General features: G+C 37.2%; 3 protein-coding genes across 5 annotated transcripts; 1 reads left to right on the forward strand and 2 right to left on the reverse strand.

The window, feature by feature from the left end:
• The first annotated feature begins 357 nt into the window (after window positions 1-357).
• LOC145560222 (DEAD-box ATP-dependent RNA helicase 22-like) lies at window positions 358-10,069 on the forward strand. 3 transcript variants are annotated; one of them, XM_081621643.1, is made up of 9 exons: window positions 358-835; window positions 2,152-2,439; window positions 2,679-2,801; window positions 2,892-3,328; window positions 3,556-3,883; window positions 5,245-5,397; window positions 7,314-7,365; window positions 7,706-7,782; window positions 9,409-10,069. In XM_081621643.1, exons 1-8 carry the CDS (start codon window positions 527-529, stop codon window positions 7,750-7,752), a joined length of 1,737 nt encoding a protein of 578 aa, XP_081477769.1. In that variant the 5' UTR covers window positions 358-526; the 3' UTR covers window positions 7,753-7,782; window positions 9,409-10,069. The 3 variants fall into 3 exon arrangements, with proteins under 3 accessions (XP_081477769.1, XP_081477704.1, XP_081477639.1); XM_081621578.1 differs by having other exon boundaries at window positions 9,417-10,069; XM_081621513.1 differs by lacking the exon at window positions 9,409-10,069 and having other exon boundaries at window positions 7,706-7,881.
• A 15,426-nt stretch (window positions 10,070-25,495) lies between these two features.
• LOC145560459 (UDP-glycosyltransferase 74B1-like) lies at window positions 25,496-29,141 on the reverse strand. The gene is made up of 2 exons (XM_081621746.1): window positions 28,417-29,141; window positions 25,496-26,597 (listed from the first exon to the last, which is right to left on the reverse strand). Exons 1-2 carry the CDS (start codon window positions 29,071-29,073, stop codon window positions 25,824-25,826), a joined length of 1,431 nt encoding a protein of 476 aa, XP_081477872.1. The 5' UTR covers window positions 29,074-29,141; the 3' UTR covers window positions 25,496-25,823.
• Window positions 29,142-35,952: 6,811 nt separating this feature from the next.
• On the reverse strand, window positions 35,953-45,389 carry LOC145560572 (uncharacterized). Its single transcript, XM_081621799.1, has 17 exons — window positions 44,872-45,389; window positions 43,114-43,326; window positions 42,797-42,855; window positions 41,967-42,104; window positions 40,448-40,522; window positions 39,995-40,078; window positions 39,850-39,911; window positions 39,605-39,674; window positions 39,325-39,400; window positions 38,963-39,093; window positions 37,702-37,761; window positions 37,521-37,595; window positions 37,327-37,431; window positions 37,138-37,233; window positions 36,949-37,029; window positions 36,772-36,873; window positions 35,953-36,679 (listed from the first exon to the last, which is right to left on the reverse strand). Exons 1-17 carry the CDS (start codon window positions 45,170-45,172, stop codon window positions 36,611-36,613), a joined length of 1,797 nt encoding a protein of 598 aa, XP_081477925.1. The 5' UTR covers window positions 45,173-45,389; the 3' UTR covers window positions 35,953-36,610.
• Window positions 45,390-72,089: the final 26,700 nt, after the last annotated feature.

Here is a 72,089-nt window from a genome sequence, read left to right on the forward strand (position 1 = left end):
TGTACTAATTGAGTAGTAGGATTAATTGTCACCCCAATTAATATGGTCTTTTTACTAGTGATTGTCTAGTTGCTTAAAAAAAGTTTAAATGACAAAAAATACTAAATTTACAAAAAAAAAGTGATAATTTTAAAAACTGACAAAAAAAAAAAATAAAAAAAAAAATGAAAATTGGGGTGACAATTTTAGTTTTAAATTTTAATTTTTTTTTTTAATTTTTTTTTTATTTTAATTTTTTTTTTCATGTCCTCTTTTTAGATTTTAGTTTTAACAAAACCGAAAATTAAAAATAAAAAACAATGCGAAATAAGTCTTAAAATTTTAGTTTTTCATAATTTAGCATGCTGAAAGCTGTTCATTTATCCGTCTAAGGTCACAAAATTTACAAAGAGGGTTTAAGCAAGTTGCTCAATTCAACATTTCAACCCCATCAAACCTAAAACCCTCTTATCATCAATCACTCAAACTCTGAAGTCTGAATGAAAGATTTCATTCAAAACCCTAATTAAATTAAAACCCCAGAAAAATGCAACAAGTTTGCAAATTCTACAGACAACCTTCAATTCTGTCTCCCTTCTTTCTCTCTCCTCCACCGCCATTTTTGTCCTCCATTAAGCTTGTGAGACCTCTTCATCATAAGCACACTACCATCACCATTAGAGCTTTTGCTACTGCTACTGCAGCTTCTGAAGCTGTTAACAATGGCGGCAGCAACAGTAGCAGTGATGAAACCTTCTTTGCTAACGACGCCGTTTCGTGGGCTTCTCTTGGTGTTTCTGAAAAGCTCTCTCATTCTCTCTCTAATTCCGGCTTTTCCAAACCCTCTTTAATTCAGGTTTTTCTGCTTCTCTTTTAATTTGCGTTTTTGATAATTGGGAAGTTTGTAAATTGGGAAGTTTTTAATGATATGGATGCGTGTTTTAAGAATTTTTGGTAATTGGTTATAATTTTATAAAATTTATGTTACTCGGGTTATTCGTTTAATCTAAAAAATACTCGTGTTGGATCCTCGACACTCTAACATGGGTGTGGACAACAGGACACCTCTAAACCAAGAACATGGAAAATTTTCATTAAAAGTTTTAGTCACAGGAGAGGGAATCATATAGTCATACATCTCTGTTATCAGCATGTTTTAATCTTTGTTTATATGTTCTAATTTTAATTGAATTAAGTGTGGATGTAAATATGCAGAAATGTAAATTGTAGATTTTTGAGTATTGGACTTTTGTTGATAAATATGCATACTGAATTAACTGACTATTCTGTTGAAGCCTCTTCGATCAATGCATTTTTGGGTTATGTTTTTCAAGTGATGGAGTTTTCAACAAACTTTTAGTAAGAACTGAATCACGAGGAAATACCCCATAAAGTTTAGGAATGAAGAGTGATTGTTGACAACCACTTATTGATCATGAGATAGGGCAAGGCTCCAAGCTTTCTCGAGCTGGAAGCCCCTATATTAATCTTAGTTCTTGCAAATTTTATTAACTAGTAGATCATGTGTTTTTTTAATGCAATATTCGATGGTTATGTAATCAGGCTTGAAAAAATTTCTATTAATTTTTTGCCACTTTATTTAGACACACATCATAGAGTATTGGTTCTTTTAAATTTATTGTCCTCACTGATGGCAAAAATCAAGCTTTGCATTAGAATGGACTAAATATGATGTCTCTCACTTTCTCTGACTATCCTCTGCCCTATTTGTTTTGAAAATTTGAAGTCACAAATTGCAATCTAGTCCAGTTATAGGTTTTGCAACGAATTGCAATTGTTGGGGTAATATATTTGACAACCTATTACCTATATGGCTAAATGCCATTAGTTGGAGCCCTGTGATTCTGTAATTGTAGTTTACACTAAGATACACTTGACAAATAAAGACACTTTAGGTTAAACCAATGTTGTTCTTTAATAAGCATACTAAATTGGTTAAAATCCAGATCATTAGATTGGGTTTGAAAGTTCCTCTCATACTATATCCGTATATAATCTCATTGTCATTCTTAAATTAGATAGTGATACATTCCGGGGTAGAGACATTGTATGTGAGTTAAGTGAAAAAGGGAAAGTTCGTCTTCAGTTGTTGAACCGGCCAAATACTCTATGATGTATTCTATGTTAACCGGAATTTATATTGTTATTCAGGCTGCTTGCATACCATCCATACTGTCAGGAAAAGACACAGTTGTTGCTGCAGAGACAGGAAGTGGTAAAACACATGGTTATCTTGTCCCACTGGCTGAGAAGCTTCTTCATGCACGCAGTGACCCTGGGCTAGGAGCTCCAGTTCTTGGAAAAAATCATCTCTCGCAGCTTTCTCTTGTTCTCTGCCCTAATGTTATGCTTTGTGAGCAAGTGGTTCGCATGGCTAACTCTCTATGTGGTGACAATGGTGAACCCCTCCTCAGAGCAGCTGCAGTGTGTGGGAAGCAGGTAATACTCTTGTATAGTTGTGTTTGGTTTTTCTTCAGCATTTTGGTTGTCTGATGATTATGAAAAATTTATACTTCGCTAGAATCTTAATAAATAGCGATCCCTTTGGTGATTTTAGGCTCACACTGTTGTGGTTGTCTTAATCTGAGAAAATGGGGTGCAATATTAAGCGAGGTTTCCTGGTTTGTGGAAAAGGATATTTTGGGATTACCTCTCATGTGTGAGAATTTCTCTTGTAGGGATGGCCTCATAAGAAACCGGACATTATTGTCTCTACACCAGTTGCTCTTTTGAATTATCTCTATGATGTTGATCGAGAAAGAAATCGTCAGTTTAACTTTGTGCGTGGGGTGAAGCATGTGGTAAGTTAACTGGTAGCTTTACTCTATCCTGTCTAAATTCTATAAAAGCACTAAATATATCATTCTTACTTTTGGTGCACTAAATGGCAGGTGTTTGATGAAGCTGATCTGTTACTTTGTGGTAGCTTCCAAAATCAAGTTGTTCGTCTCATAAACATGCTTCGTTTTGATGAGAAGCTGTTGTCACGATCAAAGAATAGTGCATCCGAGGAAACAAAAGAGTTGAATTCTGACCTCCAGTTATCATTTGATTGTGAAGATGAAGATGATAAGGACATCGATATTTCCATGGAAGAAGAAATTGTTGAGGATGGTACATCGGTAGATTTGGTAGAAGAGGTACCTGTCTCTGGTGTGAGAAAGGGCTGGAGAAGAAGTCGTGAATATTATGAACGTAGTAAGCAGTATATCTTTGTTGCGGCAACTCTTCCAGTAAATGGAAAGCAAACAGCAGGTGGAATCTTGAAACGGATGTTTCCAGGTGTTAGCTGGGTCAGCGGAAATTATCTTCATTACCACAACCCTAGGTAACACCTGTATAATTGACTCTATTGTGTGTTTCCATCTTAATTTCCTTATTAATTTCCATTTTCTGCTTGTTATTTATGCTTCTTCCTATTTGATTGGTTCAATTATGTCCTGTGCGTAATTCTAGAATGTGATTGTTTGTCAATATTTAAGAGTGCCTAGTGTAGACTATGTTTTCTCTAGGACTTGTTAAAGTTTATCATATTGTTGCTTTTTGGTGCTTCAGGTTAGAGCAGAAGTGGGTAGAAGTTTCTATCGATACTCAAGTTGATGCTCTTATAAATGCAGTAAATCAAGGTGTCAACTACAGTTCGCAGGCTTCTGATTCTGCTATAAATAGGACAATGGTGTTTGCAAATACTGTTGAGGCAGTAGAATCAGTCGCTAAGATATTGCAGACTGCTGAGATCCAATGTTTCTGCTACCATAGGAATAGCTCCCTTGAAGAGTCTACAAAGAATTTAGTTGAATTCAGAGAAAGGGGTGGTGTGCTAGTGTGTACGGATGCCGCAGCTCGTGGTCTTGACATCCCCAAGATATCACACGTTATTCAGGTATTTGCTATGACTTCATCTGCTATTGTTATCACTTAGTTTTTATCAAATTCTAGATAAATTATTATCATACTTGAATGATTTTGGACTTACTATAAAGAAGGAAGTGTGCATCTCTGATGTTTTGTGATGAAAATCCATCTAAAATAAGTAGCAATATAAAATTACGAAATTTCTCTGTGTTCTTCCTCTCCAAAGAAGCCCACAAAATTACCTGTTTAACTAGTACCTTTTTATTTGTGGTTTGCTTTGTAGAAGTAATTCATACTAGTATTTGATTAGGGTGGAAAATTTTTCGTTTTCCGTTTTTATGATACACTAATGCCGTTTCTTTCAAGTTATTGATATTAGTGGAATTGTAGCTAAGATTGAATTGATCTGGAGGCTTCTCTTTCAAAGTTTTATAGTAGTGGAAAGTGATAGATTGATAAGTTAAAATGAGGTTCCTGGTGTAGAAGTTCCAACTTTGGTGCTCTGTTCAAAATCTCTTAAAGTTAATGATCTGATATAGCATTGATTCATTGAGGTCATGCTCTAGAAATCAGATAATCTTTTGCCAAGACCTCAATTTTGATAGTCTTGTGATAATCACATTTCCATACCAGCTCCAATAAGCATATTTTGAGTTGGCATGGAAATGTGATTCCCGTTAGCTGAATAAGAACATTTGCTTAAACCTCCAAACGGAAGGGACTAAAGGTACGCATCCATTTGACTTCCGTCAAAGTCTGCATTTGGGTCCTTCATTAACAAATGTATTAGAAAATTTTGTACCCTTTAACTAAATGGTTTGAAACACCAGTTCATACAGAACAATCCTGCATCAAATAGTCTTTATTGAACCTTTCAAAACTATGCTATTCAAACTTTTTGTTCCATTATGAGGTATGAGCGCATGACCCTTGGACGATATAACAGATACCACAGTGACTAATAACGTCAAATTTCCTCTTTAAGACCCATGTCTGATTCCACTTAGATCCATACACTATCCCGTTGTATGAGGTATGACCTTTGGACAATATAACTTGGATACTTCAGTGACTGAGAACGTCGAAAATCCTCTGTGAGACCCCTGTCTGATTTCACTCAGACCCATGTTTTGTCCATCAAATCCTTGCAAGTAATGTTAGAAAACTATCTTTGCAAAAAACAAGATTTTTTCCAGCTTAGATACAAGTTCTGATGGTTTAACCTCTCTGTTTATTATTTTAAGCACATCTCAATTCTTGGGTTGCCTTTCAAAAGCTGTCCAAAGCTAATAGCTTAGTATGCCAATGTAATGCAGATATATTCTTTTTGAGTGCCTTCTCCTTCTCTGTCTCTCTTTCTATCAAAATTGATTTGTATTTTTGTTCCAGGCGGAATTCGCTTCTTCTGCTGTGGATTTCCTGCATAGAGTTGGTCGTACAGCCAGAGCAGGTCAACATGGTCTTGTGACAAGCTTATATAGTGAACAGAATTGTGATCTTGTAGCTGCAGTCCGAGAAGCAGAAGAGCTTGGAAAGCCAGTGGTATTCTTCAAACCATATACATTATGCTAATATAACAAACCCCTCTTGTGACCTTTAAAAGAAAGGAAAAAAGGAGGTTTTCCACGTGGATGTTTGAAAAAACAAGCCTGGCTGTGTGGACCGTGGAGTGTCCATTACATCAGCATGACCTACCAGACCTTGATGGCTTCATTTTCTAGTCAGATTTAGCAATTGTGACCATTTGGGATGACAAACCTAGGGCTGAGGTGGGCTTGAATATAGCTCTCTATTTCAGGCCTCAATTCTCTAGTGGGACCTATCCTTACCACCAGGTCGACCACCTTCAACCCCAACCTCCCCCCCCCCTCTCCCCAACACACACACACACCCCTAAGGCCCCGTTCACTTTACCTTAAAAAAATAATATTCATTAAAAATAATTGAGAAATTCTCAATGGTAGCCCTCTATTTTTGCTTTTTCCCAATGGTAGCCAATGTTTTTTTTTGCATTCTCAATGGTAGCCTTTAACTTTTTTAAAAGTTGCAACCGTAACCTTATTAAGTATAAACCGTTAAGGCGTTAAATACCCATTAACTTTAACTATTGTCAACAATTTCTCTCTCCTTCCCTTCACCTATCTTCCTTGGTAGCATCTCCAACCCCAAAACCTCCACCCGCAACACCCTCCACTCCAACAACCACTACATCTCCGTCCCTCCTTCCACTGCAACAACCACCCCTCTCCACCCCCCTCCACTCAAATGCAACAACCCAAAACCCACCACGAAATCGGCTGCCAAGAACCCAAAACCCATCACGAAATCAACCATCCAGCCCACCCACAAAAACACCTAATTGCCGCCCAACAAAACCCCACCTAAGAAACCCGCAACTCATAATATTACCACACACCCCATGAAAATAACTACCCATTTATGCACGAAAACCCCATCCACGAAAAATACTCCCACGAAAATGAAGAACCCTAGAATTTGATTGAAAATAAAAAGGGAGAGGATGGAGAAATGAAAAGCACTTGATACTTTAGAGAATTAAACAATTGAGAGTTTGGAGGTTGATGGACATTTACACATTTATCAAATAATGGTGATGAAGGTGGAGAATAAGTCTATGGAGTTTGGAGGTTGAAGGAAGAGAAGAAATAAGAAGGATGGAAGTATTTGTGCGTGCGTGGGGGTATTTTCTGATATTTTTTTTCTTCTTTTATTTTTTTATTATCGGAATAGTATTCCATAGACCGTAGTTAGATTTAATGGAAATTTAACAGAAAACCACCATTAAGGTTACAGTTGCAAACATGTGAAAGTTTAGGGCTACCCAGGAGAATTGAAAAAAAAATTGGCTACCATTAGGAAAAAACAAGAGTAGAGGGCTACCATTGAGAATTTCCCAAAATAATTTCAGTTGAGTAAAAATAAATTCAATCAGTAAAAATAAGTTCAGTTCAGCAAAAATAATTTTAATTCAGTAAAAATAATTTCAGTTCAGTAAAAATCTATAAATGTAAAGAAGAAATATAATAGCGATTCAGTAAATATAATTTCAGTTCAGCAAAAATAATTTAAGTTTAGTAAAATTAATTTCAATTCAGTAAAAATAATTTTAGTTCAGTAAAAATAATTTCAGTTCAGCAAAAATAAGGTGTAGTGAACGGGGCCTAAGAAAATGTTTACACCTGTGAGGCATCTGCTAATGTGATGTTAGTGACTTGGTGTTGCCTTTTTGTGTAGGAGGTTAGGGGTCAGGTCTTGTGGCTTCGTTATTCCACTATATATGGCATTTTGAAAGAAAGGGTTCTTGTTTTCTTGGGTCTGGGAATAGTGGGTAGTGGCGTTATCATTTTTCCATGCAAGCCCCATGCATAATTCCTAAAAGTTTAAGGTTTCTTTCAGATACATCTGAGTTTGTTTTTTTATTTTCCTTATTATTTCAGGAGACGGCATTTAGCAGGAAAAGAGGCTTTCGGAATAAGCTTAAGAAGAGAGGTGAGGTTTTCTTGCCTTGAGGCAGAGAGTTTGATTTTATTAACTAACCACTGCTGCCCGGTTATTATCACAATCTTGCTTAGGATAGCGTATTGAAAAAGGAAAATGAGGCCTACCATGTTTAGACTTGTCGATAGCGTCGTAAACTGGTTGAAATTGGAAATAGGTTGCAATTTTGAGTGTAGTAAGCCAAATTGAACTAGCTATAGCGTATACGACTGTACCCATAATCAGTTGGCAACAACATTACAACTTATCACTTACCAATGCTATCATATTACGCTTTAGCTTCTTATTCAATCAGTTTAAGCTGAAACTTCTGTGTTTCCATTGGAAACAGGTCGGAACAAGGCTAGGGATGCATCCCCTGTTGCTGAAGTCCTGTAACATGATATCAAATTTTGGCGTAATAGAGAGGTGAAATTATTTTACCTGACTTTTTAATGTAACTTATTCAAATCTCACTGTGTACATAATTTCTTTTCTTATAATATCAATGAAAAAGATGTTACATGATTGGGATCTTTTTTTTTTTTTTTTTTTTTTTTTTTTTTGTGTGTGTTTATTTTCATCTTAATAGGCCCGACAATAAAGCATAAAACAGCTTTTTTTTTAATTTTTTATTTTTTTAATAAAAAACTTTACCAACAACTCAAACAACAGTATTGATTGCAACCCAAGCTTGGCCTATTGATAACAACTTTTGTGTGTGGCTGGCCATAATGTATGGGTAGCTGACATACACCAAGTAACCCTTGATCGACGAGTAACCCCTAACCGAGTGAGTAACCCCCAACCGAGTGAGTGACCCTTGACCGACTCAGTAACCCCTATAGCACTAACATAGTAACCCCTATAGCACTAACAAAGTAACCCCCATAATGGTTGCTAGCCACATATAAAAGTTTTTGTATTGATAAAGGTCGTACCTTTTAACTTTGAAGTTGGGGTTTTCCACCATTTAGAGGCATTTTGGGGATGGAAATTCCTTACCCTTCACCCACTCCCAAAGAGCCTAGGCATGCTAGATTGCTTGCCAGCCTAGCCTAGATCAGGTGTTCCATGTGTGGGGTTTTCGCCTGGTATGGCAGTTCCCCCCCCCCGGGGGGAAAAAAAACACTGCAGACTGACATCAGTGCTACACATGATCACTGCTTAAATTTACTCGTAGTTAACTATATTATCTCCAGAATGTTACCTATACCAACAAAGGAGGTTCCAGACTTATCCCTCTATATACCTAGCTAGTTAGCTTTATTTATAGTCCTTTGTCATCTGCTTTCCTTCACACTTAACCAACCACTCTAAAGAATGTGATGCTGTAGAGAGTGTTTTCAGCTTCTACGAACCTTTGTACCTGACATAAGGTTTTGTCAACTGATTTTTTTCACTTTGATATTAACCTTGAAATCATCTTGATTGTGGGTTTTCATGTACAATCAAAGATATTTGGTGCATGCACTGCATCTGGGAGTACTCAGAATGGTACTACCATCCCGATGCATGCCAGGCGCGTGATGTGAATTTTAGATGTCACGACCGGGTGATGTCTATAGTCAGTAATTTGTCAGTCACATTTATATTTTGCAAAATTAAGTTCAACCACGACTTAAGCTTATGATAAATGAATTGTGCACGTAAAAAAGAAGGGGGAAAAAAAACCTCTTTTAGCATACACCAATAATGCTAACTTAATAGCCAATTGCCCCATTTTATTAAAATGTCATAATTCACAATGATTACACTAAAACATGACAGATTTTTCCTGTTGTTTGTATGTGGTTATGTGACTATTAACTATTACTAGTATTTGCGGATGGAAGGAGTATATTAAATATTTTCTTTCTCTCTTTAGTCTACCTTTTTCGAAAGTTAAGGAAGATGCACATATTGATATATGGTGAAATTGGAATGCATGTCATATCACATATCCAAAGGGGGTAATTAAGGGTTGTTCTGTCCATAACTTTGACATGAATGTGTTATAGCTGTGAGTCAGTGACCAATAATGCTTAGTTTGCTAACTATAGAATCCTTGTAAAGTTTAACAGGCATTTTACAGGGGAATTGGGTAAGCCAGATATTTTTCACGCCATTTTTAACAGCCAAACGTTCATAACGAGGGAATTGATGCTCCATTATTTCCTACCAAATTCATAGACAAAGGATCACAAGGGAGCAAACTCAGTGACCCACAGATCTTTCAAGGGACCCGGGTCAGACAATGATCATACTATAACCACCCAGCTTGATAATGCCAAATTCAAATCTGGCATGATGAACTTTCACATCATCATTTGAATGGTACTTGGCTCTGCAACATTGGCAAGTGCCGTACTATAGGCATTTGCTAGTGTTCGGATGGATGTGTATACGGTGTTTTGTTCGTATATAGCAACTTCAACGGTCCATTTGCATCGCTATTTAGCTATGTACTCCATTTGCTTCCCTTGGTATATCTAGTGAAAGCATAAGCAGGCATCTGATGCTGTTAAGAGTGTTTTCAGCGCCCTTTAATTCAATATTAGGCCTTGACAACAGATTTCACTTCGATATTCATCATGCATCTCGGAGTAGGTTAAGTGGTGGTGGGTAAATTATTTTGCTACTACTTAGCGGTTAATAATTACCTCCCGATTAATCAGTAGATGATTTTAAATTACATAGCGCTAATGCAGTAGCTTATTCGTATCTTTTTTTATTAGTACATTATTCTCAAGGTCTCTTCAGTCTTACTTTTTTCATAGCACATTTGTATGGCATATACCGCATATCAATAACTTTGAATATTGCATGTTTTAGCACTGAGCAACGCACTGACTAATAATGCTAAACTTTTTTTAGCTGTAAAGACCTTGCAAAGTTATTAGATTTGCAAGAGAAAGAACGTTTGTAAAGGGTATCGACAAAGGATGACTAGGGGGCGACCCATGGATCGACCAGGAGGGGCCGGGTTGGAAAAACGATCACTCGAACTTCCTAGATTGATCAGAGTCAATATAAAATCTCTAAGGGGGTGTTTGGTTCAAGCATATTAGGTATAAGGTATGGGTTTGGAATGACCAAAACCCATACCTTGTGTTTGTTTCTAAAAATTTCATTTTTCAAACCCATACCTCAAACCTCTAAGGGGGCGTTTGGTTCACATAATTAAGGTATAATGTATGAGTTTAGAATGGTTTAAAGTTTAAACCCATACCTTGTGTTTGTTTTATGATTTTAAGAGTTTCAAACCCATACCTCAAACTCCCAAGGTATGGGGTTTAGAAACCTCGGGAGGGAGGTGGGTTTGGCTCATTCCCATACTTTTAGCTATCAAATAAAAGAAAAAAATTGCATTCCATAAGCATACCAAACATATAGTATTAAGAATGAAGTTCCAAACCCATACCACTATAGTTTCATTCCTGATTCCAACCCCATACCAGTTTGCGAACCAAACGCCCCCTAAGTTAAGGGTTTTGGAAACCCAAGGGGGGAGGTGGGTATTGTTGTGGGTAAAAATACCCCGTATACGTGGACCAATCCCATAGTGACACGTGACCCAGTTATAGGGTGACACGTGTCACCACGGGAAGACGCCACCTAGCCCTTAAGGCCGTGGACCAATCCCATAGTGATACGTGGCCCAGTTATATGGAGACACGTGTCACCACGGGAAGATGCCATGTGTCAAAGGCATCTAATCCCTTAATAAATCAACATGTCCGAAAGCCCTAATAACGTCAGGGCCCAAATCCCGAGAGATATCAATGAAAGCCGCAAAACGGCGCCCCCAGAGTAGCACGTGGCACTCACTGATTGCACAGCCAATCACGTCACGCAAATCTAGGGTATAAACCTTAGAAAGGGGCACGAGTCCCACCCCTATAAATACCCCAATCATTTATGATGAGGGGGATTCAGACAATTGAAAACAATAGAGCATTAAATAGCTCCAACTTCTCTCTACTTTCTCTCTCTAGCCTTTTCCGTTCTGATCACTGACTTGATCGTCGGAGGCGAATATTCCGTTGATCGGGATATTCGTTGTTTTGCAGGTGGGACCAACTCATTGCCAGCAGAGCGTGACCAGTATCCCAGGAAATCCAAAAAAGACCCGAAACATTTGTAAAGCAAGGAAATCCAAAAAAGACCCGAAACATTTGCAAACATTTGAATGTTTGACGATCGTACGTTTGCAAATGTCCGTGCCATCGAAGGCCGACTGGAAGGTCCCCGAGAGTACCGCGGACTAATTTCTCTGACTTGTTGGCGAAGACGCAGTCGGCTGGGGGGTGGAGTAGGCAGCCTCGAAGAGAGGAGCCTGAGCCGTCCAGACGATGGAAGGACTCAAGGGATTACCTTCGGCATAAGCAGCGGGAGCGCGCCGCCTACTCTGACACGGCCTCAACCCCGACAATGTCGGATGATTTTTCACATCATTCTCTTTCCCAGCATACCAACACGGCCATCTCCAGTGGAAGTCAGGCAATTCGCACCCCAACTCCTATTCCAGTCTTCCATGCTCCAACTCCTATTCCAGCCCAATCACTGCAATATCAACCTCAGGGGTTCAATGGCTTGATGCAGCCAAACCCCCAGGCATACGGACAATATGGGCCATATGGGCAGGTGTACGGACAAGCTCCCTATCTGGCTGGACCGTCCGTGCAACCGCAACCCATCGATTGGCAGATGCGCCTACTTACTCTGGGAGATAAGCCGCCCCCGTTTTCGCAAGATATTTTAAATGCCCCTCAGCCACCAAAGGTGAAGAGTGTATTTGTGGGAGCTTACGATGGTACAGGCAACCCAGAAGAACACATCACCTCGTACAGGAACCTGATGTACTTGCAAAGCGTAGATGATGCTACTTGGTGCAAATGTTTCCCGGCTACTCTGAAAGGTGTGGCACAGGATTGGTTCAACAGTTTGCCGGCCGGTTGTATCAATTGTTTCACTACTCTTAGTTTGTTGTTCGTGGGAAATTTTTCATACAACATACCGCCTCGAAAGACTAGCCTTAACTTGGCGACAATCGTCCAAGAAAAAAATGAGGACTTATGCTCGTACGTCCAGCGATTTAACCAAGAAAAAGCCCAAATTCATAATCTACCGGACGAAATGGCTTACTCTAAATTTCTCCGGGGATTAAGGCACAATGGTTTTAAATTTGACTTGGTAAGGAAAAAGATTCGGACATACGCAGGTGTTCTGCGGGAAGCCGAAGCTTATATTGAGGCGGCGGACTTCTGTTCGCTCACAAAAGCAGAAGCGCCGGCCAAGGGGGCTGAGAAGAAACCTTGTCAGCAAGACTCGGCCGGCAAAAAGAAAGAAGGAAAAAAGAGAAAGGAAGTCTGGGTGGCTGATGGCCAGCCACAGAAATCCAAGAAGGTCAAGGCGTACGAGCCCTAGTTTGAATTAAACAAGGATTGTTATTCTATCTTGATGGAAATCAAGGATAAGTTTGAGTTTGAGAAGCCACAGCTGCTGAGAGGCCCGACTCAGTATAGGAACAAGAATAAGTACTGTCATTACCACAAGGATGTGGGACATGACACGAACGATTGCATTAACTTAAAGAGACTCCTGGACAAACTAGCCGAGAAGGGCATGCTGAATTCATATGTGATGAATTCCAAATTCACTTACACACGGACAAACAACACGTCCGAGCAAAGACAGAAGAATGATAAGAACAAAGATAAAGATGATGGCAACAACACTGATTCAGGCTTTGTGGCCGTGATATCAGGAGGATTTGCCTCAGGCGGTCCCACTATGAAAGGGATCAAGCAGGACGTTCGGAACCTGGGAAAGGTGATGCAGATGGATTCGGTGAAGGCTGAACCCTTCCCCGAAGTAATCATCAGTGAGGCCGATCGGGGGGAGGTCAAAGCCTTGCACAATGATCCCATGGTATTCATTATGAAGATAGCCAATTTGAAGGTCGGACGAATATTGATAGACACGGGTAGCGCGGCTGATATCATCAGCCTGACCGCCTTGAAGAATCTAAGCTTCCCAGAGGATGCTCTCCAGGACATCACTCACCCGCTGGTCGGATTTGGGGGGAATGTCATCCACCCAGTGGGGCGGATAGACTTACATGTCCGATTCGGGCAAAAAGGGGAAGGAAGAGATATGGTTGTCCGCTTCTTGGTCGTAAAAGAACTGGCTGGATACAATGTCATACTCGGCCGTCCTACACTAAATGCAGCAAAAGCAGTCATTGTGCCTCACCTAATGCTGCTAAAGTTTGAAAGGACAGACGGGAAAATAGGTACAATTCAAGGAAGTCAGAAGATGGCTAAGGAATGCAATCAGTTGGCGGTTAAGCCTACAGCGCGCGGACTAAAACCGTCCGAGCCAAAAGAAGAAGGAACCTCACTCCCAACACACCAGGTCGGCCAGAAGCGTAAGGCGACCAAGATAGAGCAAACATAGCAGCTAATGACTGTCGGACGGCCAGAAGAGCTACGCCCCCAGCCGGCCGGCAGTCACCAGGATATAGTGCTTGACCCCGATCAACCAAGTCGGACGGTCAGTGTGGGCACTATAGCTTTGGGTGTGCTTGGGGATGAGTTAATTCAATTATTGAGAGAGTTCAAGGATGTATTTGCATTTGATGTCGATGTGATGCCAGGTATAAGTCCAGATCTGGCCGTGCACAAATTGGCTGTGAATCCGGCCGTTAAACTTGTCCGTCAGAAGAAAAGGAATCATGGAGAAGAGAGGAATCAGGCGGCCGCAGAAGAATTCAAGAAGCTTCTGGACGCCGGTTTCATTCGACAATGCTATTACCCAGAATGGGTGGCCAATGTGGTCCTTGTCAAGAAGCCGAATGGAACTTGGAGAATGTGCGTAGATTACACCGATCTAAACAAGGCATGCCCTAAGGATAGCTTTCCCCTGCCTAAAATCGACCGTCTGGTTGATTCGACGGCCGGGCATGCCCTGATGAGCTTTATGGACGCATACTCCGGATTCCATCAAATTCCGTTATGGGAAGAAGACCAGGAGAAAACAACGTTCGTGACTGAGCAGGGGTTGTATTGTTACAAAGTTGTGCCATTCGGCCTTAGGAATGCCCCAGCTACCTTTCAGCGACTTGTTAACACAGTCTTTAGAGATCAGCTCGGCCGGAATATGGAGGCGTACATTGATGACATGATTGTCAAGTCAAAAGAGCCGGCCGACCATTTGAAAGATCTACGAGAAACTTTCACCGAACTCAGGCGGCATAAGATGATGTTAAATCCAAAGAAATGTGTCTTTGGTGTTGAGTCCGGTAAATTTCTCGGATTTTTGATTGATCAACGTGGAATCGAGGCCAACCCTGAAAAAATTCAAGCTGTCATGAACATGAAGTCACCAAGGACAATTAAAGAAGTCCAAAGATTGACCGATTATTTGGCCGCACTTGGTAGATTTCTGTCAAGATCAGGGGATAAGTGCCGCTATTTCTTTCAAACCATAAAAAAGAAAGCCATGTTTGAGTGGACAGAGGAGGCCGAGGAAGCATTCGTACAGCTAAAAGGCCATTTACATACATTGCCTCGGCTTGTCAGTCCACTTAAGAGCGAGAAGCTATTCATCTATCTTGCTATCTCAGAACACTCCTTAAGTGTCGTCCTACTTGCTGAACGGGACGGCCGCCAGATCCCTGTCTACTTTATTAGCCACGTTCTACATAACGTTGAGCTAAGGTATCCCCCCATTGAAAAATTTGGCTTGGCATTGTACATGGCATCAAAAAAGCTGCGGCCATACTTCTTGGCACATTCAATTATGGTCTACACAGACCAACCTTTGAAGAAGCCATTTACAACGCTAGAGGCAAGCGGCCGTATGCTGAAATGGGCCTTGGAAATGAGAGGCTTGGATATTACATTTGAGCCAAGAAAAGCAATCAAGGGGCAAGCCTTTGCTGATTTTTTAGCTGAAATGACTCGGCCGGATCTTCAGACGACCGGAGATCAAATCTGGAAAGTGTTCGTGGATGGCAGCGCGACAGCCACTGGTTGCGGTGCAGGTGTTATATGCCAGTCACCTGAAGGAGATAAGTTTGAGTACGCCCTGAGATTCCAGTTTCAAGCCTCTAATAACGAGGCCGAGTACGAAGCCCTCTTGGCCGGCCTAAGAATGTGTAAGGCGGCAGGAGCGACAAAAATTGACGTATGCTCGGACTCCCTACTTGTAGTCGGCCAGGTGAATGGAGACTTCGAGGCGAGAGAGCCGGCCATGATAAAGTACGTGAAGATTGTAAAAGAGGAGGCTGAGAGCCTAGATCATTTTACCCTACAGCAGGTCCCTCGTTCGTCCAATCATCAGGCGGTCGCCCTCTCTAAGCTAGCATCCTCAGCATCATATGATACTCCCAGGTCAGTGTTTTGGGAAGTAAAAGAGAAGAGGAGTATTGACGCTGAGCCAGTACACGCAATTGATAAAAGCTCCACTTGGATGGACGGGATCATATCTTACCTTAAGGACGGATTACTCCCGGCCGATCCTAAAGAGAGCTGGTTGATGAAAAAGAGAGCGGCTTGGTTTGAAATTAAGCAAGGAGAGTTGTTCAAAAAGGCATTTGTAAAGCCGTACCTGAAATGCATCACTCCTGAGAGAGGGTATGATGTCTTGGATGATATTCAACAGGGGCAGTGTGGTTCTCACATTGGAGGACGAGCTTTGGCTTAAAAGGCTGCTCGCCTGGGTTACTACTGGCCGAGCTTAAAGACGGACGCAATGGAAATGGTAAAGAAGTGTGACAAATGCCAGAGGTTCGCAACATTAATTCATCGACCCGCCAACAGTCTTTCGGCCATCAGTAGTCCGCTCCCCTTTGCCAAATGGGGGATGGACATTTTAGGACCATACACACCAGCGTCCGGCCAGAGGCGGTATGTGTTTGTAGCAGTAGACTACTTCACAAAATGGGTAGAGGCCGAGGCCGTCCGGGGCATCAAATGGACGGATGTTTCAGCCTTCATATGGAAGAGTATCATTACACGCTTTGGCGTTCCTCAGTCTATGGTGTTTGACAACGGACCTCAGTTCGAAACGCCTCAACTCAAAGAATGGTTGGAAGACCAAGGCATAGCTCATTGCTTTGCTTCAGTCGGCCGCCCACAAGCAAATGGTCAGGTAGAGGCATACAACAAATTGATCTCCAATGGAATTAAGCGCAAGCTTGAAAGAGCAGGCGGCTTATGGGCTGACGAATTGGTTAATGTGCTGTGGTCCATACGAACCACGGCCAAAAGTTCCACAGGAGAAACTCCCTTCTTCTTAGTCTATGATGCTGAGGCGGTCCTTCCAATTGAAATGTATGAGCCCACTCTTAGGGTGATGCTATATGATGAAGCGGCCAATTGGGAAGCCATAAAGACCGCTCTAGACTTCCTTCCTGAAGCTAGGGGCAATGCGGCGCTTAGACACGAAATCTATCGTCTTCGGATGACAAGGGCATACAATCGCCGAGTGTCAAAGCGGCCGATAAAATTGGGAGATCTGGTCCTAAGGAAGATGGAGGCTGTGGGACGAGCAACTGAGGATGGCAAGCTGACCCCAAATTGGGAAGGGCCTTATCGAGTCAGAGAAGAGGTTAGAGATGGGACTTACCATCTTGAAGCCATGGACGGCCGACCCATCCCACGTACATGGAACACTGACAATCTGAAGAAATATTATGTTTAACTACTTAGCCAAAAGCTGTGTATACAGCTAGGTCTGTTGACCGAGCAATGTAAGCCGTACGGCCACGACAATGTAATTTTGACAAATTAATGAAAAAAGTCAAACATTGTTATAATTATTTTTCCATTTAATTTATGCTTATTTGCACAATCATAACTTATATGGATAGGCCGCGTGAAATTTGCAAGTAGGTTGCTTGCAACATAGCAACACGGTCGCAGAACAAAAGTAAATCAAATAAAATAGGAATGGGCAGCTTGATCCCAAAATTCACATGAATGCGTCCGCCCTTAATTAATGCGGACGATAAAGGTAAGGTACCCTGTGAAACCCATATAGTGGGGCAAGGGCATACCAAGGCATTCCAGCCCAGCCGAACATGAAAATTTTAAGTTGAGATCACACTTGGAATTTCCTGAGTGCGTCCGAGCGATAGTTTCAACGGACAAACTCAAATAAAGCCAATTGAACAGTCAATTTATGTGTTGATTCGGCGTACCACCTAGTCCAAGGGCAATCATTATTATGATTTGATTAACTTGGTAAAAGTCATACCACCTAAGGTATAAATTTTACCAAGCCAATCAAACCACCCAAAGTATGGAGGCGAACGCTGAATAAAGGGGCATACCCCCCAATTGTACGAAGATACAAAAACGTGAAAAGTACGTGTACGAAAATGCAGAAACCATATAAAAACTTGTTAAGTATAAAATGTGTAAAGTATGAAGCAAAAATTGGAAGCTAAATTAATAAAAGGGCCGCTCAAAAGGCGGTAAAATATCTTACATAAAAACCGCTCGAAAAGGCGGTTGAAAAAGTCAAGAAAAATATACATAAATAGAGCTTAAAAGCAGAGAAATCTGAAAGTCAGGGGGCGGCCGGGGTTGAAGCTGAATCATGGACTGGGATGGGATCCTGAGAAGCTGCAGGAGAGGCGTCCTCAGCTGGCACCTCTTTGCTCTCCGCTTCACCATCATGGCCGGCCGCCACTTGATTTTCCTCATCCTCTGAGGTTGTTGGTGTGGCGTCCAGCTCAGGAGAAGGTTGTCCAGCCTTCTTAGCTTCTTCCCTGAGGCAGACGAAGTTGAGGCGCTTAGTGAAGCGCTCTTGAAAATAGGCGGCCTCCCCATCTTCCACCATGAGCTCGAACGCTTCGAAGAAGAAACTCTTCAGCCTATCCTCAGCGTTTTGCTCAATGCGGACGACCTCGTCTGCGCTAGGGGCCCGAGGCGTCTTCAGCTGGAGAGTCAAGTACTCAACAGACTTCTTCAAGGTCTCCACCTCGGCCCTAAGTGCGTCCGCCTCGTCCAGGGATTCTTTCAAATGCTTCTGGGCCAAGGACACCTCACTTCTGAGCTTCTCTGAAGCCTCAAATCCCTCCTTCCAGCGTTCGCAGTCTAGCAGGGCTTGGTCCCTCTCCTGTCTCATGGCATCCCTGGCCACAGACTCTTGCTGAAGGGCCTCGCCCAGCTTCACCAAATCTTCCGCCTGCCGCGCCGCCTTGTCGGACAGCGCGTTGATCTGGGTCTCAAAATAGCGACGCTGGACGGCCACCTCCCCAGTAACGGCATCCTGGGTCTTCTGAATCTGGGCCCAGGCATGCTTCAGCCGCTCATTCTCCTTGTCCTTCCATTCCAAGAAAGCATTCAGCCGCAGGAAGAGCTGCGTACATGGTAAATGTGTTAGCAAAGTGAGCGAAAAATTGGCTAAGTGCATTTGAGGGTAAAATTTACCTCAGCGCTGCAATTGATCATGGGGCCGAGGAAGCCCTCATGTATTCCCCGCAGCTTGTCTCGCTGCTCAGCGGGGACGGCCCGAGCCATGGCCTCCCGCATAGCCTTCCTGTCCGCCCCAGTAAGGGACTGGTCGGGCAGCTTCATTTGTAGCTCCTCTGCAATGTCTGTAGGCGGACGCAAAGAGTTTACTGTAAGCTCAATAAAAAAAAAAAGGATAAGGAACAAAATAAAATCCAAAGTTATTGGAACTGACCGTTAGAGAAGCTTAGAAGAGTAGGAAGGTTGAAAGTGAATGGCGGGGGCGGCGCAGGCTCGGTACCCTCTTCCCCCGTCCGGCCAGGCTGATCGCCGGCCGACTGATTGGCATCAAGCCAATCAGATTCATTGACTCTTTGGACGGGCGGAGTCACTTCTGGCCCGGTCGGTTTTGCCGGGGTCGACTTACCCCTATCGTCCGATTTCTCGGACCTAACATGACCCGACATGGCGGCCGGATCTACGGACTTGGAGGCCCCGCTATCGCTCAGCCGGGGTTGTTCTCCTTTGGACTGTTTTGAGACAGTCCGCGACGTCGTCTTGGCCGCAGAAGTGGAAGTGGTCTTGGATGCGACCGTCTTCCTCTGTTTGGACGCCTTACCGTCCTGATCCGTCTTGGACGCAGGAGACGACTGCTTCCGTTTGGACCTGGGGGTTGGAGTGGCCAGCTGTAGAGACAAAAGTTAGTAAAAGAAAGCAAGATAATATAATAGGCCGAGCCTAGTTAGGAAGAAGATCTCTTCCGTAATGCATACACGAACGTAAGGAGAAAAGCTAGATGGGTTTACTTACTCCTTTAGATTGCTCGTACAGCCTCTGGCGAGCCTTGTACCGAGCCAAGTCAATCTCGGACATGTTGACCTCCCCTTTTTGCTCTTTGTCCAGCATCTTGTACGCCTCAGCTGAAAGAGGAGGAAAAAGAGTTAGAAAATTCTTCAATATCAAATAAAATGTGTAAGTGTAAGAATATGTGTCCGTGCGTCCACCTTGGGGCAGGTTCTTTACAGGCCATAGGCGGACATAAAGGTGGGATCCCGCAGCCAGCTGGATAAAGGGACCCAGTTACTTGGAACGCACTCAGTTTTGCCGTTCCTCTTCACCCGCTTGACTTTGAAATATTCAAGCTGGTACTCCTGGCTGGGGTGGACGGGTGGCTTATCGGGCTTGAGATCCCCACGTCCAAGTTGAATTAGCTCAGCATTGAACCGATTCATCCGCAAGTTAAATTCGACGTCCTTAGTTTTGATGCGGTAGAATCGGTGCTTCCAGTCGCGCCACTTGGAGACGCGGTCCATCACCACCATGTAATCTCTAGTGGTGCTCAAGATGAGCCAGTCGTCCGTATCCGCGTCCAGCTTAGTCAGTGAGTGTATCTCACAGAAAACTGCAAAGTCTGGCTCGAAGCCCTTGCAGACGCACGTCACCAGGTATCTAAAAATGTTCAACCAGCTGTTTGGCATCAGCTGGAAGAGAGCTATATCATACTCGTCCAAGATTGTGCGGACAAAAGGATGGAGGGGGAAGCGCAGTCCAACGTCTAAGGCCGCCCTGTAGACGCTGAATGATCTTTGGCGCGGCCTCTCTTCTTCCCAGGCGGCCAAAGCGCGGGACTTCCTTGGAGGCTGGATCTCAAATCCTTCCCCAAGGAGGAGGAATGCCTTGTATTCCTCAAAGTTGTGGTTCAGGTAGCCCAAGGCCGTGCTACCCACCATACAGGCGTACGGATCCTTGAAGTTGTCAATGTTGGCAACATCCTCCTCGGTCGCCTCTTCGCCCTCTGCGGCCGCCGCTCCGCCCTCGGCCGCATTCTCAGCTTCGCCCTCTTCTCGTTGAGGAGCGCTCCCAAACTCGGAAGATAGCACTCTGTCAAGGTCGGCTGCCTCCGCCGAGCTGCGGCTCCTAGAACTATGGCCGCCTCGGGGGGAGATAATGTCTTCCAGTGGCCGTTTGCCCTTATCTTTGGCACCGGCCGCCTGACTCCCAGTAGGAGGAGCTCTGCGAGGGGGCAGGTCGGACGGTTCATTAAGTGAAATCCCCGTTCTTGGTCTGTCCGACCTGCCATATCGGAGATAGAGTTCTGAGGGAGTGGGGACGGACGCATCAGCGTCTGCTCGAGAAGAGGAAGGAGGCCCCTCACAGAGTAGCAACTCGGCCCCATCCATGACCGAGCTGGCATATTGGGGGGAACCTCAACCCCGGAGTTTGCCCGGACGTTCCCCCCATTAAAGGAGCGCCTTGAGTTCTTTGACGCTCCTCAAATGAGGAAGTTACTTCCACGGCCGAGCAGTGAGTGCCCGTGGAAGCGGTCGTAGGAGTAGTGGAAGGGGTCTCTACATTAACATTGTTTGGGTCATAAGGAGGCCTAGGGTTTACCAGACTTCCGTCTGGATTTCTGGCCGCATGACGATCGTACGTTTGCATCGTCCGTGCCATGTTCGACTGCAGGGACAAAGAAGAATGGGTGGATGTGAGTTGGTACGCACTAGAAATGGACCCACTCCATGAAGGAGACAACTCGTCTCCGTCCACTCTAGACTCCTCAGTCCCAGGCAAACGGCCGACCTCATGAGGAGAAACGGACGAAGCCGAGTGTTGAGCCAGCTTTTAAATAAACAAAGAAAATAAAAAGACAAGGAAAAGAAAAACAGGCGGCCTACCTCTGTACGTGTTGAAAACTTGGAAGCCTTGAAGATTGATCGGAAAATTCAACGAATGTCACCGGAAAACTCAAATGCACGGCGGAGCTCTCGAAGATTCAAAAGAAAATGCACTTTCTCTCTCTAGAAGCTCTGACTTCTCTCTAGAAAATGTAAAGTTCCAAAGTACCAAAATGAAGTCAAAACCCTTGTATATATAGGGAAAAGTTATGAGGGAAAGAGAGTAAATTCATCTTTCCCACCTAACACAGCTGAACGGTTACAATTTGAAAAGTGTGACCTAGAATTTGGAGAGACAAAGAGCAACTCCGTTAAATTAGGCGGAAAAGAGGATGACCTAATAAACGGCGCGTCCAAAGGGAAGTTGGCAGAGCTAAAGCTCTCTCCGCAGTGGCAAGACGGCCACATCTCCCAAAAGTAAGACGACCTATCTTCGTCCAGGGAGGTTGGCAGAGCTAAAGCTCTCCGCAGTGGCAAGACGGCCACATCTCCCAAAAGTAAGACGGCCTATCTTCGTCCAGGGAGGTTGGCAGAGCTAAAGCTCTCCGTAGTGGCAAGACGGCCGCATCTTCCAAAAGAAAGACGGTCTATCTCCGTCCGCACCATTTGTATAGATAGGCGTTCGTTCCAAAATTGTCAGGCGGACGGAAAACTGACAAAACCATAATACCCCTGTACGCATCAAGGCTACTTGAGGTCAGAGGAGTCAGCCTGTAAGCGTACGAGCCGCCCCCTCTGAGGGGCAAATGTTGTGGGTAAAAATACCCCGTATACGTGGACCAATCCCATAGTGACACGTGGCCCAGTTATAGGGTGACACGTGTCACCACGGGAAGACGCCACCTAAATCAGAGCCCTTAAGGCCGTGGACCAATCCCATAGTGACACGTGGCCCAGTTATATGGAGACACGTGTCACCACGGGAAGATGTCATGTGTCAAAGGCATCTGTTCCCTTAATAAATCAACATGTCCGAAAGCCCTAATAACGTCAGGGCCCAAATCCTGAGAGATATCAATGAAAGCCGCAAAACGGCGCCCCCCAGAGTAGCACGTGGCACTCACTGATTGCACAGCCAATCACGTCACGCAAATCTAGGGTATAAACCCTAGAAAGGGGCACAAGTCCCACCCCTATAAATACCCCAATCATTTATGATGAGGGGGATTCAGACAATTGAAAACGATAGAGCATTAAATAGCTCCAACTTCTCTCTACTTTCTCTCTCTAGCCTTTTCCGTTCTGATCACTGACTTGATCGTCGGAGGCGAATATTCCGTTGATCGGGATATTCGTTGTTTTGCAGGTGGACCAACTCATTGCCAGCAGAGTGTGACCAGTATCCCAGGAAATCCAAAAAAGACCCGAAACAGGTATGGCTCATACCCATATCTTTAGTTTAAAATTAATAGGAAAACTATCATTCCTAGATAAAAACCAAACACATGAAATCAAGTATCAAGTTCCAACCCAATACCCCCCAGGTTTCATTTCTCATTCCAAACCTATACCATTGTTTGAACCAAATGCCCCCTAAGTTGATGAGCTTTTACAATGTCACCTGGTTGATAAGCTTTTTATTTTTTTTATTTTATTTTTTTTTATTTTTATTTTTTTTGGTGTTTAGAGAGTAGCAAGGGCGGGGGTGAGAATCGATCCCAGGATTCCTAGAATCGGGAGAGAAGCTCTAACCACTTGAACTATCCCTCACTCTCACCTGATTGATAAGCTGGTGCTACGTTGGCAATCGAGCAACACCATTGGCGTTTGCGAGTGTTTGGATGCGAGTGTTTTTGTTCATATGTAATGTAGGTACTTGATAACAACTTCAATGGCTAGCAAGTCAATTACTCCCCTGTAGGGTTGGGATGATTTGGCTGTTGAAACTATTGTCGCTATAACAAGATCTAAGTGATGATTCTGACCCAACATACCAGCCTTTAGAAAAAGTGTTAGCCATTTAGCCAATTTTGGCGCAGGCTGTGCAAACAGGTTTTGTTAACAGCTAGAATCTTAGAATACGTCTATTCGTTTAATTTTTAATCATCTGAATTAATTGTATCTTATTAGAACTTGTTTTAAAGGTAAAATATTTTTTAAGATGGGGGCATTATATTACTATAATATGCGTTATACACTTCTACCCTCAGTTGGCCGACAAAAAACTACCCACTTATATTACTTAAATTGTGATTGGTGCACCCAAAAGAACATTTAGTATATTTAAAAGAACATGGGTAAAAAAATGAACATGTTTTTATTTTCTTGCAACTGCAAATCCATCACTTTCTTCTCCTGCAATTTCTCACTCCTCTTTCCCTTCCTATCACTCTCTTTCTTGCTGCCAATTTTTACTCTCCTTTACACCATCATTTTCATTTAAGAATTTCAATGAATTTGGATAAAAATCATTTCCAAAGTACTCATTTTCTCTCTATTTTTTTCTATTTTTCAAAAAAATTTCAAAATAGCAAAATTGTTCATCTTCAAAGTGAAACCCAAGAAAAAAAATTGAACTTATTTCAACAATTCAACCTTCAAACTTAAACAAATGGTGGATTCAAGTAAAATGTAAGTATAAATTTTGTACATGCAAATTGTTTTTCGTCAATAATTTTAAAGTCAAAGTATTTAATTTTGTAAATTTGGGGTTTTTTTAAAAAAAAAAAAAATTAATTAAAGCTATAAAGTACAAGTTGTTCAAAAAAGAACAATTAGAGGAGAAAGAAGAATAGTAATGAATTGAAGCCAACTGGAAGATAACCAAGCAAGGTTAATTTTTCAAACACTAGCTTGTTCTTTTTCAAACACTAACATGTTCTTTTTATTCCATGTTCTTTAAAATATGCTTAATGTTCTTTTCGGAGGTCATGTTCTTTGTCAAACACAAATATGTTCTTTTGTTGAACACTATTATGCATGTTCTTTTTCAAATACTAGCATGTTCTTTTTCAAACACTAACATGTTCTTTTTATTCCATGTTCTTTAAAATATGCCTAATGTTCTTTTTGGAGGCAATCTTCTTTGTCAAATACAAACATGTTCTTGTGTTGAACACTATTATGCATGTTCTTTTTCAAATACTAGCATGTTCTTTTTCAAACACTCGTATGTTCTTTTCTTTTTTTTCCTCATGTTCTTTAAAATAAGCCTAATGTTCTTTCCGGGTGCACCATGCGCATGGTGCACCCGGGTGCACTATACTATTTTCATATATTACTCCCTCCATTTTTAAATACTTGCTTCATTTCTCCATGCGCGGAGTTTTAGGAGAAATTGAAGAAAGTAATAAAATATGGGGGGTAGTGGGGTAGGTAGAAGAATAAAATATTGTAAAAAGCATAAGTAGAGGAGAGGATTGGAGGAGATCGAGAATATGGTGAAATATGATTTATGATGGGTCCATTAGGTGAGAGAAATGAATTAAATATGATAAAAGCTTTCTAAATAAGGAAATAGAGCAAGTATTTAAAAACAACCAAAAAAAGAAAGTGGAGCAAGTATTTAAAAAAGGAGGGAGTACTTCGTATTTTACTATGGGATCCCATCGCAACTTATGACTCACATTTTTGAGTGAGTAGTAGTCATTCATTTCTCCACTTGTTGCCGGGGGAGCCCCAGTTTCTCTTCTTGAGACATTTGGCAAAAAATGTAATAAAAGCAACTTTATCAATATATTTTTTTTAGGTACTGACTCACCCCTCTCTCTCCTTCCCTTCTTTTGCCTACCTCCTTCTTCTAGCTTCCCATAGCTTCTCAACGTGACAATGGTGGAATCTTTACCAAGATTTTACACAACAACCCAACACCACGGCTAGACCAACCCCAACGAACCCACTTTTCCGGCGGTTTTCGACGGCGAAGCCGCCGAATTCTACGAAAACCCTAAGAAAAAGTGGAGAAATAAAGGGCATTGTTAACCCTAGATTGCAGGTGTGTTTCGTTTTTTAATTTAACCTCAAAAGCTGCTTCAATGGTGGAGTGAAAGGTGCTTCAATGGAGGAGAAAAGGTGCTTCAATTGTATACAACCAGAAAGTACACTAAATTGTGCAAAAGAAAAAGAAAAATAGTAAATTAAATTTTTATCCTAGTCTTATTAGTTAAATAGACAAATTTAACCCTATGAGATACATTCTATGTTTATCAAGAAGAGAAACAGGGAATACCCCTTATTGCCCCCATCTTTACACACTCTCTTAGTGCATTAATTTCATACACCAATCAAAGTGTTTCTAATGAATCAGAAATTACCAAACAATTTATCATGCAGGTTTTATTTCACACTAAAATCATAAAATACAGATATTAATCTCCGAAAACTAACTCATTAAATAAAAAGATTGACCTCAGTCTATGCTAACTAAGCTACCATTTGGTTTTTTTGTACTAAAACTAGTAAATTTCAAATGTTCAACAAAATCTTCAACATGCTTATCTGAGCTCCCACCATCACTAACTGCTTTCTTGGACAACTCCTTCCATTTCAAAGCATTCTCCCTTATTTCTTCACTCCTTTCTCCTTCCATCACTTCCTTCAAACATTCACTAAGATGTTCCTTTCTTACCACTCCCTTATCATCCTCCTTTGCCCACACTCCCACCCCCCAAACCTCCTCAATAAACTTCGCGTCAGGCAATTGATCACTCCATTGAGGGACTCCCACCATCGGGACCCCAAGGCTAAGTCCCTCCAATGTCGAGTTCCATCCACAATGTGTCACAAAACACGCAGTTGCTTCATGTGCCAATACCTCGAGTTGGTTGCACCACGTAACAACCATTCCTTTTTGTGTTATTTCAACATCCTCTAGGAATTCTTTAGGGAGTTTACTAGCTTGGGAATCCCTAACTACCCAAAGGAAGTAATAGTTGGATTGTTTTAAGGCCCATGCAATTTCCTCCATTTGTTCTTGTGTTAGTGAAACCATGCTACCAAATGAGATGTAAATTACTGATTTTTTTGGCTTATTTTGTAGCCATTCTTTGCACTTCTCGCTTAAGGGTTTCCACAAACTCGCTCCGTATCCAATGTCTCCTTCTATTCTTCCATCTAAGTAGGCTGATGGAACCATCGGTCCAATTAATTTCGCGGGCCATTTCTCAAATATGCCTTCAATAACCTGCGAAATAATGTTAGAAATATGAGATGTAATCAATTCAGAATAACTTTTGTATACATTCGGTGTACAATAATTTACTGTACATCGGGGGTCACTTTTTATCAAATTTAGGGCCAGTTTTACAATTTTTTGGGTAACTTTTATCAATAATGCATAAATACGAGTAGCCTTTATTTATGTTAGGGTAATTTTATTCCTATTAGGGTAACTTTTGTTCAGTTTAGGGGTGACTTTTATAACGGATGTACACTAAAAATATTTTACATCCGATTTATTTAAAAGTTTTTCATCAACTTATGATAGAAAATATATTATTACATGTAATATTTTTCCTAATGTTCCTAATTTTATCTCTAACATTTTTTCATATTGATGATTGCAATAATAAATTATTTGCAATCAATCATGTCGATATAAAATTTTAGTCAATGATTTTTTTGTCAAACTGTGAAAATGTGAAATAGAAAGATGTACAACGTTGAACTTATTTTGGCGTCATATTAAGGGGGCTAAACACGATGATTATTTTAATCTCAAAATATAATGTCGGCAAAAGTATGACAAACCTAACAAGTTGGGCTAATAAGTTAATAACTCATTTTAGCAGGTACACGATTTTTAATTTTGATTTTTTATTTTATACCCAAAATTCTACTATGGAGTACGTATTATTTTATTGCCACATTAATATTAATGGACCACGACTTTTAATTATCAGTCACTAGTTTTGTTCCCGTACAATGCAAGGATTTATAAAGTATGATATAATATTAATCAATTGAAATAGAGTTAATTGAAATTAAATAACTATTCCCTCAAAAAAAAAAAAAAAAAAAAAAAAAAAAAAAAACTTATGTAACACTTTTTTTTTTCATAAAATCATGTCAAGTGTTCCTCCGGTGATTACTTTAGTGTATAGTATAGATAGATTTGATATACTCCGTATCAAATACTTTCTCCGTTTCTTTTTAATTGACACATTTCTTTAGTTTTGTCACAATTTCAACCATTAATATATTAAATTACCGATAAAAAATTATAAAAAGTTGATACTAACTATATATCGTTACGAATTTAACAAGATCCCACATGACTATATATTTCATTACGGATAAATCACAAAACACAGTCAAATACAAGTGTGTGAATAATGCTAAAGTCAAAACATGTCAACTATAAAAAACAGAGGCAGTAACTTGTAATTGCTACACTAATAATATTAAACGGCCGGCTGAATCTTTTATTTAGTACTTCATGTCTTCTATACAAGAATTTTTTAAAAGTAGAAAGCAACCATTTTTCAATTTTTGCCACAAATTCAAACATTTTACATACTTTACCTATACTTCCTTAGTTAATCACAACGTTTGAAATTCTGTACTATTTTAACATATATACTAGATGAATTCCGTGCAATGTACGGTTTGTTAGTATTTTCTTAAAAAAATATTTTTCATATTTATGTGATTAAAATTGTTATTATATTAGTTTTAAAATATTAGATAAAATTCCTAATCTCAAAAGATAATATTTTGTATTTAATTAATTTAAACTTTAAAATCTCATTCGCCAATTTTGCTTACATGACATTTGAATTATTTAATTGTAAAAAAAATTAATAATCTCTTATTTAATTGGCTATTACTTAAATTTATAATCCTACATGGCGCGCTTAGAAAATTAAATCCTACATGGCTCTCTAACAACTCGGGGAAAAACTCCCCTATATATATATATATATATATTAGAGAGTGAGGGATAACTCAAGTGGTTAGAGCTAATAAGTATTTAAAATAGATTTTAAAAAAAAAAAAATTACCTCTAGCTCCAAATCTTCGAAAGAATTGCAAAAAATCCAATCAGCCAAGTCAACATTTGAGAATTGGCTCAACTTCATAGCCAAGTAAGCCGGGTAACTTTCAGGCTTCCTTAAAAATGTAGGCAAATCATTACCCTTAAACAAGGGCATTTTAGGCAAAGCATACCCGACCTCGTCCGGCTTAAGAGGCAGCTCAATTAAGCCATTCCCCACACAACAAAAAATGGTGCAAACTGCAGCCGCGTTAGTAAAAAACGCGGCTCCAAGTAAGCCATAATCCTTAGCCACATCCAATGCCCACGGTAAAAAAGCGTCGTACACCACACACGTCACAGGAAACGTCGTGTTTTGATGGGATTCAATAATACGAGCAAGAGAACTCGAACCATTTGATTTAAATGAGTTGAGAAAAACGTCCTCGGACCCAACTTTAGGAGGGCTTTGATCATCAAACCCGTCCGATATCGCCTCGACGGCTACATCTCGGAGGGAAGATATAGAGCCCATGGTTTGTTTGGTGGTGGCTAATGTGGCTTTGACTCCTTTAGAGGCTAAACGTTTAGCAAATTGAAGAAGTGGGTTAATGTGACCTTGGCTAGGGTATGGTACCACAACTACATGAGGCTTTGAAAATTTATTTTCATTTAGCTCAATCATTTTTTTATTTTGGAAATTATATATGATTTCTCTCTATTTTTGAGTTTGATTTATATGAATGAAAATGATTTGTGTTTATGAAGAGAATGTAGTGTTATATATAGGGGAGAATAATTGAAGGACGTGTCTAAAAAAATTGAAGGACGTGCGTAAGATTAGTGAGCAAACTGATGACGCACCTAGGATTGCATAATTAGAAAATGAAGATATTCAATTATACAAGTAATAGTCAATTTTAAAGCCTCTTTAATTTTTTATTGGTATTGGGCTACGTGTTACTTTTGTACGGATGCGCCGTAAAAGAAATAATTTAAATTCAACTTCAATTAAACTACCGCTGTTTTTTAAGTTATTTACACATTATTCTCTCTGTCTCATAATTCTCTCTGTCTCATAATATAGTGTCTATTTATTTTACAATAAGGTTAAAATGAGGACGTTGCATTTGAAAAAGGTAGAATTGATGAGCATAAAGTGGGAAATAACCTAAATATCAAATTTAAACGTGTCAATTATTATAAAATGAACTACTCCAAGTATTAAAATACGTACATATGTGGTTATGATAGTCAATTTAGTTTCGTAATTGCACACAATGGTAGTAAATACTAGGGGTGAGCAAATCGGGGACCCGGTGAAAATTTTAGGATCCGAACCCGAAATTGGTTGGGACCGGGTCCTAAAATTTGGAATCGGAATCGGAACCGGTATAACCGGGTCCTAAAATTTAGGAATTGGAATTGGTTCCACCGGGTACCGGTTCCGGTTTTGGATACCTACTTACATACATAGGTGTTAATATATACGACATATCATACTCCCTCCGTGTTTTTTTAAGTGTTACAGGTTGACCGACACATAGTTTTAGGCAATTTAATTGACTTAAATAAAATAAGAGGTAAGTGGGGTATTTGGAGTATTTAAAAATTGGCTTAAATAAAATAAGAGGTAAGGAAGTGTAACACTTAAAAAAACACGGCCGAAAATGGAAAGTGTAACACTTAAAAAAACACGGAGGGAGTAATATTTTTTTGATTTATTTTCACTTTTAGCATTTAATACTTATATTTTTTTTATATGCATTAAGCTATTTTATTTATGTTAAATATTAATATTATTTATTTTTTATTTTACTAAAGGCATGTTCACATTTACTGAATTGAGCTGAAATGAACTGAACTGAATTGATTGAAGTTGAACTGAACTGAGCTATAATGAATATTTTATGAGAGAGGCAAATTAGGAGCTGAACTGAAATTAAGTAAACGTGAATAGGCCCTAATTAGTTACGTTTAATATTTTTTTAAAAAAAATATATATTTAGTTCGATATATGTTGGATAATCGGGTACCCAACCGGTTCCGATTCCAAAAAATTAAGAATTGAAATTGGAACCGATTGTAACCGAGTCCTTAAATTATTACCCAAAATTGAAACCATCGGTTCCAATTCCGATTTTGGCCCACCGATTCCTAACCGATTCCAATTCCGATTTCGGGTATTCTGAATTTTTGCTTACCCCTAGTAAATACTAAATTGACACTATATTATGAGACGTATTGGTCAATATCAAATTATCATGTTTTGCCACCAACCAGCTAAAATTAGGTGATAAACAACACGTGGAGCATGCATGAGATATGAACCTCTAGTTTTGAGGAGTAATGAATTGCGGCAAACCATGGATGGAAACTTGTTCACACCTACACAACAAATTTAATTAGTATACGTGTAAATGTGTAATGCGTAATCAATTATTTAAATATTTGACGGTATTATCCTTGCTTACATCATTGTTGCTGAGGTCATTATGATTATGTCATCTTTCTTTCATCATCTTTTTGTGTACACGTACATCATTGCTCAATTGGGAGTATTATATCTTGAAAAGAATTACGTAGTAAATCAAACCAAATCATATCTACTGGTTCAATTTTTTAAAGTCAATGCTTAATGAAGTCTACCACTTGTTGAGATTATAATTTACAATGTAAAATATTATTGGTGGATCTTTAAAAATCCTTTTCAATGAACTTAAATTTTATTTAGATGATAAATACTAGGAGAAAATGACACAATAATAATTAGTTCTTAAACATCATGAAAACTTGAAAAGTCCAAAGAAAGGGCAAAGGGAGAAACATGAAGTTTTCTCAATGCTTTATATTTGGTATATGCTATTATACATTTATACTGTACATTTTAATATATTAATATCTTTAGTTTTATAGTATGTAATAGAAATTCAACAAAAGTCAATATTAAGAAAATACATAAATAGTTAGATGAATCTAACAAGATCAATTTTCTAACAAGATCAATTTTACATGACAAAAGGCTGTAAACATTTCCAAAGTTTGACCACATGAACAATTTGATGAAAAGACCAAAAGAACAATGTGAGTATAATTGTCATGGAATATAGACTTTATGGTCAAACAATTTGTTAATCAAGCACTGATAATTTTAAGGTTTAACATGCTTAAAAAAGTTGATCGTAAAAGTTAAAATGTAATGACAAATAACGAAGGGGGCTTTTTTTTTTTTTTTTTTTTTTTGTATAAATGTCAATTAGTTTAAGGAAAATTTGTGAAAAATAAGCAAACCTTTGCTCGGTCTTCCCAAAATAAGCAAACATTTTGATTAACCAAGAGTAAGTTGACCTTTATAGGGTATTTTCTTTAAATAAGTCATATGACCTACAACCTACCAAATAGGTCACTTTTTTTTTTTCCTAATTCTAATTATTTTTTTTTTCTTATTATATAATTGATAATTAATTAAATTGTATTATTTTTTTTTAAAAAAAAAGAACCCCACCACATACCAGCGCTCCACCCTCATCCCCGCCAACCTAGCACCAAACAAACCACATCCCCCTTCGGCCTCCCTGACCCCATTGTTCCCCTCCTTGAGCGCCGGCGACCCATCCTAACCCGCATAGAAGGCTCGAAACCCACCTGAACCACCCCACCTCGAAACTCCATTTTAAAGAATCCCTTTCGAAATCCACCACATACTTCGATCCCCCACCCTAACCACTAGAATATTACCATATCGACCTTGAAACCCAACCAAACCCACCTCGAAACCCAACACCCACCTCGTTGTTGTTGTTGTTATGCGGATTTGTGACTTCGATTGTGGGGATAGATGTGATGCGATTTTTGCTGGTGCAGCGCGTGGGAAGGCAAGGGATAGTGTATTCGGTGGGGATTTTGAGGGTGAGGGTAAAAGGGGTGGTAATATCTATGGTGGGGATGGGAGGTGGAGGTATTTCGATGCTCTGGGTGGTATCGACGATGGCCGATGGGTCAAGGGCGGGGAGGGGTGCTTGCTGTAGTAGTGGGGGTATCTAAAAAATGGTTTTTTCGTTTTTTTTTTTTTTTTTTTTTTTTTTGAAAAAAAAATCTTGAAAAAATGTTTTTTTAAAAAAAATTAATTTTTTTACAAAGTTTTAAAAATTAATTAAAATTAAAATTTTAATTATAATTAAAATTTTTAAAACCGACAAACCACGCAATGACATGTGGCATAAACAACTCAAACAACCGGTTACACTTAAAACAAACTAGTCATGACTTATTTTAAGAAAATACCCCATAAAATTCAACTTACTGTGGGTTAATCAAAAGGTTTGCTAATTTTGGAAAGATCGAGCAAAGGTTTGCTTATTCTTGACAAATTTTCCTTATTTTAATTAACAAGAGTATTGGAGGTGGTACTTATGGAGTACAAGCTAGAAATATATAATCAAATTTTGTTTATATCATTTGTGACGTGTAACTCAACATGCACCAAAAAGGTGGCAAGGAATATTGATAGAGAACGGAAAGCAAAATATGTAAAATAGACACCCAACAAAATCGGAGCTTAGTTGGAGCCTGGTGCTTCGCCCAGCACGCGCTTATTGAATTGGCCTCTATGACCCTTTATATTTATTAGACCCCTAATCAAGCCTGACTTCGCCCCTAGCACCCATCAATTGGACGTATACTATTAATGCAAATGTTTTGTGTAGCGAATACCGCAAAAAAACATATTATCTCCGATTTTTATTATTTGCAACTATTTGTGAGGTATAAAATATTTTAAAGTTGCAAATAATAAAGGAAAAATTGCGGAAAATAATACAACCTTTGGCCCGTTCTTTTTTAATAATACAACCTTTTGATTAATTCTTAATAATATAACCTTTGGGGGGTGTCAATTTTAAACAAGACGTTACCTGTTGGTAACCTGTTTTTGAAGGTAACCGTGACACATGTCATTATTTTATTGGTTTTTCAATATAATTAATAAATTAAATAATTATTATTATTAAAGAAATAAATTAAAAAAAAAAAAACCAAACCACCCAGCCACCACCACCTAGCCACCTCCTCTCCCCTCCCCCAAACTTACATGGCACCCTCGGGCCTCGACAGCGACGGTACAACCGGTGACCAACATCCTCACCGTTGCCCGACCACTTCCCCCTTAACCCCGACCTTCCCCTTTCCTCCATCGCGACATAAGCCAGGCCAAACCCTAACCCCCTTTCCTTCCCAACCACCACAAAAACCACCCTAATCCACGCAGCTGCCACCACAAAACCCCCCGAAACACCACAAAAATCACCCATCCCCTTTCCCAGATCCCGATAACCATCTCCCACCCCTTTCGTTGCTCAAAAACCGCCCCCCTCCACTTTCCCTGTATCGAAAAAAAATCCCCACCGAGCCTTGCATTAGTGTGTCGTTCGCGTCGCGGTGAGGCTCGTGTGTCTGGGAAGGGATGAGAATCGGTGATTGCGGGCTGTAGAGGTGCGAATTGGTGGATGTTGTTTCGTGTGCTGCTGAAGGTGCGGTACGGTGTTGGTCGCGGTAAGTCAGGGAAAGGGGAAAGGGAAAGAAGTGGTACGACATGCGGTGGTGGAGCTGGGTGCCAGCTGTACCAGGGGGAGAGGAGGTAGCTCGAAGGTGGGAGATATGGTGGCTGGTTGGGTCGGGGAAAGGAGGGGGATGGGTGGGGTTTTTTTTTTTCATTTGCTAAAATAATATAAATTACAATTAATGTCTTAAGTAGGAATTAATTTTATTTTAAACACTTTTGTTAAAAACTAAAAATTAAAAATTATTTTTTTTTTTAAAATTAATATTCAGACCAATTACATGACAACACGTGTCATGGATAACCGGTTTTAAAGGTTACAAGTTTTTTGTCTTGTTTAAAATTGACATTCCCCAAAGGTTATATTATTAAGAATTAATCAAAAGGTTGTATTATTAAAAAGGAACGGGCCAAAGGTTGTATTATTTTCCACAATTTTTCCAATAATAAAAATCAAAGGTAGTACAGAGTATTATGCAGTGAGACTCTTGCATTGGTTCAATCACTTCAATGGTGGTATATAAAGCAACATTGGTTCAATGGTAAAATATGTTGAGCATATAAGAATGATTTTTCATCCTTCTCACTACTACTCGGGCCACTCGCCCACTCGGCATGCTTTCCAAATTCCAACAAATATTTCTGCTTAATTTATTTTATATCCTGCAATTTATTTATGAAACTATTCCACCTTCAACTTGTTTAGATTCAACATTCCAAATTGTACATAAAAAAAGTAAAATAAAACCAACCATTACGAAGCCTTTAAATATACTCCGTAACATTTACTTTGTGGTCTACTTTATTAAACTATGAATCTATGACCATTATCTAGATTATTCTACTTCGTATAATGATTTGTGAAAACATTTGTCCTATACTTTATGTTTTAGCATAACACCTTTCTTTGAAAATAGAATATCTTGCCTTTCTTTGAAAATAGAATATCATTGACTTTTATAATTATGTATTTATGTTGTGGTTTACCATGTTTGAATTTCTTACACGAAGGGATTATTTGGTTACACAAGGAAAATGGGGAAGTGGAAAATCATAGGAATTTGAAAATGCATGAGTTGTTTGGTTGACAATAAAAAGTGTAAATGAGGGAATTGCAAATTCATGGGAATTGTGACTTCCCACAAAACATGGGAAGTTAATTACCTAACCCCCCTAGGTAAGTCAAACTTTTCATGATTTGCAACTTCCCTCATGCCAACCAAACAACTTTATACAATTCCCATGATTTTAATGTAGGAATTTAATTCCCATGAAATACAAATTCCTATGGGAAGTAATTTCCCATAGCAACCAAACGACACCGAAGATGATTATTCATAATATTATCATTCCTATACTTACCCCAAGTTTTCATCATTCAACAAAGGGGAGTTTGTTAGAAACTCGACTCCAATATTAAACAAATACGGAGTAATATTTTTAATCTTTTACGGTATATGATGTACGAGTACCGATAACAGTTACAATAGGTCTATTCATGTTAACCAATATAACACTAATCCAACTCAATTACTTAACCAACTCCTTAACAATTAAATTTTAATTCTTTTACAGCTCTTTAATGGAAAAAAATAAGTTACCATGAAAGAGATGAGTGTCTCACTTGTAAACTTCCCAAACTCATGTTACTATGTTAGATACCAACAGCCATGTAATTCAATACTAACCTACCACCTTGAAACAATGGCACTTAACCTACCTTGAAAGAGATTCATTTGTTGTAACCTTAGAGAATTACTAGTAACAACACGAGTATCAATACACACAAACTCTATACACTTGTTCAAAGGGAGGAAAAGAAACAAATTTAACGCGAAATGGCAAGATCTTGATATCAAAACAATACAATCTGGGACATTATGGGAAACAACTTGCCTTGAAAGAATCTTATTCACAAATTGCTTCAGTTATTTATAGATAATCCATCCATTTTCACCAAACCTTATTTTGGTGCATGAACATATCCAAATCAGGCTAAACAAAGTCCTAACTTGAAACAACACTGAGTGTCGATACACACAAATCTATACACAAACGACTTGTTACATAAGGAGGAAAAGAAATAGATATGTAAAATGGTAAAATCTTGACAACAAATCCATACAATCTAGGAATGGTAATGAGAAATAACTTGCCTTGAACAAATCTTATTCGCAAATCAATCTTCACCTACCTTATTTTGGTGCAAGAATCATATCTAAACCTGGCAAAACAAATTCCTACCTTACAACTTTACAAGACCCAAATCCAGATAGTACCAAATTTTACCAAAACCCATCTAAACCCGCCTTAATCAAAATTGATTTGACATAAATCTATTTATCACAAAAACTAAATTGAAAATAGACTCGAACATGAATCGACTTGAATAAACCGGACTAAGTTGGAACTGGACCAAATGATTTGTTACACGTATTGGCCGTTTATGATCTGAACAGAGTAGAACTTGTTTGCCACTTCTATTCAATCATAATGTTAGCTACAGTATCTATAAATGTTAACTTCTCCTCAACATCAAAATTTCCATCCCCAATCAATGGAAGGGGATAAATCTAAAATGTAAAGAATCTACAAATGTGAGCAGGAACTAAATTGCTATAGGTATGCTGACAACCAAAAACTATTACTCTACGCAACAAGAAACCTAGAAGAATATGGCGACTTCCTGTCCATTCATTTCTAATACGTGATCACTTGCATCAGTAAGAGCACTCTGTATTTTATCAAAACCTAGGTAAGTTATGGCAATTTAAAAGTGGAAAAGGGAATTAGTTATAAAAAAACTTTACTTCTAAATGGATTTACCTGTCCAAGTTTTGTAATAAAGTTGCTGGTAAGATTTATTGACGTCAAGGCAACATCTTCATTAGCCTTCAGCGCTTGTGCAATTGCATATGCCCCAGAATCCTGTCCGAAAATTCCAGATTAAAGATGGAAAAATATTGCCTTACAAAAGGAAAAATAAAATAAAATTGTCTGTACTCTTATTTCATTAAATCCCAGATCCAGAGAAGTCAGGGCCTCATTCACCACTTTCAAGCTCTGTGCTAAACAAACCACACCCTGCAATAAAAATGTAACATAAAATTACAGAATAAAAAATAAAAAGATATCAAGCATGGCTACAGTAGTATATCCAGGAAATTCAGAGCATGTAATTTAGGAAGATACTTCATCCATTAATCCATTTGCTCGCAGGTCAAGAGTTGATATGGTGGTGTTATACTTTATCATATCACTTATGAATTCTGCACCTTTTCGTCCAATCTGCAAGATATGACCAGAGAAAATCTTAGGTATATATATATATATATCTCAAGGGGCATATGTTTGCAGACATTTTACATATAAAAACTTTACCTGACACCAGCCAAGTTTAAGTGTTTTAATTTTCCCATGAAATTTGAGAACGTCGGCTAAAGCTTTTGCTCCATCAGGTCCAATTGGATTATAGCCAATTTCCAGCTAAGAGAAAAATAAAGTTGAAATAACCAAGAGAAATATGTAAAAGAATAAAAGATAACTGGGAGAAGAGAGGATGAGGGTGGCTTTACTGTAGTAATGACATCATTATCCTTCAAGACCTCAGCAATGCAACTGATTCCTTTAGCATGTATGTTATTTCCTCCCTGAGAATTCCGAAATCTCAAAAATATAAGATTATGATATATAGACTGTAGAAAGCAAATTATCAACAACATTGTGCTGTGCTAACACAAAGTGCTACTTTCTCACCAAGTCGATGGTAGTGATTGATCGATTCTGCTTAAGTGCATCAGCAATTTTTTCTGCCCCCTAGTAAGTTCGCAAACATTCAAGATGATAAGATAAATCAAGCAACAATTTCAGAATTAGAAAGAAGAAACAGCTTATCCACAAACAGTAAACAGGAAATATAGGAAGTCTGGCTAATAAAGCAGGGTCAGCCTCTCTATACTCTTAATAAGAGAGTTTATCATTATCAAATTTCCAACCATAGCCATGACCCGATTCTAAGTTTACTCCAAGACAGAAGTGACAAAAGGGGAAACCAAGTAAAATATATATATATATATATATATATATATATATATATATATATATATATATATATATATATATATATATATATATATATATATATATGTCAGAAACCACCTTTCAAATCCTTACTTTTGTATATGTCAGAAACCACCTTTTAAATCCTTACTTTTGTGAATAACCACCAAAAAAATGTTGCAAAAAACCACCCAATTAAATTTGTTTGTTGTAAATCACCACCTCCTGCCAAGAAATGGACTTTGAAAGTTTTCTCCAGCATTGTTGACCAGGTGTCCAGGTCACATGAAAACCCTATCGTGCTAGAAAGGAGAAAAGCATGCTATTTCCTAACTCTAATAGCATAGTATACAGAGGCAAACATCTATGACTTACATATATATCAAATTTTTCAGAACTGATGTACATATAGAGAAAACATTAAAATATGGTTTTTCTAACAAGAATTGGATTAATCTAAGCCACTTACTTTGGTAACTTCCAATATCGAGAGACAAAAGAGAGGTTTCAGTCCAACACAGAGTGAAGTTGTGAAACACGTAAAATTAGGTTGGGGCACGGATAGAACACTATGGGCTTAAGGTTAAAATAAATAAAGAATAAAAAAAATATATTCCATCAAAGGTGCCAACACTTATTGTTTGGCAGTTGACTATATTATAAGAAGCACAACAAATGCTTGCCACCTTCATGCCTTAAGATCTATCCACAGATAAAAGATTGATCTCTATACAACATAAGAACAAAAGAAGACATCCAAACGTAAGTAATCCCCTTTTTCATTTTCTTTTTTCACCACTCTTTGAGTGGAGACACAAATAATATACTTAATATGGGGAGCAAGTATGAAACAAAACAATCAGATTGCTAAAGCATCATTTTATAATAACAAACTGTCAATGAAAAATAAAAATATAAGAGACTGATAAGGGGACGAGTTAGGCACGTAAGAATATACCTCATCCCCAATGTCATTCATGTAAACATTCAGCCACAACAAGCTCTTGGAGATCTTCACATACTCTGCTATGTGAAAAGCACCTCTAGAACCAATTTCATTGTTGCTAATATCCAGCTGTATCAATTTTCCTGTAAGTACAATCCATTAGGTTTTTCTGTTCCCCAGTGGAAATCCAAAATGAAAAAACAAAAAAACAAAGAAAAGAAAGAACCGTGTCCCTACTCTCCTCCATGGAGAACAAAGAGAAGAAAACATGTAAATAAAAATTAAACTAATAATCAAGTGCCCGAAAATTGGAGATAAAAATGACGTTCTTAAGCTTAAGACTCTTAAAATTTACAGATTACAAAGAGATTAACCTTTACGTGTTGACAAGCCTGACATCAAAGCACGAACTCCTTCATTTCCCATAGAATTTCCATGCAGGTGAAGGTCCTGATATTTAAAAATTATTGGCCTTCAGATTACGTACTAGAGAATACCAAAATATCATAAAAGCATTTGCTTTTAATTTGAACAAGGTTTAAAAAGCAAGCATCTTCACAATTCTTATCAATAATTACATAGGGAAATTCTTACAACTAAAACCAAGTCAAAACAACAGCCAGGAGAAGCATTCAAGTATAATAGAAAACATACCCTTAAGGACTTATTCGCCTCTATACCTTTAGCTAGAGCAGCAACTCCCAAAGCCCCACCGTAGTTGCCACTGCGTCGTTAGAAGAGAGTATAAATGCAAACAACTATAGTATAAAACAAAATAGGAGAGTAAATCTTTATCATTTTTCAGGGAGGTTGGTCAGATTGCAGAGCTACCATCAGAGAATTACAAACACAAGAGAGCTTGCAAATTTTAATATGAGATCTAGATAGCTTTAACTCACGTAAGGTGTAAGCTTTGGATGGTGTTGTTCTCAAGTAGCGCCCCAGCAATACTTGCAAAACCCTACTTCCATTTTTGCACACAACATAAATATTCCAGATTGACAAAGATACAGCAGAAGTGGAATACTAAGGTCAGTAGCATACAGAATAGTCGATCATGTTGTTGTTAAGCTCAATAATACGCAGAGTTGTATTTTTCTTCAGCATTTCTGCGATAGCTTTGGCCCCCTGCATGAAAAGAGTATTTCTTTATTGTCACTATATGAGAAAGTGGTTTAAAATCTTTTAACTTTCTTTGGTACCATGATAGGCTCCAAACACCAGACACCCCACCCCCATAACATTTTTTTATTTTAAAAAAAGAATCATAATTAAACAAAATTTAGGCAAAGTGGTCAGGGAGAAGAGTGAATCATAGCCCTAGAAAGCTGAGCTCAAGCAGGCCCCAGGCCTTTGCCTGGTGGACTTTACGCCGTAAAGCAATAAACAAGAGCCTCAAGCTTCAGAACTAAGCTAAGGTCCATCAGTCTTACAAACCTAGAGAGCATAAAGATTTATTGGAAAGAACTAGGCCTTTGAAGCAAAACAAAAACTGACCTCATCTTCCAAGCCAGTACTATTCAATTGCAGCTTCTCAATACCACTATTATTTGCCAATACCTCACACAAGCACTGCAAAAGAAAATTAATAATGATAACAACATACAAAGATTCAACAGAGTGATAAAAATATATAATGTGCTTAACATATATCTAGGATACTTTGCATCCATTGCAATGTAATTATAAGTCTTATAACAACATGATGATATTCCATCATATGCACTTCTACTTGTAAACAAGCAAGCACCAAAATATATTGGGAAGGGGGGAAGAGAGGAAGGCAAGATCCAAAATAAACAGTCTCACACAATGTCTTCGTCTACTATAAGGAAGAGGCATCGTCTACATTATTACGTACTGCCTATCTTTCCTATTGTTCTTCTTACTTTGACCTTTTTTGTCTCACCAAAAGATTTATGTAGGAAGAACAGTAAGAAATGGAAGGACCAAAGGAGTATCATATTTTCCAATCAATACGAAAACACATACTGAGGAAAGCAAAGAGCCATACCAGAGGTAATTAAGTCAATTATCAATACAGATTGGGTAACACACAATGGCACTGATTTATCAGAATACAAAACAAGGATCTTAACAATCACCCTCACAAACAGAACCTTGAGGCTCATAAGATCTGGACAATTTTAATGTTTTATTTTCGGGATTAAGAAGCTCATAATATCTCTGTTAGATTATAGATGAGACAGATTATGCACCACCAGTCATATATCCATAGCTTCTACAAAAGAATGTTCATTCAGGCACATGGCTCATAGCCTCATAGATCCTCCATGCTTGCTTAAGAGCAAGGTGAAAGCACAATCATATACCATTAAATATATAATCAGATATGGTAGGGCACTGAGGGTTAGTGACCTAAAAAACTTGGCCCAGGCATTTAATCTTAAAGCTGGTAGATTGTAAGAACCACAACCTAGGAGCTAGCTGTATGTAGAATTAAAAGTATTCTCAAAGTTGGCTGTTTTGCACACTACAAAGTGCTATACTATTTCAAGTTGTTACTTCTGGTCCATAGGCCTTAAGGGGAGGGGAGGCTGTTGGCACCTCATAAGTATAGGATAGATTCGATGTGCACTAAGGATTAGATTAGTAGCTGGTTATTGATGCATGACAGGTTGAATACAAAAGACAAATTAGATAGAACTGGAGTAAGTCATGATGATGTTTGCTTGCTATGTAGCCAAGAAACCGAGACCACTTCTCGTATTTTCTTCAACTCAAGCTTTTAACTCTTCTGCATAGAAGCCACCTTCAAGCCATTTTGTTTAGAGTATCACGACCTTTACAGAATGCCATCATAAAAAAGCAAACAAAGATAGCACAATAGCTAACGTAAGTGCAACTTCTAGATGTGGATTTTTAACTTTCATAAGATTTGACGTGAGATATATATTCAGGCTCCATATAAAATGAACTAAATTGTTACTATATACAAACAAGTAGCATTGCTCATATCTTGAAATTGTGGATGCTACGGTTTCAAAAGGCTAACCTTGGCTCCTTCATCTCCAATAGTATTTCCAGAGAGATTTAAAGTTTTCAAGAAGATATTTGACTGGAGAATTCCATCAAAGGCTTTCACTCCAGCTGATGTGATTCCGTTAGCAGAAAAATCTACTTCTTCAGCAACCTAAAGCAAAATGATGTTAATGCAAATCAGCAGTTAGCAAATGATGGCAAAGCAGATTTTTCAGATAATCCGAACTTCAAACCAAAAATAAATATAAGAGGACTGTTATCACCATACGGAGTAGATGGTTATAGACATACAAGAGAATAATTTAAAGAAAATGTAGTGCCATAGGCTGAATCCCTACCCCTTTGATTAATTTCAAATTTTAGAGTCCACTTTAAATATAAATGAGCTAGCTGGTTAGGTAAGTCTCTCTTTTTACGAAAAAAAAAATTCTTTGGGCTCCGTATTTGATATTCATTATTCAGCAGTACCCTCTTCCTTAAAGTACTTTCATTTTCCTATATTTCGTTGATTAATTTGCACCAACTTGGTCCTAGCTTCTTCCTCATACTCTAGTTTTGGCTTCTCATTGCCCTGTTCTAATTATGGCACTTCTCATTGTCCTGTTCTAGTTTTGGTATATTTCAATCCATAAGTCTTTCTATCTCCCTACTTCTAGTTTTGGATCTTGTAACAGCTTCACCTTTGGCTTCAAAATAATCACACCAGTTTTTTCATATGCTAATTCAAATTTGGAAAATGAAACAATCTAATTATAAAACATCAAGTTCATCTCATGAACGTCAGCAGTTCAGTACATAATGACAATATTCAGAATGAAGGTCTTTATCAATCATTTATCTTACCTGATTGTATGCCAAGCTTTCAGCAAGAAAAAATAGACCTTCATCACCAAAATTACGGCCTACAAAAAATTGATTCAAATCAATTTGATAAAGTGTCCTTCAGTATTAAAACACTTGAATTAATCACGCATAGATGGTAGACAAAGACCAGCATCATAGAGACAGCTACAAAACAAGAAAGGGCTGAAAAGCATAAAGGTAATGATGAAGTAGTGAATCATAATAGATGATTTTGAAACCACCTTTAAACAATGATTCTGAAAATACCTCAAGAGGAACATGAAGGAAGCACAGGATAATATCATGATAGAACATACCTGACATATCAACTACATTGAATGAACGAAGTTCTTTGGCAAAGTCATCGAGCTTTAACTTCGAATCTCTCTCAATCTTCTGGCTCATATTTTTTAACAAGTTTGTCCCAGCAGCAAATGACCACTTCATATCCGATGACGCAGGTTTATTTTCTGTTGTTGAAGCCTTATGGGGCTTTGGCAAAAGGATTTTACCAACCACCTTCCACAAAACTGTGAGCTGAAAGAACAAATTAGTGAACTCTTTTTGAAACCTCCATTAAAGTTTCAGGAACAAGGTAACAATTATAAAAACTAGTGTTTTCTTAGAGAGATGTTTGTCTAATGATCTAGCGTCCAATTAACAATTGTAGAGAAGGTACTATCACATTAAATTCAGGGATATCGTATTGGTAGATGAAACTAGAAGTCTAGAGGCGAGATTAATGCTAAATTGGAGCAATGGTGACAAAGTTAGAATCTCACGGATAAGGTTAATGAGTACACGGGTTCGGCTAATTAGGAGTAACATGAGTACACAAAATGCCATTAGTATTGCAAGGGAGCCAATCAAGGATATACTGACCTCAGACGGTAAGGACTAAGGAGTTACCCTTAAGTGGATGCTTTAAATACCTTGGAAATGGAGATAATGCTATCATCTAGGACACAAGACACCACAACACAACATTTTTAGTAAGGCTTTGAAGCACAAAAGCAACTCCAATTTCCTTTGCGGCTGGTAAACTTATACTTTGTCCCTTTTGTACAAGTCTACTCCACATTGGGGCATATCCCAAAAAACTAACTTCTAACTAGCAAAATCTAAGTGAGCATTTGTCCCAAGGGAGGGGGTTGCATAACCACCTAACCTCCCCAAGTGGAACTCTGGCCAATCCAATCCAACTTGATTACCTCCACGGACACCATTTTGGCCTAACTACCTCCCTCTTACAGCAGCTAAACCAAGTACACGACCCTCCAATGCAATTTGCAGCATTCCTGGGTCTATAAGTTGCAACTAAAGTCATATTGGATAGCCTTTAGTCACATTCTTATGTTCACTAAGTCCCAAAGATGGATCACTATTGCGGAAAAATCTGCCAAACATAAATTTTATGACCATTCTATTTGTAAATCCATACCAATTTCTCATACCTAAAATTCCTGACCTATGGTTGACCGTTGCTTAAAATAATTTCACTACCCAAATGACCGAAAATGTGTGAACTTTCAAAATTCGGATTTACAAGTTACAAGAAGCTAACTTTCCAACACATAATCTCCCCAAACACTTGTAAATTACATTCCTAATTCTAGCATTTATCCTCAAATGACCCAAAATGTATGAGCTTTCCAAATTCAGGTTTCCAAGTTAAAAGAAGCTAATTTCCAAGACATAATGACCCCAAACACTTGTAAATTGTAACTTACTAGTAATTGATAAATAGTACTCCCCCGTCCCTAAATTACATTCCTACTTCTAACATTTATTCCTCACATAATAGAGAGAAGTAGGAATGTAATTTAGGAACGGAGAGAGTACTCGATTAATCAACAGAAATAAAAATGGAGTCAGCATAATTTCCACATTGAGCAAATATCATTCAATAACCTACCATTAAACAAACCGAATCCAAGACCTAGGATCGAATCCCGTCTACATTTATACAATAAACATTTTTTAAAAAAATAAATAAATTATTCATCCACATTCTGCTGAAGAAAACTTAAAACAAACAAACACATGAAATACGAAAAGGAAGAACAGTAAATTACCGAAGGAAACAGCGATGAAAATAGCAGGAGGAACAATTGCAGAAGCAAACTCCTTAAATTGGCCAATGGATGCCGGATTTTGCGCCTGAGATTCCCTGTAAACTACTCTACGACTACGAGAAGAACCAGCGCTTCCAGAGGCGGCTCTAACGGCGGAGAATTTCAGCTTCAAACATCGTCTTCGACTACCAATTGTGGTCGGAAAAAGCAACCCCCGACGAAGAGGGTGGTTCTGGGGTTGAAAAGGGAGTTGTGTTGAGGAGAGAGAAAGTGTGGAGGAAGGAGAAGGTGTGGACGCCATTAATGGAGCTTCAATTTGGGGATTTGAATGATTTTTTGGGGTTATTAATTGAACATTTGATGATGAATGAAGAGAAGAAGAAGAAGAAGAAGAAGAAGAAGAAGAAGTGATACTGCTGCTAATTTCTGGGTAATATGAAAGAAAGTTAAAGTTGCAGAAAAGAAGAGGATATAATGCCGCTTCTCGAAGTAGTGAGAGTGAGAGAATTACCAAAACAAAATGGTTAGGAATTTTGGGCTCAGATAATTAATTTTGGCTTCTAATGTGATTTGGGCCTTTCTCTACTTCCCTACCTTATAAAAAGTAGAAAACATCTCTTAGGAATAGTGTACTACCAATTATACCCTCAAAACTATGTACAAAATTGTGTACAAACCTTATAAAAAGTAGAAAACATCTCTTAGGAATAGTGTACTACCAATTATACCCTCAAAACTATGTACAAAATTGTGTACAAAATGTGTATTTACTTTAATACCCTCATTAATATGTTTACTATCATTAATACATTCAATGTTTTTTTTTTATCATTAAACATATCATCAATTAATTTTGTTTTTGTTAACAAATAATTTGTAATGTTTTTTTTTTTAAATAAAAAAATTCTAATGCTTTACACTTATATGATATTATTATTATTATTATTTAAAAAGAAAAAATTTGTATGTACAATGAACGGTGTATTACCAAGTGACTGTTTATTTTTACTTTTTCATATTGCGTCCAAATTTCAAAATTTTCTTATCATAATATACAGTGGCAGAACCAAAAATTTTACTTTAGGAGAGCCAAGATCAATTACACTTATCTTAATCTCAACATAATTTCTAATTTCTCATTGGACAATACATAATAATTTATCCTTTATAAAAAAACAATAATGAAGTGTTCGCAGAAAAAATAAATTCAACAACCATACATTAATAAGAACCATGTATATAATGGGCGTTACTTCACTTACTTTCAAATGTGAAATGTAGGAGAAAAAATTATTAGAATTACTTGCAGTAGGAAGTTTGTTAATTAGGCCCTTCGTTAATCCCACTAACTTGCAAGATACACCAAACAATAAACAAATAAAAGAGTCAAAAAATACAAACAATATAAATGAGTAAAAATATAAAAATAACAAAATTAACTTTCACCACATGAATAACAGATGATCTAAGATACTTATTTGTTTTCTAAGATTTAATCGTTATATTAGGAAGGGTCTAACAGCTATTGTTTCACAGCAAAATACTTTGTTAGAATTAATTAAACCTGGCAAGCGGGTCGACGGATACGGGTCGGGTCAACGGATACAGGTTGGGTCGTTTTGGGTATCAGGTCGAGTCGAGTCACCCATTTTGAGTATTAGGTCAACTTTAGGTCGGGTACAATCAGGTCACTTTGGGTCAAGATCGGGTCAATTCCACTAGATATGGGTTTAGGTCGGGTAAACGGGTCTGGATCAAGATAGAAAACATCTCTTAGGAATAGTGTACTACCAATTATACCCTCAAAACTATGTACAAAATTGTGTACAAAATGTGTATTTACTTTAATACCCTCATTAATATGTTTACTATCATTAATACATTCAATGTTTTTTTTTTATCATTAAACATATCATCAATTAATTTTGTTTTTGTTAACAAATAATTTGTAATGTTTTTTTTTTTAAATAAAAAAATTCTAATGCTTTACACTTATATGATATTATTATTATTATTATTTAAAAAGAAAAAATTTGTATGTACAATGAACGGTGTATTACCAAGTGACTGTTTATTTTTACTTTTTCATAGTTGCTCTTCTTATTTCCGCAAAGTCTCTTAACTCTTGCGAACTTTGATTTGGAATAAAATCCTACTAACTTATCATCCCCCCCCCCCTCAAAAAAAAAAAATCTTGTCGTTTTTTAATTGCAACTATTGTTAAGGTTTATTAGCTTTTTTTTTTTTTTTTTTTTTTTTTTTTTTTTTGTGGTTAGAGAGCCACAAGGGCAGATGATGAGAATCGATCCAAAGATCTCTTGGACCGGGAGGGGAGCTTTAACCACTTGAGTTATCCTTCACTATGTGGTTTATTAGCTTCTTAAGTGTACATATAAATAACATCATACAATTTGAATGGGATTCATATATTAAATAGTTTGGTGATATTTGAGCAGGCGTATGTTATTAAGAGGTATAAAGAACTAAAAATCCTAAAATCAAGGGAATCGGTGGTTGGAAAAAAAATGGTATTAATTATGAAGAGAATTTAAGATGAAAAATATAACTAATTGGTTATTGCTTTAGTATTGATATAGATATTAGATGATCGTCGTAGAACATTAAAGAACTTGTTTACATATTATTACTCCATATGACTAAAGCTCACAAAAAAATTCATTTGAAGAAAAACACGATAGAAATATTATACTAAGTACTATTGAAACATGCACAACAATTAAGAGTTCTAAACTAACAATGGCCGCTTAAAATATGAAGGGATGGAAAACAATTAAATATTATATAATAATAATAATTTTGAAATAACACCGTCAAACTTTTGAGAATTTAAAAAATAATTGTCTTAAAAGATTTTGGTGGCTTTCTTATAATTCTACAAATTCACCACATAATATGCACATAAATCAAATAGTACGTATTAAAATTACTAGGTCTACCACCCTAACCAAAGGTGTAAATACACGCCAATACAACTTCTCCGCAAGAGCTAACCCCTCCGCGCGCATCGCGCGCGTAGGATACCCTAGTTATACCAAAAATATGCATCTAGTTCAAATATGCACCAAATATGCACCATGGTGCATCTAGTTCTATGTGAACCACCAACAAAAATATATTGTCTTTTCTCTTTCCTCCTCTACTTTCCTAATTTCTGATTTCTTTCTCTTTTATTCTCTCTCTCCTCTATTTTTCTCTCTATTTTATTTTCTCTCTTGAATTCATTCATCATCCTTTTAATTAAAATCGTTCATCACCATAATTGATCATCATAGATTGAATTCCTTTGTTATTATAGATTAAATTCAAATTTTGTTTTCTTCAACCTTCAATTTGAAGCTTTGTTAATGGATGGAGTTTTTACCATGAAGTAGTGAAGCTAAAAATGGCGTCGTCGTCGAGGAGAAGATGGTTAAGACGACGGAGATGATTATTTTCCGGTGAGATTTCATTATCTAAATCACCATGGCTAGGTTTGAGTTTTGGGATATGTAGCTTTCATATTCTTTTGATTTTTTTAGTGGTAATTGTGTATTTTGTTATGAACAGTTCTGTATTTGATTATATTTTAGTATTTTTAACAATTTAAGTTAAAAATATGAACGTATGAACGTTTCCTATAAATACATATTTTTACCGACAGGTATTTTTGAACATCTTTATAATAATTTTGAACATGAGATACATTACTTATGAACTTTTTTTTTATATAGATCTATATTTTTTTTTAATTATATTAAAATTTTTGACATTCTCTACTTTATAATTTATATATCTGAACATTTGGCATTTTGAGTAGTGTCTTCAAGTGCAGAAGTTTTTGAAGGGTGTTCAATGGTTTGTGGTTGGAGTTCAGAAGTTTTTATAGGGGGTTCATAGGTTTTTGTAGGGTGTTCAGTGGTTTGCGGTTGGGGTTCAGAAGTTTTTGTAGGGGGTTCAGAGGTATTTAAAGGGTGTTCAGTGGTTTGTGGTTGGGGTTCAAAAGTTTTTGAAGGGTGTGGTTTGTGGTTAAGGTTCAGAAGTTTTTGTCGGGGGTTCAGTGGTTTGTGGTTAGGGTTTAGAAGTTTTTGTATGGGGTTCGTTTTAAACTCTCGGTAAGCGAGTAGTAGACTAGTCGTATGAGATTTTTTTAGGGTGTTCAGTGGTTTTTGGTTGGGGTTCAGAAGTTTTTGTAGGGGGGTCAAAGGTTTTTATAGGGTGTGTTCAGTGGTTTGTGGTCGGGGTTCAGATGTTTTTGTAGGGGTTCAGAGGTTTTTGTAGGGTGTTCAGCGGTTTGTGGTTGATGTTCAGAAGTTTTTGTAGGGGGTTTAGAGCTTTTCGTAAGGTGTTCAGTGGTTGGTTGGGGTTCAGAAGTTTTTAACAATTGGTTTTTTCTTATATACATCATCTAATTTCTTCCTTTTTTGGTGTTCTGACGTTGAACATTTGACTAATTGTATTGTTCAAAAAATTTAGGGTTCAATTTAACACTCAATTCTTAAAATTAAGAATTTAAGATCGATTTGCGAATTTAAACAATAAGTTACTTATACATCTTTAGTAGGAGTAGATAATTTCGATTTTCTACCAAAAAAAAAAAAAAAAAAAATCAAAAAGACAATTATATGGTAGAATATAGTTTCAATTTTATAATTTGTTGAATTATATTAGCAAATTTAACACAAATGTAGGAAAATCAAAGAAGTTTAAGTGATATTCATTTTTTTTACGGTGTTTTCTTGTGTGTTTTTGTCTTTTGTCATGGTAAATTGCAGTTTTTAGAGAGAGAAAAATGGTGATAGGAGAGAGAAAATACAAAAAAAATAATTCAATAAGGTTTTTTATATATGAGAGGAGAGAGAATTTTTTTAAAATGAAATACAAAATAGATATGACAGTTGGAGAGAGGAGGAACTTTTATTTAATAAAAAAAAAAACTAAACTCCAAGGGCTTCTATTGTCTGGGCTTCCTCTTTTGGGCACAGATTGGGCCAGGTGTACCTATTTGTAGGTGCACCATGGTGCACATAATACTAATTGTATACCAACTACTGTTATTTCCTCCGTCATTGGATTAGGGTCATTTCACGTTATCTTGCTTATCTAATCCGAACTTATTTTTTTCATTTTGACTAAACTAAACCTTATTCATATAAACTATACGGAAAAAATAGATTAAGTAGGGTTTTGTTAGACCCATAATAATATACGTAGTATCTATAGATATGACTAAAGAAATAATCGCTGACATCATCATTTACAAGTGTCAACTTCTCATACTACCTCCGTTAACTTTTATTTGCAACTTTGGTGTATTATTTGTGAGATATAAAATATTCCAAAGTTGCAAATAAAAGTTAACGGAGGTAGTACAAAATTTTCCCTCCAAAATTTGGGTAACATTATTTTATTTTTTTTCAAGATGAAAAAAATGTTTGGAATTAGTAAATTAATTGCACATTTCCTAAAATATTTTATGTTAAAATTGACTAACTACAAAATTTTTCCATAGATATTAAAATTAAAAGTTAGTGGCTAGACTATTTCATTTTTTTAGAAACATTTTATCTCCCCCTACTTTATACATTTTTAGTATTGTTTTTGGTGTTTCCATTATTCCTTATTAGTTCTTAAAAAAAAAAAAAAAAAAAAAAAAAAAAAAGGAGGATGAACAGTGAATTAATGCTGCAGAGTAACATTTTATAAATAAGTTTTAATTTTATTTAAATTACAAAGCATATAGTATATTATATGATTATAATACTCTATGTTTAACATCATATCTTTCGTAATAGCTCAATTTTATCTAATAAGAAGGCACACAATTAGTGTTTTTCTTTAATATGTATTACATACAACTAAATAAGCAAAACAAATATTACATCGTGCATCGCACGAGACTAACCTAGTAAAACAATATAATACTTCCTCTATTTCTTTTTGGTTGACTGTGTTTTGTGATTTATACGTAATGGAAAATATAGTCTAATGTCTACTTCAGACAAACTAAACTTGTTGTAACTTCTTTTTTTTTTTTTTTTTTAAATGCTGGGCAACTAACTGATCTAGCCCATTTTAACTAACAGGGATGACCGTTCCAAAAAAAAAAAAAAAAAAAAGAAAAAAAAAACTAACAGGGATGAGGGTTGACAAAATAGTGCAAAACCAAAATTGACAAAGTCAAAATTAAATTAAATTCTGAAGTCAACCTCAACCTTCACCATTTGTCCAGTTCAGCAACAAAAAACTATGATCACATTATGCTTTGATTTAATAAATTTATTCACTAATGAAAATGATGCATGATTTTTTTTTTTAAAAAAAAAAAAAAAATGATGCATGATTTAGGTTGTGTTTATTGTGTGAATGTGGCTGGCTGCTAGCATGTTAAATAGTCAAAGTTGATAAATAATACTATGTCAAAGTTAAGTTTGTCAATTATTTTAGATTGGATAAACAACTTTGTATATACATCCCTACCTTATAAAAAGTAGAAACTTACTCTTATGAATAGTGTAATGCCAATTATACCCTTTAAAATGTGCATTTACATATATACCCTCATTAATATGTACAAGTTTTTTTAATGAATAGTGTTTGGACAATTATACCCTCTGAAATATTTAATTACGTACTTATTTGCTTTCATGCATTAATGTTAGTTGTCTTGCATATTTATACTCATAAACATAGTTGTGTACATATTTTTTTGTCACTAATTTTGCCAATAACTAAATTTGTGCTTTTAAGACCAAGCCGAAAGAGTAACTAGATATGACTAGCTATGCGCGCGCATCGCGCGCGTTAGCTGCCCTAGTATGTTAAAACGTCGCATTTTAATTTAGGGCCCCCTACATAAAAATTAAATCACTAATTCATAAATTTATCAATACGTTGAAAACTTATACTTGTATATTTATATGTACATCACTACATCTCAATATCACCCTTCATGCAATCCTTAATGATCATTTACGTCAACTTACGCACGAGTTGCTTAAATTTGAGGGAGTATACACGTATAAAATTCGAGTCACTTTATTTAAATTCACTTATATTTTTACCAATTACACCAATAAACTATTAAGTCATTAAAAGTGGGCTTCATTCTCCTAAAGGAAAATTCCATAAAAACATGCAGAAAACATAAAATTTTTAAACATGAAATGAAAAAGTCGTCAAGACTCAGAGCCATACAGTCAGCTATATTGACAAAATCAAAATGCACCTTAATTTATTAATTAAATGTTAATTCTTTCACAATGACAGAATATATATATATATATATATATATATATATATATATATATATATATATATATATATATATATATATATATATATATATATATATATATATATATATATATATATATATATATATATATATATATATTACCAAGAGTACGTAGTTATGTACTTACATTCAGAGTGACGCGATACATGGGTGGTTCTGAGCATGTGCAGGATGGTCGATTGTATAGGACCCCTAAGTGAAACTAATATAAAAGAGCCCCATCTTTTTTATAAAATTTATAATTAAGTAAAATATTTTTCATTATAAAAATAATTTTAGGGTCCAATTTAACAAAATTGCACCAAACCATTTCTAGTGTTTGTATTTGTAGCCCCGCTTTTGACGCGACATTGGTGTTGCTCTATACAAAATGATGACTAGTACAATTGTTAGTTCACATTGATTGTTCAATTGCATGCATAACGAAAATAAATTCAAAATTATTAGTATATATGACAAATTAATTAAAGCTTGAAAAAATGGAACATGACATAATTTTGATCATATAATATAACCAGCCATTGGATGGCTTAGCTTCTATATAAATCTCAACTTTATTTCATCTAAGCACATAACAATATATTACATAAATACAAGCTGAGTATTATACGTAGTACATAACTATATATATTTTTGGCCATGGCTAAGTCTCAAATCAAAGTGGCCGTGTTTGCTGCCTGTATGGTTGCCATGGCGGTGATTGTATCGGCTCACGAAGGTCATGATCATGCTGATGGACCAATGCCCATGATGAAGCATGGTGGACCTGGTGGTGATACACCAAATGGCCGTGATAACATGGGCGGTTCGAGCTCACTTGCACCCTTTTCTGCTTTGATGGTTGGACTTGTGGCGTTTCTTTTCTCCGTTGCAAGGATTTGAATCATCTTATTTACAGGAGGTTACATATACACTTTGTGAGCTCGATCGACTCATGTTGGTTTCATGTTTAAATGTTTAATTGTTACTAGAATTTGATTTCGCGAATTATTATTGTGGTACGTATGTACCTTTTGTTACGGCTATTTACGTGTAACTTATCAATTTTATGCATTTTTTGAGTTTTCGGCTTTTTGTTATTTGTGTTGACTTTATGTACCTATCAATATACCATACCTATTTGATCTAGTGCTATAATTTTGATTTTTTGTCATCTTTATTTATTTACTTTCTTTTCAAGCAACTAAGTGAAACTAATGCTTTTTTTGTTTTTGGGGTGCTAAGGCTAGAATTTGCTCATTTAATCAATAAATAAGCAAATAATATTTTTACTCATTTGTTGGTTGAATGAGCAGATGACTCCGAGTGTACAATACAACCAGGTGTACATAATAGACTCTCTGCTAAGGTAATAAGGTGTATCGTTAATTAGTTGGTCTATAGCCTCAACTAATTAAAATAACGATACCTATTCCAAAAAATAAAATATAACGATACTTCGAGGCGAGTAAATAAAATTAATACTAGTATTTTTTTGTATATATATATTTATGGACATTTTAATATATTAAAAAAACTTTCAACGATAGATTATTCTCTAGATTATATACAGAGCATTATACTTCCTCCGTTACGAATTACTCGCAACAAAGAGCGAGTTTGCGGATTCCTAGGCAAAATATTGAAAGTATGATTAATGTAAAATAAGGGCATACACTTAAGTGTAAATCTAACCCTAAAAAAAAAATCAAAGTTTTAATTTACAACCCAGCAGCTGAAATCACGAACCACCACCACCACCACCACCTAGCAACACAAAACCACTCAACACTACCACCTAGCAGAGCGAAACCACCCAACAACACCACCCACCAGCACGAATCACCGACCACCACCACAACCAAGCACCACAAAACAACCACAACCCACCACCCACGAACCCAGAACCACAAAAATTTAAACCGATGAACCCTAAACCACAATATAATCCACCACCACCCACAACCCCAAACCCACAACCCTAGAATTCGCGAACCCACAACCCACGAACCCAGAATCCAAAACCCACAACTCAGAATGCGAACCTAGAACCCCACAACCCATGAATAGACAATCCATGAAATGACGACCCAAGAATCCCTCCCCTAAGAAAAAACGCAACCCACTCTCATCAATTAAGGCTTAAATTGGTCAAATTTAACCATCAAAACCCTAGATCTAGAGTTTTCATGGTTAAATTTGACCATAAAACCTTCAAGTTTGAGCTTCACCACCAAGGACGAAACAAAAATAGAAATGGAACAGAGAAAAAATGGAGGCAACTAGAAGCAAGGGGACATCGGCCATTGACTGCCTGCGACGGTGGCATTCTCCATGGAAGGTTGTGGTCGAATTGAGGGGAGATGAACAAAGAGAGAGAGAATTCTTGGATGATGAATAGAGAGTGGAGATCGGTGGTAGGTGGTGGTGGTGGATGAAGATGATGATGAATTTGGATGGAATGAGAATTATTTTGGTGGAAATAGTAGTTAAGTTAATTAATGTTAAGGTTTAAGTTAATAAGATAAAATTAATAGTTTAATTAAGATGTTTAAATAAAAAAGGGTAAATTTGTAAAATCACACTAAAAACCTTACTATAAAAGCAAAAAAAAAAAGATTGTTACGATTAATGTGTAACGTTTTTATAGTAAATATTGCGAGTAATTCATAACAGATGGAGTATTAATTTATATTTGAGCGAAATACTTTGTCAAACTATAAATCTTTTTAAACAAATGTCATGGTGTACAATAGTTATTGTGAAACGATTGTACGGCTATATAATAATGATTAAAAGTTATAACTAAGTTAAAGTTACCTTAATTTACATAAAAGTTACTTATATTTATTGATAGAGTTACTCTTTTAATTTAGGAAATTTTGTCCAAAATCACCCGTTAAAAACACTTTTTTGTCAAAAACCACCCACTTAAAAATATGTTGTCCAACACCACCCAAATTTAAATTTTTGTTGTCAATGAGCACCTGACTCAACATTCTAGCATTGACCATAAAATCCGGCGTTGAATGGAGGCAGGTGACTTGCACGTGATTTTTAATGAACCCTCCCCCTTCTTTCTTTTTTTCCATCGATATTTTTGGGTTCCCTCTTTTCTCTCTCCGCTCTTCTTCCCTGTTCTCTCTTTAATCTCCATTTTTACTTCTTAAGTTCTGAAATTCTTATCATCCGTTGTTCGATAGGAGCAACACCCTTTGAATTATCCCTAATTTGTATCCCACCTCGATAAAACATGTCACCCACACGAAATCAACCCCACCTACTCAATACCCATGCCACAGCCTTACCAAAATACTAGCCCCACCCAGAAATAGAGGTGGCTTCAATGGAGAACTTAGAGCTCGAGGTACGCTCTAATTTAATGGAAAATCAATTACCCAAATGATTGTACCCCTTGTTTTTTTTTCTCCCGGAATTGAACCACAACCCAAACCGTAGATCTACAAACAATCAGCAACGATTTCCATGGCAGCCAAGAACAACCAAGTAGCTCCTGATGTCGATGATGTTGTCGTACGGTCGCATATGGTGGTGATGATGGCAGAATACGAATTCATTTTTTGCTTATTTAATTTAAAGAATTGAGTTCCTTTGATTTGGGGCAAAAAGGAAACAAAGAGCATGATATTGATTAACAAATTAAAGACAAACAAGGGTGAAAGGAGTAGAAGATGAAGAAATGTTAGGAGTCAGGCCATGCAATGATGAAGTTAAGAGGATGGGTTTTAGAATATGGAGAGAGAAGAGAGGAAAAAAGAAAAGGGAAAAAAAAGGAAGTCACGTGCAAGACACATGTTAGGTTCAACGCCGGAAAATTTAGTCCAGGTCCAATTTCCGGTGATAGATGGCATTTGATAACAAAAATTTTAATTTGGGTGGTCTTAGGCAACAATTTTTATTGTGGGTGGTTTTAGACAAAAAGTGTTATTTAATAGGTGGTTTTAGACAAAATTTCCATTAAAGTGTAAATGTCAAATTTTTCAATGTAGGGGTATATTTATATTATCCTTGTAATACTTAGGCTCCATTCACTTCACCTTATTTTTGCTAAACTGAAATTATTTTAATTTTACTGAATTGAAATTATTTTTGTCGAACTTAAATTATTGTTACTGAAATGAAATTAATTATACTAAACTGAAATTATTTTTGTTAAACTGAAATTATTTTTACTGAATTTCTATTATATTTCTTCTTTAAAGTTACTGATTTTTACTAAAGAGAAATATTTTTGCTGAATAATTTTATTGAATTAAAATTATTTTTACAGATTGAACTTATTTTTTCTAAACTAAATTATTTTTACTAAATATTTTTTTTAAAGTGAAGTGAACATGGTCTTTTTATGACTTATTTACATTAAAATTATATCAGTTAAAGTTTATCACCCTAAAGAAGGTTAAAGTTATTCTAAATGGATTAAAAGTTACATCGAAATACGTGACAATTAAATTAAAAAAAAAATCTTTTCAACAAAACTACGTTGTGTCTATTGTTACTTATTGTACATTCTTCAAACCCTATTTCATATCATGTAATTTACAGGATTATGTGGGGAGGGGACTATCAATTTGATGTAGATATGAAGAATTCGTCGAATTCATCTCATTGATTTTGAAGGATTAACTTCCTTTGGTATGGCATGAGAATTTACAAGAAGAAACTAAAGTGAAAGTGTTGAAAATAGCCAAAAACACTATTTTTTTAAGACTCATTGATAAAATAAACTAGGGAGAAAAAGAAGGGGCGACTAGTTTAGGGTTTGTTTGACATTGTTTTTTGTTTTCAGTTTTCAGTTTTTTTGAAAACAAAAATCAAAAACAGGAAATAAGAAAAAGGTGTTTCCACTTTTCTGTTGTCAGTTTTCAAAATTATCATGATTTTAATAAGTTTGACTAATTATTGATTCATTATATGACATATATTATATGAATTTATAAAACCAAAAACCAAAAAACAAAAAACTACCGTAATGCCAAACGAACCCTTATTTATTTATTTTATTTTATTTTATTACTGTAATTACGAAATGAGATGTGACTTTTTATTTTATTTTATTTTTATCTATTATACAAGTCAATCTTTTTATCAAAAAAAAAAAGTCTCCAAAACCAGCCGGACGCCGGCCAGCTATTGTCAAAATCAAATGTACATACCTAACAATTATTTAAGTCATTATCTGTCCAGCTCATATCTACAAGCAGACCATCATAATTAATGCATATTACATTATTATTTTTGACAATAAAAATGCTCTTTCAAATTGATACATTAATTTGTGTACAAAAAAAATAAAAATTGATACATTAATTAGAAATTTATCCCAAGAGTGACACAAAATTCATATACAACTAATACAAGTAGCCTTATGTCAATGCCTCAATGGGGTTGGAGTTTGGAAAATTCATATACATTTTTCACTTTGACTTTCATTTGTTGTACGGTACATAATTAATACCAGTACTTCATAGAAACAGAAATATAGTCACATTAATTGGATTTTCTAATTAATTTGCCTTATTTGTAATTTTGTTATATAACATTTCTATTTTTTTAATAAACAAGCCGTCGTCCAACATACATATAAATATATTGCAATTACATAAAAAAAAAAAAAAGTATTATTACCGATATTGAATCATGATTAGCATTATATTTTACTAGTTTTGTGCCCGTGCGATGCCCGAGTTGTTTATTAAATTTTAAGATATATTTTAATCTATATGTCAAATTTTAAAATATATCATTGATACAAAATTAGTTAGCAATTGACGTATTTTTGTAACGATTTAAACTTGTAGACATGTAATGACTAATAATAATAATATTGGTGAAAAACATTTCTTGACCCTGTCTGAAATGACTCGTGACCCGACCTGATTAACAGGTCTACACACAATAATAAAATCTAATCATATAACAACTAATATATAAAGCTAAACTTTTAGCAAAGCGACGAGACAACGACACTTGGCTTTCTAACTTTTCGCCAAGTGTTGCGCCATGTAGGATAGAGTTACACATAATTCAATTTGTAGGATAAAAAAGTTCGTTTAGAATTCTATTTTCAATCAAATTTGGATAGAATTTTAAGATAAAATGGTTAATTTAGAGTTTTATTTTCGATAAAGTACCAATATTTACAAATTGAATTATAATTTTATTCAAAAAATAATTACATTATAACTCTCATAAATTATCATATAATTTTATTTTTTGTATCATAATATTTTTTTGGAGCGAAGGAATTAGTTCAAAATGTACCACATCTATTATTTATAATATATTCTAATCAATTAAAATAATAATACTTCAAAATCTAATATAATTTTATTATTGTGTGTAAACCTACCCATCAATTGGTCGGATCACGAGTCATTTCGGACAGAGTCATTATTTCAGGTTACGGGTAAAGAAATGTTTTCACCAATATTATTATTATTAGTCATTATATGTCCACTACATAGTTTAAATTGTCACAAAATTAAAACACATAATTTCCTAACTAAATTTGTATCAATGATATGTTTTAAAATTTGACATATAGATTAAAAATTAATCTTAAAATTCAATAAACAACCCGGGCATCGCACGGGCACAAAACTAGTATATATATATAAAGGGGAGTTTTTTCCCGAGTTTTTAGAGAGCCACGTAAGATTTAATTTTCATAGTGTGCCACGTAGGATAATAAATTTTAGTAGTAGCCAATTAAATATGAGATTATTAATTTCTTTTAGAATTAAATAATTTAACTGACACGTAAGCAAAATTGGTGAATGAGATTTTCCAATTTAAATTAATTAAATATAAAATATTATCTTTTCATATTAGGAATTTTATCTAAATATATAACAAATTTTAGCACATAAATATATGTATAAAAAAAATTATTTTTAAAAATTCAAACAAACCGTGCATCGCACGGGCTTCATCTAGTTATATTAGATTGTGAAGTATATTATTTTAATTGATTAGAATATATTATAACCCATGGATGTGGTACATTTTAAGCTATTTTGAACTAATTCCTTCGCTCTAAAAAAATATTATGATATAAAAAATAAATTTATATGATAATTTATGAGAGTTATAATCTAATTATTTTTTGAATAAAATTATAATTCAATTTGTACATATGAAATATTGGTACTTTATCAAAAATAAAACTCTAAATTAACAATTTTATCCTAAAATTATATCCAAAGTTGATTGAAAATAAAATTCTAAACTAACTTTTTTATCCTACAAATTGAATTTTATATAACTCTATCCTACGTGGCACGACACTTGGCAAAAAGTTGGAACGCCAAGTGCCGCTGTCTCGTCACCTGGCTAAAAGTTTAGCTTTATATATTAGTTATTATTATATGATTTCATCCAAAACCAAGTACTTCATCCCGTAAAAAAAAAAAAGTACTTCATACAAAGTTTCTTTGTCTATCCAATACACAATTGACTAGTACAAATGTACAATTATTAGTACAAGTGTACAACCACGCATAATCGCACCTAATAAGGAGGAAATTTTCAGAATTGGTATAAAAAAAATGTATGATTGAATAATTTACTTGATAAACTATTTAGATCAATAGCATTGACTTGTAATTGGATAGTTCTATATAAATCCCAGCTATAATTCGTTAAAGAACATAACAAAAAAGCATATTACATACATACACGTATTATTACTATAACAAGTCTTTTTAGGCATGGCTAACTCTCAAATGAAAGTTTTTGTGTTTGTTGCTTGTTTGATCGCTATGGCAGTGTTTGTATCTGCTCATGAAGGCCACCACCATGCCGACGCTCCGACAATGAGCAAGGAAGGCGGTGGTGACACTGGAGCTTCGAGTTCTCTTGCACCCTTTTCAGCCACATTGATGGTTGGAGTTGTGGGAATTATTTTCTCTTTTGCAAGGATTTGAGTTCATTCGATTCTTAATTTTGATTTCTTTTTATATGTTGATTAATTATATCATCCGCACGTTTGTAATCTCGATCAACTCATGTTGGTTAGTTTCGAGTCAAATTGTTGCTGGATTATTTGTTTTTTCCAAATATTATTGTGTGTAATTCGTTGATTAATCATTTTTATACTACAAAATACTGTATGTTCTATTTTATACTTCGTATTTTACTATTTGCATAGACTGTATGTATTTACCAATTACATACCCCTGCCAAGTTGTCAAGCTAAATTTGCGTTCAATGCATGATATATACATCTAATCATGTTGTTAAAAAAAAAAAAAAAAAAAAAAAAACACTTTTACTCCGTATATTATTGTCCTTACGACTATCTTTACACCAAAAAAGAAGAGTCTAAATTCTTATTCTAACTAGGGGTATTTATGAGATGAGACAACTCGCGAGCTATTTAAGTCCGACTCGGTCAAAACTCGACTCGATTGAGCTTGACTCAAGCTTGAGATTAACTCAAAATGTTAATGAGTCGAGCCGATTCGAGTAGCTCATTACTCGACTTGAAAGCTCGTGAGAAACCCTAATTCCTATATATAATATTATATTTAATAAAAATACATATCACCATATGTATATTCTCAAAAGGTAAAATTATAGAAGAAGGAGATGTTTCACAAAATAAGGCCAGGTGTTCTCGAAAGATAGATTAATTTACAAGCTTAGCTACTTGAGATCGACTCGGTCAAAGCTCGAATCAGTTAAATTTGGTTAAACTTAAACTCGATTTGATTAAGCTCGACTCGATATTTTAACAAGGCGAGTCACAACAAGAAAACATAGCCAAAATTATTATCATCACCTTTGTACTATGGAGTATTTATCTAAAAGGTTCACACTATCCTATCCTTTAACCCTAATAATCCAATGGAAATAATGTGTGGATTGTGGACAACAATTTATTTTATTTATTTATTTTTTGACAAAGAGAACAACAAAACTAAAAAACATAAGAAAGCAAATCCCTGCGATGAGCAGCACCAGCTAAGGAGTGAGCATCAAAAGATGACCTAGAAACTTCCTAGCTAATATGACAAGTAGTAAACGAGGAGATGATATCGTGCGCGGATCTCATATAGCATCCAAACTACAGAAATATCTTTAGGACCCAAATCCAAAAGCAACTGGGGAATGACCGCACAATCTGTAAGCAACATAATCCGAGTAAGTAATAAAACCTTCCTAACAAAACAAGCTAAGTTTCATATAAGACTTTTTTGTTAAAAGTAAGTAATAAAACCTAGATTCCATGAAAAACTACCTAATAATTATAAAAATGTTAGTTGTAGGAAACTACCTAATACATGCTAAAATAATGTTGTAAAAATACTTCCTTTGGCCGAGTTCCACGGTTAACCCAATTTTTCGCGTTGCCTCACTTCAAAACAACCCCGAAACCACCGTCTCATAGCCCAAAACTACCCCAACCATCCCGAAAAGAGCCTTACCACCTTGAAAACCAATACTCGCTTTGGGGGTGTTTTGAGGTGGCCTGTGTCAACGCCGAAAAATTAGGTGACTGTGGAATTCCGGCCAGAACAAGTATTTTACAACATTTTACCTTTTATTAGATGGCTTCTTGTTACAACATAATTTACCATTTGCTGCCAGCGAAAGAATCTTGTGTCACATTTATATCTGTTTAAAATTTTATTTTACTTTATTACCACCCAAATCCTAAAATTATAGATATCATTACTTGTTGCCTTATGCCGTTACTATTTCCGTTAGTGGGCCCAACCATCATCCACCCACCTTACTACCACCTTCTAGCCACCGCTCCATTTTCATCCACCCTCACTGCCATCGTCCAACCTCTCTTTCTCCCATCAACCCCGTCGTCCAAACAATCCCCCGACGCCAATGACCCCACCCCACTCCCTTTCCCCATCAATGTTGCCCCAAAACCACCCTAAACGGATAAAAATGAGACACTTAAACCCGTTTAGGGTGGTTTTAACAAAACCCCCACCTCAACACCACCCATTCCCCTTTTCCCCCAACCGAATTCCCTCCCCTCCCCCCACCCTATATCGACCCGCTCCCCTTCCCTTCCCCCACCCAAAAACGGGCACCCCCTACCCTAAACCCATTCCCCAAAACCACCCTAAACGAGTTTTAAGGTTTCGTTTTACCCGTTCAGAGTGGTTTTGAGCTGCGGCGTGGGCGGGGGAAATGGAGGTGGTGGGATTCGACGGAGTCGGGGAAACGATTGGGCGTCGGCATGGGCGACGAAAGACGACAAGGGGAGGGGGAGGGTGGCTGACGAGGAGGGGGAGGTGGTTAGGATTTTTCTTTTAAGAGTTTTTTTTCTTTTTCTTTTTAATAAATTATATTATTATTTAATGAAATAATGGGCCCCACCTAACGAAACTCTAACGAATTTTGTTAAGTGGTAGCAATATCTATGATTTTGGGATTTGGGTGGTAGTAATGTAAAAAATTTTTTTTGAACATGTAGCAAATGTGACACAAGGTTCTTTCACTAGTAGTAAATGTCAATTTTCTTTTTTTAATAGGTAGTTTCTTGCAAAATCTTGATTTTACTACGTAGTTTATGACAAAAAATCCCTTCAAATAAAGCTGGTCACACCATATAGTCGGGTCGGAGTTACTTATTTAAGGGTTACTCGGTCTGTCGATCAAGGATTACTCACTTAGGCAGGGGTTACTGAGTCACGGATTACTCGGCCGGTCCAAGATTCTTCGATCAAGGGTTACTCAATCGGTCATAGATTATCCGGCCAGTGTTTTGTATGTCAACTGATGGTAATTTGAAGGAGTTGAATATTTTTATTATTATTTTTTTATTTTCTTGTACTAGTTGTACACTTGTGCCCCTTTCACTTGGGTTTAAGTATGGAATAGTGAAATTCAATGTTAGTAACCAGACATTGTTTAGAATGATTCAGAAAATTATTCATAAATATAAATTTTAAATTATTTTTACTTATAACTTCTGTTTTATGTCACTATTTTTTGGGTGGTGACAATTGACAACAATGTTATGACAATATTTATTTAAATTGTAAAATGTCAACTCTCAATTGGTTGATCTAGTTCATATACAATTATTATTAGCTTTACAAAAAGAAAATTAATAAAATAAATAAATTGTGATAGAAGTCGTGATGTGCAATAATACGCATTGAAAGTACAATTTTAAGTACAATATAATCATCATTAAGACATTAACACATTATGTCGTTATACCATGATAGATACCTTTGGCTGGCCAATAGGTCCATTATATAAACCTTAGCTAAATAAACCAACAACAAAAATAAAAAGCGTTACCATTTATATATTACTACTTAAGTTTTAAGTTTAGAGTCATTAATTCAAATAAGAGCAATTTGTTCTCTTTTACAATGGCTTATTCTCGTGTTAAGACCTACATCTTTGTTGCTTGTTTGATTATCATGGTAGTGGCTGCAATGGCAGCTGACGACCACGACCATAGCCACGATGAACATGGTCATGACGACCATGACCATGCCCCAAGTCCTAAAGGTGAGCATGACCATGGTGCTTCTAGCTCACTTGCTCCCTTCCCAGCCTTGATTGTCGCTGCCATTGCATACGTTGTGTCATTGGCAAGGATTTAAGCGTATGAATGAGCTACGATCATTCAATTCGTTACTCTTATATAAGCGTTGATGTGTGCTTTTTTTTTTTTTTTTTTTTTCATTATTGTATTTTCTAAAGTTTCCTTAAAATTGTTTAATTTATTTTTCGTAATTATTTAATTATATGGCTTCTTTGATTATATTGGTGACTTAAAGCCGTGTAATCTAAGCTACTTTATTGTGTGGATTAAACTAGCATCCATTATTGATGTTATGAAACAATTATATGAGACCCTGCTTATATGCGATCAAGTATGACCAAGTGATTTCATAATGGGCGTACTGTGGTTGATGTACATTATTTTGGATTTGTATCCAAAATTTTATCCTAAGTATTGTTTTTTCTTTTTTGAATAAATTGTTTTTTTTCCCTCTTAATAGCATTAATTAATTAAGCTTGCGTTGAAATTGTTAGTTGAGATGAACACTACAAGAGGGGGGGTGAATTGTAGTTGAGTTCCTAATGACTACTTTTGCAAATATAAAACAGAATAAGAAAGGAACTTGCAATGCACACAGGATTTTACGAGGAAACTTTCTAGTGCCCAACTAGAAGTAAAACCTCGACCCTACCTTAAGGATTTCAAACACAAACACTTCCACTATAATAGGGCAAACACCAAGTTACAACCTATTATAATTAAGTCTCTACTCACAAGTTCCTAAATGAACTTGCTACAGCACAGACCACTGTTCTACCCAGTCTAAGTCCCACACTCAGACTCTCTCGTACTCCTTAAGTACAGATCTTTCCCCTTCTCACCAGAAGCTCTCTCTGTATGCAATGATAATAAAAAAACACCCTCACCCAAATAACCCCAACCAATTACAAGTACAAACACCTAGTATATGATAGGCAAGCTATGCATGAAACCCGAAACTAATATGACAAGATGATAAGCTTGGCAAACTTACACAATTATAGCTCTGTAAATTCTTCACGCATAAAACTCACAAAAACCTAAACTCCTATTATTCTCTACTATTTATACAAGTATTACTTGTATAGAAAGTAGGTTTTCTTAAAGATAAATAAGTTAAACTTAACTTATCTTTTCACACGGTTTTTATGTAAATCATTTAGAAGAAAATCTTTTCTGAAAAATAAAGATAGAAAGATTGAGTCAAAAAGCATAATATATTTTTAACAAACTGATTTTAAGAAATAATCATTTAAAGAAAATCTTTTTCGAATTCTATCTTTTATCTTTTCCGATTTTAATTTATTTGCCAAGCTAATTTGTCACGCCTCTAATAAATTCCATGCATATCCTACTTAACATATTTAACAATGAATCTAGAAGATAAAATCTTAACTAAAACATTGCTGCGCTGCGCTCTTGTTCTGGTAGGATTACTTGGGCTCCACGCTTACTAAGTTCCTCCAAAGATCTTAGCCAGCCATCTTCAAGTTCCTATTAAGGAACGTTCCTGTTAGGGAACTCAGTTCCTGTGAGTGTAGGGAATAATTTCAAGCCTTTAAAATCCCACTAGCTTGAACCCCACTGTGATCATACACTAAAGTACGGTGGCGTCCAAAAGGGAAGAAGATAGAGCAAAAGAGTCGCCAACAAGTTTTTAAGGAACTTGTAAACCGTTCACGAGGTGAAGGTTACACCCTTTAACGATCCAAGAGATCGTCAACTCCATAAGGTCATGAACTAAATAAGGGTTCGGGGATGAAGGTACAAATCCAACCTAAAAGAGATTGAACCTGCCCTAATAATAGGCCTCTACTTTATTCTGCTCGTATTCATGTGCGCTTTCTGATTAACATGCAATCAATAGGTTAACCCTAAACCTGTTTAATCTATGTTGGTTGAATATTAATGCACAAATAAACTATTATTGACGATCACTTGAATTATAATCATAATTAACCCTAACAAGATTATTAATTATCTTATTAAGCGTGATTACAAGTACCAATTCCCTGTAAACATGCAATAAAGGTGATCAAGCAATAAAGAATATAATATCAAGCAACAATAATAATAATCAACATCATGAATAATAAAATTATAATCATAACAATAATAATATTCATAATCATGTTAAAGCATAATAAATATAGCAAGATCCTAGACATGATACTAACAAGATTAACAACAAACCCTAGCATGTCACTAAGCAATAAAAATCAAATCTTTAACCCTAACATGATACTAACAATCATAAATATTAGGAAGAACATAGGAAGCATCATAACAATCATATTTGATATTAAAAATAACCTAGAGATGATACTAGGAATATCATAATAACAATATAAACATGATATCTACATCATAAATCAATTAAAATCAATTAAAGTACTTACTTTGATGCCTCGTACCTCTTTCTAATAACAAAATACACACGTTAGTAACTTCAAGGAAAAATAATAATCAAACAACTAAATTAAATAATTGAAAAAGAGATTTGGGACCAAACCCTCAGAAACTAAAACCTTTCACGTCTAGGGCGAAGGCAACTTCGAATATGGCTAGGTGTTTCTAGATCTTGTGAATGCGGAATTTTGTATTAAAAAGCAAGAAAGAATTGAATGCTAAAGAATACTTGAGAATGAGAGAATTGGTGAATGTAGATGTAGATGATGAATGATGAATTAAAATGGAATTTTTGATACGATATTTATAGAGAAAATCAACCAAAAAAGATAATTTAACAAAACAGAGTCTGAAGATCACAAAACAGGATTGGCGCCAACCCTGGCTAACTGGCGCCAGGCACCAGTGGCTAGCGCCTGGCGCCAAGCCTGGTTCCAGGCGCCAAGGCCTGGGGTTGGACGCCAAACTGGATTTCGACGCGTTTTCGAAAATCTGATAAATTTACCGTACTGGAAGATAAAATAATATAATTCCTTCGAAAATGCTATTTGATCTTGATTAAAACTCTGAAAAGTCAACAAAGTCAACTTATCAATGCTAATTGAATTAGGAATGAAAAGAACCTTCTAGAAGATTCTAGAAGACTAAAACCATTCCTAATTGCATTAGGAATGATAAATCATATTAGGCCTTCCCCTAGATCATTGGGCCGTACATAAAGCTCAAACCGGGCCCAGTTTAGTAAATTGGCCATAACTTCCTCAATATTCATCGGAATTGGGCTTATAATATATCGTTGGAAAGGTCTTTGCAAGCCCCATCCAACTACACCACTATTGGACCCATATCATGGACCAACCAAACTGGATTAGCTGTTTTCTTAAAATAAAGTTTTCCAAAACAGGGAGAAAAGAAAAGAAATAAAACTTTCCGCAACACTAGACCTTTCCACACTTTCGTTTCATTCGATTATGATTCGACGCGAAAGGTACTCATCACTGGGTTTGGTTTTGGGGAGACACAAATGGGTGTCTACAGAAGCCCCCACTTTGACTGAGTTTGGAGAAACGCGAGTTTCGAAAACGAAAGTCAAAGTATCGATAGGGATGGAGAATGATTCAGAACGTTCTGCGATCCTAAATCAATCTTGTAATGCCGATACCAGCAAAACTAGCATTAGTTAAACAGATAAAAGAGTTAAGAAACGCGTATCTTGCACCGTCGAGCACACGTCTCTGAAAGTAACCGATTGTTTTGATGACCTCCTACAAGCTAGAGAATGTCATCCCGCTTGAAAACTGCTACGCCCGTAACTGCTTCCAAAAAATTTAGAAGATTGCTTCGCCTGAAACTATCCTCCCCGCTATGATAACATTCCACGTCCAAGGGAATATCATCGAAGATTATTTCTCTCGAAACAATCCCCATCCGCATTGATAATATTCCACGTCCAAGGGAACACTATCGAAAATTATTTCTCTCGAAATAATTCTCATCCGGATTGATAATATTCCACGTCCAAGGGAATACTATCGAAAATTATTTCTCTTGAAATAATTCTCATCCGGATTGATACGATAATTTTCCAAAGGAAATTACCGAAGATCCACGCCTGTCGATCTTTAAAAGTTTGCCTGAACTTTGCCTCCGCTATGCCTGTACGTCGACGCTCTTTTGCTTTGAACCTGTATGTCGGTGCCCTTTGCTCTTGAACCTATATGTCGGTGCCTTTGCTAATGAGCCAATGCTTAGGCGCTTTAAGCTAAGTGAGACGATCTCTTATCAGGTCGATCACTTTACGTAATCAAGCCGATTACTTAATCATGTCAAAATTGCTTAGAGGGGCTAACTGGCGTACCAAGGAACCCAAAATATATTGCAGAAAGCTAGCACAACCCCAACAAGTGGCTCACTGCTTTGGCGTCGCTGAAACATCATCAGCGCCAGCCTAATAGCATTAGTGCCAGGCGCTGGCGTTGGCGCCAGGCGCCAAGCCCGGATGGTGACGCCAATGCCTAGGGACTGGCGCCAGCACGGGATTCTCTTTAAATTCCCGTTTTCAGTTCATTTCTTGGCTCTGTTCGTCGCGAAAGCTGCTCGAAGAAACCGAAAGCTTCAATTGCTCATTGCTCACTCGTTTCTCAACCGAATTCGCTCAAATTTGTTGCAAATCAAAGCTCTTTTCATCTATTTTCCCGATCTATGTAAGTTTTCCTCAAACTCACATCGGTTTTTATGAATTCTTGGCATGTTTATTCACGAATTTTATGGAAATTTGAATTCTATGATGCTCAATTTGCTTTGTTTGTCAAGTTTCATGACATGAAATTGCTTGTTTATGCTTATATATTGCCTTGGAAGTAATTTGAGACTTGTTTGACTCAATTTGGTGAAGAAATGAGCAATCTGTCATTGTTGGACCTCTTAAGGTCGTGAAGAACAATGTGGTTTGTTCTTGATGTTTTTACTAGCAATTCTTGTTCAATTTGTCACAATAATCACTATAGTGTTGCAAGAAATTTTTTGATTGCTTGAAAAATGCCGTTATGCTTAGTTTGAATTTGTGCTCTGTTTTAGTACTACGTACTCTGTATTTTGCGAACATAGTATCATGCGGCTAGGCAAACCTTAGATACTATAGAACCTTAATTTATGATGATTCTGCACAATGTAGCATGGCTAGACAACGAGGCTCAGGTTCACGGTCCCGAAACACTAGACGGGAACATGAGCCCGTGGAGGACGACGCCACGCCGTCCACTTTGCTTGGTCGGCTCCCGGAGTGGGATGAGCAGACTTTGTTCTTTGCCCCTGTCCACCACATTTCTGAGAGGGTGAGACGAGGAACCGAGCCTGGGAGGGAACGGCATCACGACTCTGGCTGTGATGGTCTAGGCGATTTGTACAGGATGCACATCGCCAGAGATCGTGAGACGAGACTCCTATGGGAGTCCTGCGGGCTAGTTACTCTGTTCGAGACCTCCGAGGCTATGGTCGCCTCCAGCGGGGGTCACCACGTAGTACGCGCTTTGGTGGAGTTCTTCTGGGACACCACCAACACTTTCCATTTTCCTTGAGGCGAGATGACGGTCACCCCTACAGACTTCAGTCTCATCACAGGACTGGAGTTCACTTCTGTGCCGCTGCCGTTCGTTGGTGGGATCGACGTCTTTTCTTCAGAGGTCGAGGAGTTGTTGGGGCCGATTGCTATTCGGGCCCGAGCTGAGGTCAAAGCGACTCAGTTCAGTGCTAGAGGGATTCGCCACTCGACGCTGGCAGCGGCTCTTGATGATGATGCGACCACCCGAGAGCAGCGGGTGCGCATCTTTGTGCTGATGTTATTGTCAGGGACATTCTCCCCTGACAAGGGTAGTAGGGCATTGCTTTACTGCCTCCCTGCTGTCCGTGATCTCCAGCGGATCGGGACTTATGACTGGGCCAGCTTGGCCTACGCAGATTTCGTTCGTGCGCTGAGGGACTCGTGTCGTCACCGGTCCTTTAGGACGAACGTCGCTTTGTCTGCTTTCAGGAAGGTCGTAGAGGTAAACATTATTCCCTGTAAAGTTTAGCCCTACATATTAGTTAGCATTTACTCACGCTTTTAACTTTTTGTAGATCTGGTTCTACGAGTATTTCCCTTCCGTTGCGCCGGCGAGGCCATCGCCGAGGGGATATCCGGTGAGCGCCTCTTGGGGCGGCCACCATGTGGACATGTCTACTGCACGTGTCCGGAGCCGGATCATCTCGGTACGACTTTTAACGTTTATCTTGCTCTTCTGTGGTATTTTAGACATATTCTTGCCTGATTGGTGCTTTTTATAGGGACCTGAGGTAGTATACCGACCGTGGGGCGGTTGGACAATCCCTGGATTAGCCGCACAGTACTCTGCTGAGTGTCGCTATTTTCTGGGGACATACGGAGCGGTTGTGTATTTAGGAGAGAGAGTTGTTAGACAACACTCTTCTGATGTTTTCGTCGTTCCTGTTCCTCCGCCACGTCATATGTTCGACGAGAGACAGTTGTCGAGCATGGCCGAGGGATCTGGTTCCCTCTGGCGGTCTCATGTGATCCTTGGGCGGTGTTACACTGAGGAGCTACTACCTTCATTAGCTCCAGCCCCTGTACCGGCTGAGGATGTGAGGGTAAGAGTCTTAGATTTTATGTTTTTCGCTAAGTAGCCCCCAAGTAATACCTTACTGATTTCTTTCTGTTTTATCAGGATGGTCCCGCTGAGTTTGTGCCGCCCCGTATGTCCATTCACTACCAGGGGATATACGGGCCGATTGAGGAGATGGTTTCTCCGGCTCCCGAGGGCGAATGCTTCGTGGAGCGGTCGATTCCTCGCCACCAGACCAGTGTAAGCCTAGTTTTAATTCAGAGTTTTGTATTCAGTTATCATGTATTTTCACTGACTTATTTTTCTGACAGTTCTCACGCGAGGTGGTTTCGGCTATGGCACGATGTATAGATGCCTTCCGGAGCCAGCTCGTCCGGATGAGGAACGCGGCTACCTGTCGTCGGGACGACGTTGTGCGAGAGGTAACCTTTCTTCACTTATTATTTCTGCATTATGGCTTCAGTTTTACCTTGTTTCTGATTTAATTCTTTTTGCAGGGTCAGTCCATCGCTTCTTACACCCGTACGAGACCTGAGGGGCGGAGAGATCCGGCGAGGTCTAGCTCGAGACGTCGTCGAACTTCGTCAGGAGGTAGAGGTGGTCGTTCCGAGGCTGCTCGAGCCGACGTTGCTGAGGTCTCAGGATCTTCTTCTGAGGGTGCTCCTGCTGCACCGGTAGGAGAGGCTACCTCGGCTTTTTGAGGTGGTGGGATGTACGAGGTTGGCTCGTCATCGCAGCAGCCTCCGCGGTCTCAGCCTCAGGTTGATCTTGGCTGGAGCGGTCCTGTCTTGAGTCTTCCTCCTCCTACGGAGACTGGAGCTGGTGCTGAGGCTGGAGCTGGTGGAGAGGTGACTCCTCGTACGGCGCAGTTTTACGGCATGATGGGTCTACGTCCTTCGGCGCCGTAGTCTGTTTCTGTATATGTATTTTATTTTGACTTATAGAACTTTATCCTTTGACTCATCATTTAGCGACACTTGTGTATTTCTATGTTATCGTAAATTCATTTGACTGTTTATTATTATGTTAGTGTGTGCAAAAGAAGTGTGATAACAATTTTGCGCAAAAATTCCGTCATTTTTATTATTGATGGAGGATATTATCCGACTCTCTCCCCCAAAAAGAAAAAATAAAAAGGAAAAGAAAACGGAAAAAATGCTGGTTTTTTGAAAATTAATATAAAATCCAAAAAAAAAAAATAATTAAAAATGATTGCTATATTTAATTAATTAAGAAAAAAGATAGAAAAGATATTTAGAAAAAATCAAACGGGGCCATAAAGTCATTAACTGACTCAAGTTTAATATCAAAAACGCAAACTGAGCACGCGCGGCTGCCCTGCTGACTTGGCGCCAGCTGGTGCCATAGTATGGCGCGTGGCGCCAGGCGCTACACTTGGCGTGTGGCGCCACTGGAGAGTGGCGCCAATGTCGGGGCTTTGACGCCAACTGACGCTGACTCCGTATTTCATTCAGATTAAAGTTCTTCGCAATTTGTACATAAATAGCCCCCTGCTCAGCCGATTCTTCTCATAATTCCAGTGAAAAAATTATTCTCCTCATTAGAAAAAATAATAATCATGTCTTTAGCCACTAAAACCTTCAACCAATACACTCATGAATGGTGTCGATCTCTTAATGCTAGAGAAAGAAAAGAATTAGATTTATTTCACTTGGGGGGAATTTATGGCATCAAAGGGGTAGATTTAGACATAGACTTCATACATACCGCTTAAGAATTTTGGAATATCGATACACATTGTTTTAGAATAGGGTATGATGAAATTAGCCCTTTGCTAGAGGAATTTGGTGCTATCTTAGGCTTCCCTGCAATAGACCTGGTAGTAATCCCCAGAGTAGATGCA

The sequence above is a fragment of the Chenopodium album genome, chromosome 1 (assembly GCF_948465745.1).
Source record: "Chenopodium album chromosome 1, dcCheAlbu1.1, whole genome shotgun sequence".
Lineage (NCBI taxonomy): Eukaryota > Viridiplantae > Streptophyta > Magnoliopsida > Caryophyllales > Amaranthaceae > Chenopodium > Chenopodium album.

Coding starts and splice junctions, on each gene's coding strand:
- LOC145560222 (XM_081621643.1), top strand. CDS start 527: ATGCAACAAGTTTGCAAATTCTACAGACAACCTTCAATTCTGTCTCCC. Junction 2,440..2,678: donor CTGCAGTGTGTGGGAAGCAG/GTAATACTCTTG, acceptor TTTCTCTTGTAG/GGATGGCCTCATAAGAAACC. Junction 3,329..3,555: donor CTTCATTACCACAACCCTAG/GTAACACCTGTA, acceptor TTGGTGCTTCAG/GTTAGAGCAGAAGTGGGTAG.
- LOC145560459 (XM_081621746.1), bottom strand. CDS start 29,073: ATGATTGAGCTAAATGAAAATAAATTTTCAAAGCCTCATGTAGTTGTG. Junction 26,598..28,416: donor TCGAAGATTTGGAGCTAGAG/GTAATTTTTTTT, acceptor ATTATTTCGCAG/GTTATTGAAGGCATATTTGA.
- LOC145560572 (XM_081621799.1), bottom strand. CDS start 45,172: ATGGCGTCCACACCTTCTCCTTCCTCCACACTTTCTCTCTCCTCAACA. Junction 40,079..40,447: donor GTACTGGCTTGGAAGATGAG/GTCAGTTTTTGT, acceptor CTTTTCATGCAG/GGGGCCAAAGCTATCGCAGA. Junction 36,680..36,771: donor TTATTACAAAACTTGGACAG/GTAAATCCATTT, acceptor GATAAAATACAG/AGTGCTCTTACTGATGCAAG.